Source organism: Glycine soja, chromosome 6, assembly GCF_004193775.1.
Source record: "Glycine soja cultivar W05 chromosome 6, ASM419377v2, whole genome shotgun sequence".
Taxonomy (NCBI): domain Eukaryota; kingdom Viridiplantae; phylum Streptophyta; class Magnoliopsida; order Fabales; family Fabaceae; genus Glycine; species Glycine soja.
In genome coordinates, this window is record NC_041007.1 from 35,359,600 (window position 1) to 35,431,688 (window position 72,089).

Consider the following 72,089-nt stretch of genomic DNA (forward strand, 5'->3'; position numbering starts at 1 on the left):
GAAGAGTACGTGTCACCTTTATTAGCTGTATTTTAAGAAATTTTTAAATCAAATAAATAATTCTATTGTTTTAATTAAAAAATTGATATAGTTTTAAAATCAGAAAAATTGGTAGTTTTAATTATCAAATTGGAATATTTTGAAAATAAAAAATATGGACAGTTTTAATTAACATATTTTGTTATTTTTAAAATTAAAAAAATGAGCAAGTTTAATTAATAATTGGTAGATTTTTAAAATTCAAATTTCAAGCCACTCTTCAATAACTATATGTTTAAATATTATTTAAAATTTTATAGATAAAGATGTAATAAAAATTATTGAAATATATTGATTTTAACACAATAAAAATGAAATAGCACAATGAAGATAATGGAGATGTATAATGAACTTCATGTGCATATGTATCTTCATTTACATCCTTTCAAAATACTATTAGAAAATTATTTTTTATTACCTACATTTGAAGACGGTTTCTATATATCATTTTATAATATTAGGCTGTGATAATTTTAAAAATGATAGGAGATGTACAATGACGATTTTTCAAAAATCATCTTAGAAGATTATTATTCTAAAATTTTTCGTTATTTTTAATATTTGAATGTATCCTCTAGCCACTTTCCCACACTCTAAAGTGGAAATACATATTTTCACTCTCGAACGACCAAACCCTCAAAATCCTCTTTCTCCCTCCCACCATCTTTGTTGTTTCTACAATGGCGGAGCCAAAACTGAGAGTTGCGATCTGACCCACATAGAGCGCGTGGGCACGCATTTCCATATTCACGGCCTTGGCCTGAAATCCTCTCTGGAGTCGCGTACTATCTCAGACGGCATGGTCAAGCTAATCATCACCCACAAGGCCGCTGGCGTGATCCTCCAGATGATCTAAGACGACAAAATCGCCGACCGCACAATCCTCTTGACCGGCCAGCCCGGCATTGGCAAGACCAAGTCCCTCGAGCTCAAAACCCCCTTCACCATGATCACCTAGGCTCAAAATCTTCTCCCTCGAGATGTCGAAAATCACATGTTTTATGTGCCTGAGATAAATCAAAGCCTTTTGAGTGTTGGACAAATGCTTGAAAAGAACTATACCTTGCATTTTGAAGACATGAGATGCACCATATTTGATCCCTTAGGGAGTGAGCTAATGTCTGTCAAAATGAGAGATAAAAGTTTTCTAATATAGTGGAAAGAAAAAACTATGCATGCTTTTCCTAGTACTATAAATGATTCTGTTTTGTGGCATAAAAGACTTGGTCATTTTAGCTTTTCCACTTTGAAGAAAATGAGCTCAAATGGTTTAGTTCAAAATTTACCTTCCATTGGAAATGATGTTGATGTGTGTGATGTCACTACTACAAAGAATGGTTTTAATCTGTTGTGCGCGCCCAAACCTTGTGTCCAAAGCTCTGTGTTGGCGTCAAAAGGCCTCTCCTGTCATTGTTGCTTCCGCAGCTGCCACCGCCGCCGCCATGCTCGTTAAAGTTATGGTTGTCGCTTGTTGCCATTGGTCGTGACTGCGTGTGTTTGTGCTTATGACTGTCGTCTAGAGCCATAGGTTCTCATTGCTGGTGTCGGTCCAGAGCTTTCATCGCCATCGCCGCAAGTTTCAGGTTCCCTTCTTCTCTTCATTAGTATTAAGTTGAATGCTTTTCCCCTGTTCTATTTTTGCGTTTCGTGAGAGTAAGAGTGATTGAGTTTAGTGGGATAAAATAAAACTAGTTCGAGTTAGGAATAAATTTGAATACCACAGTAAATCATTAGCAAAAACAAATGTGTGTGAATTTCATCAATGCAAAACACATGTAATCCCTTTCAAGAGTTACTTGAAGTAACTTAGGTGTCTTTTTATATTTGACGTAAAAATCCTGAACATGAGTTTGGAAGTGTTCAAACCTGCACTAAATCTATAACTATTTTGGTAGTATTATACTTTCCTAATATTACCTAGACAGAATAATTCAACAATGAAAAGAAACTGAAGCCTGGAGCATATATAGCACCTCAAGTTCTTCCTCAACCTATATCTTTTCTAAATTTTTATTCTTGCAGGTAACTTTCATTAACACTTCATACATTTCTAGTAGTTAGTAAGAACTAATAAGTGTTAATAAAGTGTTTAGAGTAAAAAGTACCAATTATTACTCTAATAATTTCTGATATGGTAGCATAAGGATGCTTTGTTCATTCCTAAAGAAATTATCAAGATCAACCTTGGTCTTGATTTGAACCAACCTGTTGAAGTAGTTGATTGATTGTGGTTGTGTATTAAGCAAAACCTCAACCGATGGTGTGATGTTGATGTTTGTCCAAAACAACACTGAACCAAGCCAGCTTATTTTGATGCAATCAGATTACCTCAAACCCAATCGAGGGAACTTGTCATTCAAGAGAGAAACAAGGCATTTGGAGTCACCAAGGAATAGGGCTATGAAGGTAGCTCTTATAGTCTTTGTTCCATTTTGTAGAAGTGAACAATATTATGAAAAAAAGACATAATGCATATAAGTTTCATATAAAATCTTTTTAAATTAATAACAAATGAATAAACTAGTCAAATCAAGTGACTTATAAATGAATAAAGAATAACTTTTTTCAATGAATAGTAAAAATGTTACATGAATACTTCTTGAATTGTAGAAGTGATAGATTCACATCTAAATCATATGAATCAATATTAATTTCATTTCATTTTATAAGATTTTTTTTTATAAAACATATTAGTATATAAATGATAAAATACACGTAATTCGTAGGATCAGAAAGCTACAACTACTTGACAACTTACTATAATGGAAACCCATGTCACAAATTGGTTGTCTATGTATTCACAATTGGTGGTACTACATGACTAGGATTGTTGTAATGACACTCTCTCAAACTTCTTGTGTTTGCGGAATGAATAAGACTCGCTAAAATTAGCTTGTTTGCCATGGACACCAGTAAGATTAAATTTAATATTGATTTAATTAAAACTATATACACATTTCAATCATGTTTTGGATGGGAGTTGTGACCCAACTCACATAATGGATTATCTTGACGGAAAGTGCCTCAGCTTCAATCTACATGTGTTGCGCGATGATTGAAGTAAATGTTTGAATGCAGATGTTTAAGATAAATACGTACATAGTAGATTATACATTCATCAAAAGGAAAGTTATTGTCCTTAAAAAGACTTAAGCCCTGTCTTAGAGAATCTAACCCATCTTCAACTTCTATAATAGAAATAAGGCTATTATATAAATTGTAAACACTCAAAGTGCTTTGTACCTAGTTTTGAAGGTAAAAAATTCTGACCTTTATTCATTTTTGTACAATCCAAAGCACACAGGTGAGCTAGACATAAAGAAGATGTAGCTCATTCTAGTTATCAATCATGGAATAATGTATTTATATATACACTGCACAATTCTTATTTAACTAATTCTCCTGTCATTTGACTAGATAAGTTTTATATATATATATATATATATATATATATATATATATATATATATATATATATATATATATATTAATATTCGATGTTCAATGTAATTTGTAGGCACTTTTCATTTTCCTATTTTCATCTTCATCACGACATTCGTTGTTAGAGATTGTTAGTGACATCATAGGTACAAAAGTCTTTCATACTCTTTTCAGGCTTTTATTTGTTACAAATGCTTTTATAACTTGTATAATGTGATTAATGACTATTGCCTTATATACAAGTTATGTTCATTATGAGTTAACCTTAGTTTCTTATTTGAGATTTAATACAATGATTCTTCTGGATAGTTTGGATTAATTATTGTATTGAATCTTGAATTGTCCGTTCTGATAATTTGGAAAGAGACATTTTTGTTTATAGTAGATTCATTTGTATAGGTTAAGTCTTTTTTCTTAATTTTGATGAAATTTTGGTACAATGCATTTCACTTTGTTCTCTGAGTGCGTACTTGAATGTGGTGGAATTCATGTCACCACTTTCATGTCATATAATTGGAGATCAATGGGAAATGCTAACAAAATTTTGTCAAATTTAAGAAAAGAGACTTAACCTTTACGTATGAATCTACTATAAAAAATGTCTTTCTGAATGGGATAGGACCACACCTTTAATGAAAAAGTAAGGTTTTCATGCATGGAATAATTTTGTGAGTATCACAGAGTTATTAATTAGATGGATTGAAGTTGGATGAATACAAGTTGCATGAGTCCTGCGTATGAGGAAGACGTTGAACAATTCTTCGAATTTTCCTCTGAAAGAAGTCGACCGGGTTAGGATGGAAAATATTTTTTTCCTTGTGTAAACTGTTTGAATGAGAGATGACAAGTACTAGATGACATACGAGCACATCTTCTATGTGATGGGATTAAGAAGAATTATACGACATGGATATGGCATGGTGAATTGACAGACATGCAAATGGGATCCCAAACTGAACCAGTTGATGTAGGAATGAGAGATCAATTAGAGGATATGATTCATGATCTTGGACAAGAGTCTTTTAAGAAAGCACATGCCCCTATGTATGATACATTAGAAAGTGATTCGAATAAGCCTTTGTATCCGGGGTGCAAGAAGTCTATGACGTTGTTGTCAGCGATGTTAAGTCTGGTTAATGTCAAGGCTAGATATGGATTGAGTGAAGTTTCACTTCACTGCTTCAAGTAGTGCAGAATATGCTTCTAGAGGAAAACACGTTGCCAAAAAGTTATTATCAGTCGAAGAAGATATTGTGTCTGATGTGTATGCAGTATCCGAAAATTCTTACATGCCTTAATGATTGCATACTATATAGACAAGAGTTTGAAGAAATGCATAATTGCCCTAGGTCTGGGATATCACGATACAAAGTGAAGGATGATGACGAGTGTAGTAGTAACAAAAGCACAGAGAAAGGTCCCCAGAGGAAAACACTCACTGCTTCAGGTAGTGCAGGATATGCTTCCAAAGGAAAACACGTTTCCAAAAAGTTATTATCAGATGAAAAAGATATTGTGTTCGATGTGTATGCAATATCCAAAAATTCATGCATGCCTTAACGATTGCATACTATACAAACATGAGTTTGAAGAAATGCATAATTACCCCAGGTTTGGGATATCACGATGAAGGATGATGACGAGTGTAGTAGTAACGAAAGCACACAAAAAGGCCCCCCAACAAAGGTGTTATGGTATCTTTTAATCATTCAAAGGTTTAAGTATCTATTTACTAATAGAGATGACGCAAAAGACCTTACATGACATGCAAATAGGAGAAACTGCGATGGAATGCTCTGTCACCCGACTAATTCCTCCCAGTGGAAGAAGATTAATCATTTGTGTCCAGATTTTGACAAAGAGGCAAGAAATCTTAGGCTTGGACTTGCCACTGATGGAATGAATCCCTATGGTAGTTTAAGTACTAAGCATAGTTCGTGGCCTATTTTGCAAGTAATTTACAACTTGCCTCCTTAGTTGTACATGAAGTGAAAATACATGATTGATGTTTATCTCAGTCCCTTGATTGAAGACTTGACAAAGTTGTGGGATGAGGGGATTGTCATGTTTGATGGGTATCGAAATGAGACATTCAAGTTGCTTACAATGCTATTTTATACCATTAATGACTTTGCAACATACATGAATTTGAGTGGATATAGTGTTAAGGGTCATCATGCAAGCTATGAACAACTAAAACATGGAAGAAAAACGATATACACTCGACATCGACATTTTCTGAAACCTTATCACCCTTACCGGCGATTGAAAAAAGCTTTTAATGGAAACCAGAGCATGAAAGTGCACCGATACCGTTAACTGGTGAGTAGGTTCTTGAGCGGGTTGAGGACATCAATACTATATTTGGAAAGACCCAAAAGAAGCCAACAAGTAAAACTTGCATATGGAAGAAGAGGTTGATATTGTTTGATCTTCCATACTGATCCGATCTAGATGTCAGACATTGTATCGATGTTATCATTTGGAGAAAAATGTGTGTGATAGTGTCATTGGCATGCTTCTTAAAATTCAAGGCAAGACAAAGGATGGTTTGAATACTCGTCAAGATCTAGTTGAGATGGGTATATGTGACCAGTTACATCCAAGGTTTGATGGTAAGAAAATATACTTGTCTCCAACATGTCATACTTTTGTCAAGAAAAGAGAAGACAAGTTTCTGTCAGTGTCTATGTCATGTCAAAGTGTCATAGGATACTCTTCAAATATGAAGAGCCTTGTGCAACTGAAAGATTTATTTTCTGCTATTTATAGATGATTTTACAAGGATAAGTTGGGTGTTTTTTCTAAAGCAAAAGTCAGAAGCAGCTCCTCCATTTCAGAAGTTCAAGCCTATGGTTGAAAATGAGGTTGGATGTCAAATTAAAAAGCTCAGATCTGAATATGGGACTGAGTATACAGGGGAATTTTAAAAACTTTTGTGAACAAGAAGGAATTCAGCATCAATTCATCGTTCCTTACACTCCTCAACAAATGGAGTGAGTGAAAGGAAAAACATGACAATGATGGAAATGACTTGGTGCTTGCTTTTTGAGAAAGGTCTTCCTAAGAGTTTTTGGGCTAAGGCTGTAAATACCTTAGTTTAGTTGCAGAATTTGCTGCCTACCAAAGCCTTGAATGACAAAACACCATTTGAAGCATGGTTTGAAAGGAAGCCTTTGGTGGAGCACTTAGAATATTGGGTTGTGTGTGCTGCAGTCATGTTCCAACAGTAAAAAAGGATAAGTTGGATCACAAATCAGAAGTTGGCCTCTTTTTAGGGTATAGTAATAACTCCAAAGGATACGAGTGTACAATTTGGAGACAAAAAAAAAAAACTTATGGTCAGCAGAGATGTGAAGTTTGATGAAGTTTCCAGATGGAATTGTGAGAAATGTCAAGCTGAAGGCTCAAGTAAAAGGCTACTTGGAGAAGACAATTTGCAAGAACTGAATTTTGATGACGAAGTAGAAAACTATGACAGCGACACTGATTTTCCAATGAGAGGTACAAGATCTTTGAAAGATGTTTATGCTAGATGCAATGTTGCTGCATTAGAGCCAAAAAGGTATGATGAAGCTGCTGAATTTGAGAATTGGAGAGCTACCATGCAGGAGGAGATGAAGATGATAGAAAAAAATCAGACTTGGTGTTGATAGACCAAGTAATAAAAATGTGATTGTTGTAAAGTGGGTTTACAGAACTAAGCTCAATCCTGACGGTTCTATAAACAAACTTAAGGCTAGATTGGTGCTAAAAGGTTATTCATAGCAGCCACGCGTTGATTTTTCAGATACTTTTGCATCAGTTGTGAGGCATGATACGATCAGATTAATGATTTCTATGGCAGCAAAACATGGCTGGAAAATCTATCATTTTGATGTAAAATCAGCTTTCTTGAATGACCTGCTTGATGAAGACATATATGTTGATCAACCTGAAGGTTTAAGTTTCGGGAAGTGAAGATAAAATCTACAAACTTCAAAAAGCTCTTTATGGCCTAAAACAGGCTCCAAGAGCTTGGTATAGCAGGATTGATAGTTATCTTTTGAAAAAGGGCTTTAGAAGAAGTGAAAATGAAGCCACCTTATACGTGAAGAAGTGGAAAAATGACTGACTTAGGTGAAATAAAGGACATGGAAAAAGAATTTGAAATGACTGACTTGGGTGAAATTAAGTATTTTCTTAGAATGGAGATTTCTCAATTTAATGACGGGATCTTCATTTCACAAAAGAAATATGCTTTGGTGATATTGAAGTTTTGCATGGAGCAATGCAAGCCTATTGCCACTCCAATTGTTGTGAATGAAAAGTTATCAATGAACGATGGTATTGATAAAGCAGATGATTTTGTTTATAGAAGTATAATTGGTAGTTTGTTGTATCTGTCAGCAACAAGACCAGACATTATGTTTGTTGCAAGCTTGCTTTCTAGATTCATGCATTCACCTAGTCAAGTTCATTTTCGTGCTGCAAAGAGAGTTTTGAGGTATATAAGAGGTACAACTGATTATGGTTTGTATTTTTTAAAAACTTAAAGTGGAGAACTTCAAGGATATGCAATAGTGACTGGGCAAGAAGTGTAGATGAAGCTAAGAGCACCTCTGGTTATGCTTTCTCATTTGGCAGTGCTGCTTTTTTCATGGAATTCAAGCAAGATATTGTGGCCCAATCCTCAGTAGAAGCTGAGTATATTTCAACTGCAGCTGCAGCAAATCAAGCTATTTGGCTAAGGAAGATTCTGTTAGATGCGGGTCAAATTCAAGATGGAGCTATTGTCATTTGGGTGGACAATAAGTCAGCCATTTGTATTGCCAACAATCCTGTCCAGCATGGAAGAACTAAGCACATCAAGGTGAAGTTTCATGCCATTAGAGAAGTTGTGAAGTCAAGAGAAATCAGCTTGGAGCCAGTGTTGTTAAATGGCGGCCATGGTGGCGCCATGGCGGTTTTCCGTGGCGGATTTTCGAAAAAACGCCACCGAATAGCGGTGGCGTTGCGGGTTTGGGATGGCGGCACCATGGCGGTCGTGGCGGGGTGGCAGAAATGGCGGAATTTGGTGGGTTTTTGTCCGCGGTAGGAGTTGGGCCGACCCGACCCAACCCTACCCGGTTATTCATTAAATAAAAGACTCCAAAAGCTTGCCTTCAGCCTACCTGCGTCCCTCCAAAAGCTTACCTTCAAAACCTTCTCTGCCTGCGTAACTCCCAGCCGCCGCCGCGACACCACCCAACCGTCGCCGCGACACCACCCCTTCCCGCAGTTCGCACGCGCACGCATCGCGACGAGCCCCGGCAACGTACGAACGACAGCGACGAGCCCCGGCAACGCACGAAGAAGAAGACCCGCGAAGGAAGAAGACGAAGTCACGAAGAAGAAGAAGAAGACGCGGGTCAGACCTGCTTTTTTTTTAATTTTGTTTTGGGCTTTTTGCTGTTTGACACCCCATTTTTCTGTCTACAGCTTTTTTTTCCTTTTGCTATTTGACACCCCTTTTTACTGTTAACAGTCCCTTTTTTTCGTATTTGACACTACAATTTTTTTTCCTGTTCAGACCTCTTTTAAATGGCTGAACCATCATCCGATGCTGCTACTGCAAGTGCAACGAGGAAAAATAAGGCAGACCCAGGCTGGAAATATTGCCATTCACTAGTGGAAGGAGATACAAACACCATTGTTTGTAATTTCTGTGGAAAAATCACTAAGGGAGGAATAACCCGAGCCAAACAACACCTGATTGGGAAGTCGGGCAACGTTGCAGCTTGCAAGAAAACTCCCCCAAATGTAGTCGAAGAGTTGAAGGAATATATGGCTACAAAAAAAAGTGGGACCACTTACAGTACTTCTGGCAGTGGTAATATGGCAAATATAAGACTTTGAATTTGGTGAACCGATTGGATGTGATGGAAGTGAAGAAGATGAGTTTGCGGACTCTTGTAATGCTGCTGCAAGTGCAAAGACAAAGTGTGGGACTAAAAAAGGACCAATGGACAAATTTTGTAAGAATCCAGAAAATGCAATCAATCGGAGAAAAATGGAGATGCTGAGGCAAATGAACATAAGAGAGTCAATGGATAAGAATGAAGTATTGAAGGTGCATCAACATATTGCTCGCTTTTGGTACCAAGCAGGTTTGTCATTCAACCTCATTAAATTGAAAAGCTTTGAGAAAATGGTTGTAGCCATTGGTCAATATGGGCCACATTTGCCCATTCCTAGCTATCATGACATCAGAGTTCCACTCTTGAAGAAGGAAGTTGAATATACTGAAAATTTGATGAAAGGCCATAGGGAGCAATGGGTCAAGTATGGTTGTACTATTATGTCCGATGCATGGACTGATCGGAAACAAAGATGCATCATTAATTTTTTGATTAACTCTCAAGCTGGTACCATGTTTTTGAAGTCTGTTGATGGCTCTGATTTTGTAAAGACAGGTGAAAAGCTTTTTGAGTTGCTTGATGCCATTGTGGAGGAAGTTGGAGAAGAGAATGTTGTTCAAGTTGTAACCGATAATGGAAGCAACTATGTTTTAGCGGGTAAGTTGTTGGAGGAGAAAAGGAAACATATTTATTGGACTCCTTGTGCAGCTCATTGTATTGATTTGATGCTTAAAGATATTGGGAAGCTTCCCTTGATAACGAAGACAATTAGAAGGGCAATTAATCTAGTTGAGTTTATCTATGCCCATTCTAGTACCTTAAGTTTGTTGAGAAATTTTACAAACAAGAGGGAATTGGTGAGACATGCTATTACTAGATTTGCCACTTCTTATCTAACCTTGGAAAGGCTTCACAAAGAGAAAGCCAATATTAGAAAAATGTTTACTTCTGATGAATGGACCTTGAACAAGCTATAAGGAGCCTAAGGGAAAAGAAGCTGCAAAGGTAGTGCTCATGCCTTCTTTTTGGAATAGTGTGGTTTACACTCTTAAAGTCATGGCTCCACTTGTGAAAGTGCTTCGTCTTGTGGATGGTGAAAGGAAACCAGCCATGGGCTATATTTATGAAGCAATGGACAAGGCAAAAGAAACAATTATCAAGTCTTTCAACAACAATGAAAGCAAGTACAAAGATGTGTTTGCAATCATTGATAAAAGATGGAATTGTCAGCTTCATAGGCCATTGCATGCAGCTGCCCACTTCTTAAATCCAGAGTTCTTTTATGACAACACTGACTTGGAGTTTGATTTTGAGGTCACCAATGGTTTGTTTGAGTGCATTAAGAAGTTGATTCCATAATTTGATGTGCAACAAAAAATTCTAACCGAGTTGCATCTTTACAAGATTGGTGCTGACCACTTTGGTTCCGACTTTGCAATGGCTCAAAGGAAAACCCATTCTCCTAGTAAGAAACTTTTATCATACTATTTTTTTTATGTATTAGTTTTATAATTCAGAATTCTAAGTTATGCTCTTGGTTGGTAATTGGTATTGCAGCATATTGGTGGCGAATGTTTGGGTCACAAACTCCAAATTTGCAGAAGCTAGCTATTAAGATTTTGAGTTTGACTTGCAGTGCTTCAGGATGTGAAAGAAATTGGAGTGTGTTTGAGCAAGTAATTGTGACAAAACTCTAACTATACTTTTTAATTTTATTTAATTTTGATGATCAAGTTTTATTTGGAGTATATTTGAGATTGAAATCAACATTTATTTGTTATGTTGTAGATTCATTCCAAAAAAAGAAATAGGCTTGAGCACAAGAGGTTGCATGATTTGGTGTTTGTCAAATACAACCAACAATTGAAGCAAAGATATAATGCAAGAGATGAAATTGATCCAATTTCTCTTAATGATATTGATGTATGCAATGAATGGCTCGTGGGAGAGATGGATCAAGATGATGATAATGATGCTGGAAATGATTTGGTATTTGAAGATGATGATGCTCTAAATTGGGCAACTGTGTATCAGGCTTCGGGGGTTGGAGAGTGTAGGATGTATACTAGGCGAAAAAAGCAAAAAACAAGTGTTGCTGCTGTCCAAACTTCTAAAAATCAGGCAATGATTGTTGGATCTTCATCAAGGAAGCAAAAAGCAGTCCAAGAAAATGATGAGGATCTAGATGTTGAGGAGAATATTGATGTTGAATCTGAAAAAGAAGAAATCATGGTCAATTTTGAGGCGTCTGATGGGGAAGAGGGAGATGCTCCATTACCATATGATAACAACGAAGATGATTATGTTGGGATTGGAGAAGATGATTAGAGCCTCAACCTTCACTTTGCACTTTGCATTATGTTTTTATCATTTTCTTATTTTGAACTCTTTAATGAGTTTATTTGGTGTTCGTACTTGATTATTGTATGAACTCATGAAACTTTTTTAGTTTATTTGAATGCAATCCTTTGTTTTTTTCAATTTCAATGAGTTTATATATATGTTTTTTTTTTGTCCGCCATGACATCCGCCATTTTCCGCTACGCCATCCGCCATATTTTTATGGCGGATTTTTTACTTTCCGCCATGAACCGCCATCCGTCATTAACAACATTGCTTGGAGCATTGCAGCTCTGAAGAACAGATTGCTGACATAATGACAAAAGCACTTTCCAAGGGAAAGTTTGAAATGCCAAGATTAAGACTTGGAGTGCACAAGAAAACTGTCGAGGAGTGTTAGAATTGAGACTTTTCTTGGTATTTTGGTATTAAATATGTTGTTGTTATGTTTCTGATATAAGTTAGTATTAGTCAACATGTAGTAGGAGAAATTGAATGAAAGACCTTGTTTTAAGGGAGTGGTTAGGCTAAGTCAGTATGGGATGCGTTGTGTTGCTTGTAACTTTGTATTTTCAGCAACTACAAGTCACTTATGTATGCTGGAAAAATCCTAACGAAAATACAATTCTATCTTCCACCATTTTTTGCTGGTTGTGATATTTCTTTTATGCTTTCTATTCCCACACTCATGTTCAGTTTTTAGTTTCTTACTTTAACAAAAACATGTTGGTGCATACTTGATGAATTGGAACTTCGCTGACCTTCATAGAATAGACATAGCAGTGGCAAACCAATATAATACATGCTATATATAAAGAGAAAACTATAGCAAAATACAAGAGATTCTATTACTTTGCCACAAATAATGCTAGATGAATTAGTCCTTTATTTTTAATAGAGTCTATTATAACCATTACATTAATACTCAATTAAAATACAGCTGACATAATACTAATAGTAAATGTCTTGTAAATACATAAGAAGGAATAATATACTTTACATAAGAATAATGCTTCTTAATGTATAGAAACTCAACCCTTCATCTTCTGAGACTTCATTTTCTAATAATTATTATTTCAAACAGAACTATCTATACTACAGATAGTCAAATTTGCAGCAATAATGCTACCGCTACCATATATTTCTTCCTGTACTATTCCTTGTTCCAATATCCCTCATCTTTTCATGAATCTTAAGTCTCTTGCACACTACGGAAAATGTCCACCCTACCCCCGAGTACAAGGAGGAGAATAAACACAGCATAACCAAATTGAAATTTTTGGTAGCATTAGTCGGGGATATTACCCTTATAGAATAGAGATAGCAGTAGGCAAACCAAAACATTGGCGTGAACAATATAGTACCCACTATCCCACTTGGCGTGAGAATGTAGATTGTTACGGTTGAAATCAAAAGAGAAAGTGAATTGAGAATTGACAAGGTCAAGAAATCACCTTCAGAAATGACAGAAGTCCCAGCATTAATTCCTTGCGTAGCAATAGTCGTAGAATTGGGGGAAGTGATATTAACATTATTATTATCGTTGTTTCCAGCATTAGCCTGAAAAACTCCACCAGGGGGACTCAGTGCTGATTGATATGTTGCGGTTGCAATAAGAGCAGCAACTACGAGAAAAGCTTGGCGTTGATCCTCTGTTATGTCCCTTCTAATGCGAAGTACAAATATAATTATTTTTCCCATGAGTGTGATGTTCCATCTTAGTTTATCTGCAAGGGTGGGAGCATTAGTAACTGATGAACCATGTTTTGCACCAGCCCTAACTAGCGCATTCTTTATCTCCGCACTAGCTGCTACGTCTAGTGCTGTTGAGTTCTCTAAATTCTTGACCTTCAAATCCACTTTAGTCTTTAGCAACAATTGAAGCACCTATCCCACCCCAAAATAAATGAAAATTATTAGAGTATCTCCAATGAGAGATCTTAATTATAAGGTTATTAAGTTTATAGAACCAGTTACTCAAGATCACTATTAGAGGTGACTACTACGACTTGTAGTTGTAGGAAACAGTTCTTATATAGGAACTCAATTCTTATGATTAAAAAAATATTGAGATAATACTTGAGATTCATTTTCTTTTTTCTTAGATAATTGTATCATTAGAATAGAAAGTAGTTAATATTCTTAATTATAACTAGGGGAAGGGAGGTACTCCTTGCCTCTCTGTATATTTTAAATAAAAATAAAATAAAAGAAAGAAAAAAGGTTTAGAAATTAAAAAAAAAGAGCAAGAAAGAAAGTAACTAACTAAAAAGTAGTGGAGCAGTTGTTAAAAGAAATAAATTGATGAAAGATAAAATTGTCTAGAATATGTAAACACCAAAATGGAATATCTTCTTTATTATTAGTATAGATGTAACATGATAATTGATAATTAAGCCATATTTTATGCGTGATGGGATGTGAGTTTTTTTTGCCACAAAATGCTTTAACTCTTATGTTTTATTTTGGCAAAGCTCACGTTTTTTGTTAACAATGTAACAAGAATGGAACAAGTAGGAAAGTAGCCTAAAAAGGATGACTTAAAGAATATTTAGGCACCTCCTGACGGTTGTGCTATGCACAACACAAGTGTGCTGCAACGATTGTCATGAAGGCACCATGCAAATTCAAATTTCAAAAATCTTGCACTTTCAACAAGATCGTCCTAATCTGAGCATGACCATGCTGGACTTTGCACCCCTTTAGTCACAAAGTTGGTTATAAATAGAAAAAAAGGACACTGAGAGTTATTGTATCTTTTACTCTGTTTTGAAATTAGAATACACTGAGTGAGTAACTCTGAGGGAGCTTCTGAGGATAGGAAAGAATGTGAAGAACCTTACGGGGGTTCTGAATTGTAAAATTTCTTACTCTCTTTTATTGTTCATGTATCTCTGGTGTTGTTAATTTGCCTCTCTATGCCTATGGCTGGTTGATTTTTCCCCTTTTTAGGTTATGATGTAATTGTGCTTGTAAATCTCAATTCTTATTAATTGAATTTGTAATTGACCAGTCAATTGAATTGTTCTACTGTTGTTATTTACATATTTAGAATTGATCCCTCTAATACATTAGTCTTTTATTCGTTAATGATTGAAAGAATTGTAGAACAATTAGCGAATAGCCAAACTATTTTGTGAGCTTCTGACTAAATTAATAACCTTTAATATTTCTCGTTGTGTTTATGCTTTCCTCAATTTGAATCCTAAGTGACCAAATAGGAATTAAATTATGGGAAAGACTATTAATAACACATAATCATAATCTATTAGCTATTTGGAGATAATTAAGGTCAACAATTGAAAATTAATTAAGAAATCAATTGAAATAAGAAATTGGAGAATTTTTGTGATAATTGTTATGCATACTTATTGTTTCATCTAATTTTCACAATAATTATCTCACTATTTTCCTTATTTATTGCTTGTTTGATCCCATTTAATTAGGATTTATTGTTCTTTTAAGTTTTAGTTTCATGTAGTTAGAAGTTAGGAAATTTATTAGCTTTTAATTGTGTTTTGTAGAGTTTTAATGCATTTGAAAGAGAAGAAGATTTGAAGAAATTTGTTACTCGCTCAGCCAGCGAACCAGTTTAATCCCGCAACAAGGAAGGCATCCAGAGAGAAGGCACATGCCACAATTCTGGGAGCCATGATAGTGTTTCAAGGTTGCTCAACGAGCGACTTCTTGTTTATCAAACTAATGTCTCTACGAAAAGAAGAGTTAAGGATTTTTTTTAATTCATTCAACAAGTTCATGCTCGCAAAATGAATTGTTCATTCTACCAAGAGAAGATTTTGCAATTTCCTGTAATGCACTAAGCGAGCACTACTTGCCAAGTGAGTTGGTCTTTATGCAGAAATGACAAAGCAAATACTCTCATCCTAGGGGAATACCGACCTAGGGCTTTGTGTTGGCAGCTGAAGCTTCACCTACGTTTGTCTCTCTTGTTCTTCCACCTTAGTTCTCGATTTTTGCTTGCAATTTCACATTTTGTATCTCTCATGACAATAAGAGACTAGAAAATCTGTTGTTTGGGGCTTGATACACTAAATATTCTGTTGAAATTATTCCTACTATCTATTTAATGTTATTTAATTTCATTGTTATTGCCTTTTTTCCTATATTATTGTCTTGTTTATTATTTGATCACTCATATGCATGTGCTATGGTATGATTGTCATTGGAAAATGCTTTACTACTAAAAATTGAATGAAGGCTTCTAATGAACTCATAGGCTTCTAATGAACTCATATCCAGATGGAATGATGTTTGTTAGCTTTGTTTTTAATCCTTTCTTTGATCCAAATCACTTGGCTTAACTTACTAAAGAATTAGGAATTAAGTTAAGTGATTTATACCCTTTCACTAGAGGAATATTGATTAGGGTATATTTGTGAGTTAGAGTCACATTTAACTTAGTATTGAAGGATGAAAAATCATTAGTGTTGTATCCAGAGTTAGTTTAGTAAAGCCAAGCACCCAATATCTTTCAAAAATCTGCATTAAACTCAGCTTTGCACGCAAACTATTCACTTATTTGTCTCTCTTGTATTAGTCATTTAGAATATTGTTTGCTTTAAATTTCTGCACTCTTATTCCAAAAATCAAATTATCCTTTGCATAGAAATTGGTTTACACAAATGGATTGATACAAACATAGTCCTTGTGGAGATCATCCTTATACACATTTTCAAAAGATTACACTGATTGAATTGGTACACATATCAAACAACGTAACACTTTGCATGATTGAAATTATAACCCTAGGCTTTTCTATTTGCTAGTCTCTTTAATTGTGAACTTCTTGCTCTTTGGATTCTATTTCTTGCGAGTAATTGAACATCCTTTTTCCAAACTGTGAATTAAAACCCAAATTGTTTAGTTTATTGTAAAATTGAATTATTTTGAATTACCTTTAGTGCTTTGTATACAATATCCAAACTTAAGTCCATTGTAATTACTGTATATTAGCGAACATATTTTATACATCAATAAAAATTTAACCCTAAACCTTAAATTTGATATGTTATTATATATTAACTTCTACGGCAAAACCTCTAAGAATTAAACATTTAATTTGTATTGCTAACTAAAATATTTCCGTGCAATGCTATATTAAAAAGTTTAATTTGTATGTCTTGTTAGTATCAAATACTTTTGTATAAATATCTAGTAAGATTTGACCACTTTACTATATTATTCAATTAATTAATTAGCTTAAATCTACTTCTAGTCCCTATAGTAGTACTATTTTGATCTATTAAAACTTTTTATTACATATTTAACATCAAAAGTGAATTCAAGTATAATTAATATTACGTGAGGATAAGATGAATTCTTATTATATGTCTAAATATTTTACACTAGCAGCTTATATAAGTTAAACTCTTAATCAAAGTTATGTTGCAAACAGACAGGGGATGGGTACCTTTGAGTCATTCATGAGTGCAGAAACGTGCAAAATGGTGTTGCCTTCCTCGTCCTTCCAGTTCAGTATTGTTTTTTCTATCTGCATGGCATTCTTCTGGCATGTTCCCTTGAGCCATCCAACCAAGAGTTGAAGAGCCTCATACTGTCGATATCTCACTGCAATATGAAGTGCAGTCTCACCTCTAATAGTCACATCTTCAATGGAATCTGGACAAGCCAAGAGAAAGTTAGCCAAAAGGTCAATTTCTCCAATTTGACTTGCAAAATGCAAAGGAGTGAGACCTTCCCTTCCTTTGGCTCGAACCAATTCTTTGTTGATGTCTACTAAGCGATGCACCATTCTCTTATGGCTGTGTTGCATAGCAAGATGGATAGGTGTGAATCCTTGTTGATTTAACTTCCAAGCTAATGATGGTTTTAGCCTCATAATCTCAGTTGCAAACCCAATATTACCACATGATGAAGCAATATGCAAAGGTGTCTCAACAAATGATATTAAATCGTTGTGTTCCAAAACTTGTGGATCCTCCTCAATTACTGTGTAGAGAAGGTTTATATCTCCTTCTTGAGCGGCTACTTTCAACTTGTTATCACTCGTTGTGTTCATGTTTGAAGCCATAATTCATTGAGATGATACTGAAGCACGAAAAGTGAATACTAGCTAGCAGCGTGCCCAGCTATTCTTGCTAAATTAAATAACCGTGTATGAACTTGTTCAGACGTCATATTTTCATTTGAGTTCGTTCATTATTAACTTTTTTTCTTCTTCTTAATATTAAATTAAATATAAACCGTTCTTATAACTGAATTGGTCAATGTTGTAAGAAATTCCAAATGTGTTTTTCACATCTATCAATAATCTATACAAAAGAAACAACGAGAGGAAATATATATATATATATATATATATATATATATATTAAAAAAATATTTTTCAGAAAAATTAAATTTGATTGAAGTGATTAATTTATATTTGAAATTTTTTATCTAAAAAAATATTAATAAAATTTGTAATATAAAATATTTATCTTAACATAAAAGTTATATTTTTAATAAATATATTCTTATAAATAAATTTAATTATGAAAATTAAACAAACAAATATAATTCTTTTTGTCAAAATGCTATTTATCATTTCAGAAGAAGATATAATTCAAAGTCACAACTAAACAAAATCAACGCAAAATTAAGTTATAAATACTCAACTAAATACACAATAAATGATTTTATCCGATTTTACTATTTCAATCCAGCATAAAATAACAACTAGGATCCTTTTTTAGTTTATTTTTCTAATTTTTCTTTTAGGCTATTGCCGGTCATCATTTGAATTGTACAGTCATTTCTCCCATCTATTGATGATTAAGATAATTCCCAATAAATTCTGACCATCACATCGTTTCGAACAACACATAAATCAAACATTTGAAAAGTTATTATATATATTATCTTTATGTTTAGGTCAGTATAACTAATTACCATAAAACATTTAAATTATGGCAATGATATTGTACACCCCTAATTTACGTAAAGAATTCATTGCGTGTAGAAGCAACACTTCGCTTAATTTTTTGTATTCAATTTTAGTCGTCGTGTGCTCTTTATCATACCACGGTAAGGTAAGTTTAGTCGTCGTGCTCTTAGGTCCACCCTTGGTGATAAGACTTCTCGAAAATAAAATAAAAAAGAAGACTAAACAGATTAGTTAAATTAATAATTGGTGAAATACTTATGATGGCTAACATGTTCAAATTACTCATTTATTTTTTTGTTTTATTCAAAAAGTTATCATCATATCCTCGCAAGTATAAAAGAAGTGAAGACTCATTCGGGCATTTATTTTATCTAATCTCACGTGCTACCTAACATTGGTTTCCTTCAATTTGATTAACAGATTCGGAATGTACTATCCTAAGGCTCACAGGTTACCCTTATACCACACTAATTACTTAAGCATGTTTCAAGGTGGGTCAATAATAAGCAAAATTTAAAACAAATTAAACAAATATTTTAAATAATACTAATAATATATATTTTTTGTTGGTAAATCCAAAATACAAACTTTAGTTATTTTATGTTAGGTCGAGACATGTCTCTAGCTAGATATTCTTCATTAAAAATTATCAAAGTTGTTTAACGCGTGTAAACATATTAGAGATATCTGACATAAGTCTATTAGTCAAATTCAATATCTTAAATACAAATTTGATTTAAAAATTATGTTTTCATAGAACATAAAGCTATTGCTAATACCATTCCCATGGTTAATTTTCTAAAGTCAAAAAGCAATCTTGAAAGTCAAAACCGAAGAGGTAGAATGTGAAAATTAAAGCCCTCAGAAGCTGTATCCAGAAATTCAGTAAAATTAAACAACATGCTGCCGTGGCAAATTTTTAAAATAGAAATATATATATTTAATAACAATGATTGTAAATTAACAATTAATTAGTTACAAGTGTACAAGAAAATTAATGTTCAAATGCTGACCTTGAACTGGATCAGCAATGCTATTGCTACCATCTATTTCCTGCTACACTATTCCACGTTTTGATTTCCCTATTCTTATCATGATGATGCCATCATATAAGGATGTTCATATCACCTTCCTGTGCTGCAACCTTTAACTTGTCATCACTCGTTTTCAGATTTGATGCTATGATTCTTCACGATGCATGTATATTAAAAAAAAAATTATAATTATTCATTTTTTTCTTAAAAGTTATATAATTCTATCTATTTTCTTTTAAATATTTAATAAAAGTATTTGAATTATTATATTATCTTAATAATATTTCTTCAGTTGATAAAAACATTGTCAAATAATATAATAATTCACAAACTCTATAAAACTTTTAATATAAAAATAATTCAAATATATATATATATATATATATATATATATATATATATATATAAATTTAAATAAAATAGTCTTCAAAAATATTATGGGGAATTCACTATTAGAAAATAAGATTTTAACATTTATTTTTTTCGATTTTCAACATTAATTTTTAACCGATGTTCAAACCAACGACGGTAATATTATAAATGTTAACATCAATTTTCATAAAATCAATGTTAACCTACACTACACAACATCGATTTTTAAAAATATTGATGTCCTATAATAAGTAATAAACAAAAAAAATATATTAAATATGCAAAAAAACAACATCGATTTTTCTAAAAATCAATGTTGTAGTGCATAAATCAACATTAGTTTTTAGAAAAACTGAATTTGTAACGTGCAACACAACATTGGTTTTCTAGAAAACCAATGTTGTTAGGTGTACAACAACATCGATTTTTAGTTTTTTGTAATTTTTTTAAATATCCTGTATGTTTTTTTAATATTAGCCAAACCTGCAAATTTAAAAACAGACCAATCCAGGCAGTTTCACAATACAAAATTTTATTATTATCGAAAACAATAATGTTAATAACCGAATCTAATTAAACATAACTATATACAATTGTAAAATTTCTTTAACACCTAGTGTTTGATTCTTAACTTTGACATAAAATCCTGCCCATTGAATGCGAATTGTCTTTATCTCTCTAGTTCCAATGGTCTTGGATTAATAAAATACTGCATGATATAATAAAACATAACTTAATCAGTATAAATAATAACAAGTATAACAAATGAAATTAGTTTTGAAGTAAGCAATTACCATTTTCCAATTATCCTTGAAACCTTCTAAGACTATCGTTGGCATCCAATGCATTACATAATAGCCGCACTCAGTACTTCCTCTTTACTTATTACACTAAATTTGATAAGATATTCAAAGTTAACGGAAAATTAGTGTACACAGTAATACAATGTAATTTTTAAGACATCAACCATTGTTTAAATGACTTACTTTAATTGGAATCCATTTAGCAGTAGCCTTGGATTTACTTCCTTGAATATCATTGAATCCCTTCAAAGCACTGGTTAAGAGAAACATGCATGCATATTGTACAATTAAAATATTGATATCTTACAAATGATAAAGTAAATGTCTTACAAATTACAACTGACTTGTTGATAATTCATTTCAAGTAGTTGTCGGACTTATTGTGCAACGAGTAGAGCCAGACGACAACATTGTCCTTAGGACATATAACGACTAGTTGTCAATGTGCACTCCATTGGAGAACATTAAATTATTATAGTTCATACATTATTTAAATTGATTTGTTCAATTTTACGTAGCCATTCAAGTAGGCTCCTAGGTAAACATCTCTTTGAATTCTGCACCGATTTTTTAATATAATTGTGATTGCTCATATCTTTGTATGGATTGTGGCTCAAGAAATCCATACATAGAGGAATTCTCCAATCACGAACTTAACTCATTCATATGTCTATTTTTGTTAAAATAAACTAAATTATGCATCAATTTAAAAAAATTAGTTATGTAATGGACTGTAATGTAAAGTGACTTACAAAATCCACATTTGTATAATATAGATGTTGAGACATTGACCACCGTGTGCTATTTTAGAAAGATCTTCATGTTTTATGTACAAGGGGACATCATCATTATACACACCCAAACACTGTTGAATCCCACGACACTTGCATAGGCATGAGGAAAAGCCCCGAGATCGTCAATGTCATCTGGCCTAGGGGATCGTCATCAGGTTTTGGCCTATCTACAGGTTTTTTGGATCCCTCGGCTCCTTGTTTATCCTACACAGTTAATAAACATAAGTGAATGACAACCAACACTTTATCTGCAACAAATCCTTTTTTAATAATAACAAAAGGAAATACTTGTTCTGAAAAAGGTTGTACAAGATGCATCAGCTAAGCAAGGAAGGTGTTAAGGGTCTGCCCCACTAACTGAACCTCTTGAGGAGGTACAGGGTTGCGAGCATTAGCATCTCAAACGTCCTCAACGCCGACTTTCACTTAATCATTTCCCAAAGGGACATTGTGGACGATTGTTGACCTCTCATAAACTCTTCCAAAGGCAACAAGGCAGGGAGGATTGTCATCAACATACAACCCACATTTGTCTAATTAACCTGTGTTTGGGTCCTACCCCCGAGGGATCGACACAGCTTCCCTTTGTACTAACACGGGAAACAGAAGGACCAACCTTGGGCTCAGGAGGCAATACAGGTCCCTGGGGTTGCATCTGCGACTACATCGAGGACTGCATCTGGCTGAAGGACAACATTAGTTGTTGAGTCACTTTTTCAGTGAACGACTCCTCCAGCAGATCTGAATTTTTTTTGTCAGCTACTACAACTCTTTGGGAGTGATGGACGTAGATGTGCAGGAGCTTTTTGAAGTCATTCAAAAGTATTGTTTAATTGTGAGATCGGCTACAGCAGCATGGACACAACTAGAGTGCTATGGTTGCCCAATGGCTACAGTCAATGCATCTTGACGTCTATGGGCGACAAAGCTACATTGTGCTGATTGCTCTTCAAGGGAATCTTGCAGTTAACAAAATACTGCATAAGTTTGCGTACTACTATTGTTATTATAAAAATTGACCATTAAAATAAAATAATAACTTACAATCCTATCTACAATTTCACATGTTGCCTCAGATGTCATCTCTCTGTTAGACAAGTGGTCTCAGATATCTTAAGAATGGGGGGTTGAATTAAGATATCAAAGACTATTTCCCAATTAAAATTTTAACTCTCTTTCTGAATTATTAATGCACTCTTAATATGAATTACTAAAAACACAATTCAAAATAAAACTTCTTTAACGCAAAAGATAAATGACAATAAATAAAAGAAGTTTAAGGGAAGAGAGAATGTAAACTCAGTTTTATACTGGTTCCGCCACACCCTTGTGCCTACGTCCAGTCCCCAAGCAACCCGCTTGAGAGTTTCACTATCTTGTAAAATCTCTTTTACAATGTCTGAACCACACAAGGACAACCCTTCCTTTGTGTTCAGATAACCTTACAACAAGAGAGCCTCGATCCTTTAATCAGTTCTATTGAATAAGAAAAGGTAGAAGAAGAGTTCTTTATTTTAAGAGAAAGATAATACAATGAAGATCACTCAATGATTCCTTATTAAATTTGCAAGTGTTTTGGCCAAGGAATGTTTTAGAGGATAAGATAATTTTATTTTTGAGAGGATAAGACTCTTTGTGCAGAAAAAATATGAGGAATTTCGTGTCCCAAGTCACCTATTTATAGGCCTTTGAAAGTCATTTAAAAACTCTTGAATAGATGTGACTCTTGGGAGTTATTTCAAAAATTCCTTCTGGTAATCGATTACAGGCTTTAAAATTAAAATAAAAATTTCTAATAGTTGTTATAAACAGTTTCAACTGCTGGTAATCAATTACAAGCCTAGTGTAATCGATTGCAAGTTTTCAAAAATATTTAAAAACATTTCAGAAAGCATTTTGGCCACTGGTAATCGATTACATCCTCTGGTAATCGATTACCAGAGAGTAAATACCATATTTTAAAATTTCAAACAAGCATCCTTTGGCCAAACCTTTGCATCATCAATTAGTGAATGCTTTCTAAGACTCTTAAGGACTAACTTCAACATTTATCTTGGATTTCTTGGAGTCTTGTCCTGGATCAAACATGAGAAGCGCGTTTCTTTGGCATCATCAAAACTTCATGATATATTTGCTTCTACACTCTCCAGATTTTAAGATGGAGTCATCTTCCACTTCACATGTCATCTAATGGAAGATGGAGTATCAACGATTGTTTTTGTCCTCCATTAACTTTTGTTCTAGTAAATCATAGCCCTCATGAGACAACACATGAGGGGCAATGTTTAGTTTTTGGATGGCGTAAGCCTTCTTTCTAGCATCCTATCATAATTAGACAGAAACTTGTCAACAAAATGTGCTTGAAAATAATGCATAACTGTCAAATTCATAAACAATGCAAGTCAATTAACCTCCCTTGAGGGGTTTCTACGACTCTGACAAAAATGTTGCCCCTTTTCTTTGCTAATATCATACTTCTCACAGACAGTGTCATCCTCCTCCTCATTGCCTTGAGCCAGAGCCCAGTTGGAGGTTAAATCTGACTTAAACTGCCTTCATCGCTATCCTACCATCTTCAAGATTTCCTTATTCGTCCTTTGGTTGGACACTTATGGAATACCAAATTCAGCATGCGATACAAAAAATACATTTAATTGTTAGTCAATAACATTCAACATTATAAGATTTTTAGTACAACCAATTACAATAACATTCAACATTTAATTCAAATACCTAAATGTCCTCCCAACTCAAATCCATTTGAGTTGAAGGAACTTCTTTCTAGTTAACAAATGTCACATCCACCTTGTCTCAAGCAACAATCCCCAAATACGTCCTTAATTGCTTTTTGTAGGGACAATCAACTTTTCTAGTGGCAGGATCCACATGAACCACTGGTCTCTCCATCCTGACGGGCCTAGCAGCCAGTGATCTGAGCCATGTTGCTTTTCTAGTCTTGTTCAACGAAGACGACGAAGGTGCTAACTCAGGAGGAAGAGGAGGGGAGCTCGGTGGTATAGTCATGTGCCTATTAAAAACAACATTAAGTAAACTCAACTTAAAAGTATAGTAAGTTATGTAATTGAAAATATAGAAACAAGAACATATTAAAAAAAGATTACATTATACGATATTAATTAATTCTCCTTCATCATTATCATTACGATTTGCATGGATGTCATCAACTTCTTCCTCTCCTTTGACATTAGGCATTTGTGTGGAGAAAGGAGTCAGACAAGTATCAAGGGTTGAATCATCATCTTCAAGATTAAGACCAATGGTTTTTCTATGTAGAACCACTGCCTTTCATCACAAGGATCTTCAACATAACACTCTTGTTTAGCTTGTTATGTCATGATGAAATGCTCATTTTGATAAGCTACCTTCTTCAGATCTACCGAAGTAAATATGAAATCATCGGTTCACACACCCATATTGCTATCAACCCACTTACACTTGAAAACACACCGTAAATTTAACTTAATTAAGTTTCCAGATTTCTTCAATGACTCTAAAGTAAGGCAAGGACGCCGGACGGGGATTGTCATCATGTACAGTAGCAAAGTGTTGGGATTGAACTCTAAGACTAACCACAATGTTTTCATTGTACTCTTGTCGTCTTGTGATTTGGTGTAGAACAAATACTTGTTGATATCGTATCCCTGTCAAGTTCTAACATTTCTTTTAGACCCATATGCTAACTTCCTTAATGTTTCAAAAGTATTATTGTCACCAAAAATTGTATCTTTAAACCAATTTAGGAAAGTCTTGTTATGTTCTTTCAATACCCTATTCTTGGTCATTTTTGAGTTACTTTCCCTAACTAAGGCTTCGTGATGAACTATGTATAGTAGAAATTCATTACTGTTATTTAGTACATACAAATGAGTTTGTTGCAATTCGTCTAGACCCGAAGTTATAACATGCAACCCTTGTGAACCCTTACCTCCCACTCTCTAGTCATGCTGACACTCAGGAAGCCCAACTAGTTTTGCCTTTTCAATGTACTCTGAACAAAATTCAATAGCTTCTTTTACAATGTATCTTTCAACAATGCATGCTTTGTATACTCTTTTAAGATCTTCATGTATCACTCAACTGGGTACATCCACCGTAAATAAATAGGACCACACAATTTTGGCAAAGTGACACAAGATAATAGTAGGGATATGATATCGCTCAACCGAGTACATCCACCATAAATGAAGGAGGAAAATACATCTCCAACTGACACAAGATAATAACAACCTTGTTTTCCATGTCAACTAACTTTACAGGGTCAAGGACTTTTCTACAAATGACATTGAAGAAAAAGTAGAGTCGATTTATGGCATGCCTCACTTTTTTAGGCAAAATGTCTTGAATCGCCACAACTAATAGTTGTTACATCAAGATGTGGCAATCATGAGACTTTAAGCCAACTAATTTCATATTTTTCAGTTACGCAAGGCTCTTAATATTTGAATTGTATCCCTGTGACACTTTGACACGATAACACAAACTTGTTTTCTCCTTTCTTGACAAAGTATGACATGTTGGAGGCAAGTATATTTTCTTACCATTAAACATTGAATGTAATTGTTCATGTATACTCATCTTAACTAGATCTTGATGAGTATTCAAACCATCATTTGTCTTGCCTTGAATGTTAAGGAGTGTGCCGATGACACTATCACACATATTTTTCTCCACATGTATAACATTGATACAATGTCTAACATCTAGATCAGACCAATATGGAAGATCAAACAATATCGACCTCTATTTCCATATATAGTATTGATGTCATCAATCCGCTCAAGAATCTGCTAACCAGTTAACAGTATCGGCACACTTTCATGCTCTTGACTTCCATTAAAATCTTTTTTCAATCTCCGGTAAGGGTGATACGGTTTTAGAAAACATCGATGTCAAGTGTATACTGTTTTTCTTCCATGTTTGTTCATAGCTTGTGTCTTCTTCAAAGATAGGGCATGCACGACGACCCTTAACACTTTATCCACTCAAGTTCTTGTATGTTGGAGAGTCATTAATGGTACAAAATAGCATTGCACGTACTTGAATGTCTCATTTCGATACCCATCAAACACGGTAAACCCCTCGTCCCATAACTTTGTCAAGTCCTCAACCAAGGGGCTAAGATAAACATTGATGTCATTTCTTGGCTGTCTTGGGCCCGATATCATCATAGACAACATCATGTATTTTCGCTTCATACACAACCAAGGAGGCATGCTGTAAATTACTAGCAAAATAGGCCACGGATTGTGCTAAGTGCTTAAATTTCCATAGGGATTCATTCCATCAGTGGCAAGTCCAAGCCTAAGATCTCTTTCCTCTTTGCTAAAATCCAGATGAAAATGATTAATCTTCTTCTGCTAGGAGGAATCAGCTGGATGGTGGAGCATTAGATCGCAATTTCTCCAATATGCATGCCATGTAAGGTATTTTGCATCACCTCCATTAGCAAACAAACACTTAAACCTTGGAATGATCGAAAGATACCATAACATCTTCACTGGGGAGCCTTTCTTTGTGCTTTCATCATTGCTAGATTGGTCATCACCCTTCACTAGTTACCATGATACCCCACACCTTGGGAATTTCTGCATTTCTTCAAACTCATGTCTGTACAGTATGCAATCATTAGGGCATGCATGAATTTTCTGATACTCCATACCCATCGGATACAGTATATTCTTTGCCTCATAGTAACTTTTGGGCAACATGTTTTCCTCTGGAAGCATATCATGCAGTACCTGAAGCAGTGAAGTGAAGCTTTTGTCACTCCACCCATATCTGGCCTTAACACTAACCATACTTAACATCGCTGAAAACAACGTCAAAGACTTCTTGCACCCCGAATACAAAGGATTTTTCGAATCACTTTCCAATGTATCATACATAGGGGCATGTGATTGCTGAAAAAACTTTTGTCCAAGATCTTGAATCATATCCTCTAATTGATCTCCCATTTCTACATCAACCGATTCAGTTTGAGACCCCCTCTGCATGTTTGTCAATTCACCATGTCATATCCGTGTCATATAATTCTTCTTGATCCCATCATACAAAAGATGCTCTCGTATGTCGTCTAGTACTTGTCGTTTCCCATTCAAACAGTTTATACAAGGACATAAATATTTTCCAGCCTCATTCAGTTAATTTTTGGCAAATTTCAAGAATTGTTCAATGCCTTCCTCACACGCATGGCTCATGCGACTTGCATTCATCCAACTTCGATCTATCTAATTAATAACTTTGTGATACTCATAAAGTTATTCCATGCATGAAAACCTCACTTTTTCATTAAAGGTGTGGCTTATCCTATTCAAGAAGACATCTTTTTATAGTAGATTCATACATAAAGTTTAAGTCTCTTTTCTTAAATTTGACAAAATTTTGAAAGCATTTCGCATTGATCTCCAAGTACACGACATGAAAGTAATGACATGAATTCCACCACAATCAAGTATGCACTCGAAGAACAAAGTGAAATGCATTGTACCAGAATTTCATCAAATTTAAGAAAAGAAAGTTAACTTGTACATATGAATCTACTATAAAAAAAAGTGACTCTTCCTAAACTATCCAATCGGACAATTCAATATTCAATACAATGATTAGTCCAAACTGTTCGGAAGAATTATTGTATTGAATCTCAAATGGGAAACTAAAGTCCACTCATAATGAACATAACTTGTATATAAAACAAAGTCATTAATCACATAAAACAAGTTATAAAATTATTCATAACAAAAAAGAGCTTCAAAAGAGTATCAAAGACATTTGTACCTGTCAAGATGGTCACTAATAATGTCCAACAATGAACGTCGTGATGACAATACAAACAGGATTACAATTACAATGCTAGTACCTTGTATAGACAAAGAGAGAAAGAGCTCTAGATCCCCAATACCCTGTATCTATACATATGTTTATGTGGTGCATGAGTGTATCTAGAGTAATGATAGAATGATGACAGTATTTGTACAAAACTTCATAACGGTTATGTATGAGCCTCCGACTGTTTTCTTAATTTTACATTCAATGGATTATTTTAGTTATATTTTACGAAAGTTTCAGTTTGAGTAAAAGGCACTTCAACTGCACATACACAGACGCAAGACAAATTGCTAGAGGACGGAAAGTCGGCCAATACCAATGCAGTTTTCCAAACAAACAATATCTATCCTTAAAACTTCTACATTTCAATTATTTAAAATAAAATGAATTGTATGATACATGTACAAAGTGAAAATTATCCTTAAAGCATAACTAATTAATTGATCGTGTAAACAATTATTGCAGTTTAAATAATGCACTACTAGAACAAGACTTATAATAAAAAATAAAAAAAATAAAAACGAAATTCATTTTAGCCTCGAAGTTTATTATATGTCTTTGAGGAATTAAGGATACATAATAACTTAATGAATTTCAATAAAAAAATGTTAAGAATTCAGTTTACAGAAAATTAAATTCTTAAGGTGAGTCCGCAATATTTTGTTGAAAATAAGTTATGAACTGAGTGGATAAGGATCCAATATTCACATTGCAAAAAGAGTGTTGCTAGGTGCACCCAGCATTATTGCTGGTGCACCCAGTATTCTTGAAAAATGCTAAAATTGTCCTTACTTAGTTTTCCACTTCCGAATCAGCTTGATCCGTAAGAGGAAAAAAAATTATAATATACTTTTAAATACAACATATTTATTTATAATATAATTAAATCTATTTTTTATTTTATTAAATATAATATATTTATAAATATTGATTTATTATAAATAATTAATTTTTTAATATATTTTTTAGAATAAATTTGTTTAGAAGATGATATTAAAATACTTACTCAGTCCCATTATAATTATTGTTTAAGGTTATTTTATACATATTAATAAAAATCAATAAATACATAAAAGATAATATTATAAAGAATTAATCATATCATTATTAATATTTATAAAGAATATAAAAAAATAATTAGTATTATATAAAAAATTAAAATACTAACTACTTTACAATACATTTTTTTACATGATCATTAATATAAGTGAGAAAATTGTAATTATAAGAGAATTTAAAAATATTAGCATGTTATATACGATCTTAGATAACGAATGATGTCCATTTTTTTGTTAATTATTTTTTTTACACCCTTTTCAACTTCTTTATTTCAATTATATTTAAAGTTATAACACACGTGTATATAGACACAAATGGAATACACAATCAATGAAAATAAATAAAACTAACATTAGTAATGAAAATAAATAAAACCAACAATACTCATGAAATGAGTTCATGTACAATATCTGTATATACAAGGAATATCAATGTAAAATATGTATATAAACTAAGCCTGATCAGTGCGCCGCCTGCGTCTACACCTAACGCATACTAGATGGTCCTGTGTGACACTCCTGGCCAATCTGAGGCATTCTTCGATCACCTCATGTGTCGATGAGCCAGGAGTGACCACCCCTAGACTCAGATGGCGCTCCAACCGCTCAGCAATGTCATCACAAACTTCCTGTTACATACAAAACAAACTAATTAAACAAATTATTATCCAAATATTGAGGTAAATGTCGTAAATTATTAGTATTACTTACCACTGCATGTCTGGGCTCCTCCGTAGATGTCGACGATGCTCCTGGCTCTGGCACGCGAGGGATATCCGTCTGCGGGGCCTGAGGGACGACTCGGGGCTGCGGGACATGACCATGAGGCAGAGGATCTACTGCGTGGCTTGGTGTCATGAAAGGATGGGAGATGCGGAAGAACCAATCGATGTAGTCACTAGAACACGCCCCTGGCACCACGCACACCTCACCTGCAGGTACAATATGATCCTTGTAGTACATCCACCTGTCGTGTATATCATCATACGAGACCCATGAATTGACAGAAGGAGCAGGAATGGTCTACATGTAACCAAACTGTCGCACGACCCTCTCCGGTCGGTAATACACAGCAATAGGCCCCCAGCGCAAGAGACCGGAGTAGCATGATCAGATGTGGAAGTCTCGGACCTCCCGATGCTCCCCATACGGGATCCAACAGACATCCGGAATCCGGATTCGGTCCAGGCGCTCCATATACAACGGCGTGCGAATGCTTTTCACGGTCTTCTTCGTCGCAATCCACCTGCACACACGCGGAGAAGCCTCGTCGTAGTCCTGATCAGCGGTGGACTCCGCAACTGAGGGAAAGTGCTCGTAAATCCAGCACTACAGATGTAACATTCAAATTATAAATATTAATAATGAAAGTGTAACAAAATTTAAAGTTGAACATTGTTTAGCCTGAATGAATGAAAAACATATTTGTTACCTGCAGCAGTGTGATGTAACCGCCAAGCTGTCGACTGTGGCTCATGGATGCATCGTTCAGCTGGTCGTACATATGAACCAAAGCAGCCACTCCCCAAGCGTACCTATCTGTCATACTGAGGTCCCGAAGGTCCTCCAAGTAGACAACATGGACATTGGTTGCACTCTTGTTAGCAAACAGAGTGCAACCCAGCAGGTGAAGAAGATATGCACGAGCCGCAGCTGTCCAATGACCTGCCTGGCATCGGCGCTGATATACATCACGTACCCATTGCAGGCGTATGTACGGTCCGCGACACTGGACTGTCTCAGCCCTAGCAGACTCTGGAGACACCATCAGCAAGTCCACCAGCATCTGAACCGCATCATCCACGTGCAAGGGCTCAAATGCGTGAAAGTCGCCTATAACGGGAAGATGAAGAAGAGAGGAGACGTCGTCCAATGTGATGGTCAGCTCACCCACCAGGAGATGGAAACTAAACGTCTCTCGGTGCCAGTGCTCCACAAACGCGGACAAAAGTCCCCGATCGCCGGTGTCTACCGAACACGCGAATAGAGGACTTAGTCCTGTACCAGCGATGAGTCCCTCAATGGCAGGGGCAGGCCTGCCTAAACAATGGACCTTCCTCCCATGCGAGGATAACTTCAATTCAGGACGCTCCTGAATTGAAGTATAAAAGGAACGCAAAATTCGTTAAAATTATCATTTAAAGGAAAACTAATAGTATAATTTACAAGTAACTAAAAATAAATAGTATAAATACCTCTCTCGTCCATACGCTGCAAGCAACGTGATCCGCATACGCTGTCAGCACAGATGGGTCGCTCGGACCACCCGGAAATCCCTGAGGCTGATCCTCAGCCGCCTCTGTGCCTGCGTCCGCAAGAATGTCCGCAGGAATGTCCTCCACAGCAGCTGGTGCCTCCATCGGGTCATCCTAAACGTCTGGGTCAGGGATGACTGGCTCCTCGACGTGATCCGCAGTCACAGCGACTCGCTGCCTCCGTGCGGATGTAGTAGGTCGTCGACGCTGTGGAGCATCATCGGAATCATCATGATCTCCTCTGCCCACTCCTCTGCGAGTGACCTGACCTAAGGCACGACCTAATCCTCTGGTCCTAACCATGATCTGGAAATGAGTACCGCAAAATCCATCACTCATTTCATTTTCTCAAATTTCATACGTCTAACGCATATAGGACATTGATTTGGGACATCATGGTTTTGGTTGTGTTCGTCTCATTGATACTAACATCAGTAGAGTATGGACAATTTAATTCAAGCCAAAGAAGGCACAGAATTAAATGGATCAAAGAATTTAGGACTTTTTTGCGAGAATTAAGGGTAAAATTTTCCTTATGAGGATTAAATGGATTGTTTTATAAATGTCTCCATGCATTAAATGGATTGAATGGATTGTTTATCTCTTCATTAAATTTTCCTTTTCGTCTATAACATTAATTATATTTGTGTATCAAGACTTTGATTGGCCAATGTTGAGCCAATCAGGAAGAGAGAATTGACATGTAGAATGATTTATTCCATAGGTGTTGAATGAATTCACACATGGGAAGCAGGAATGGTTCAGGTTATGAAGCTGAAATGGTATCCATATTCTCTCATATTGAGTCCCTTGACAGATCACTTCATGACCATATAATTGAAGCTCTTGGCAAGCTCACTGTTGAACAAGGAATTCCTTATGTTACCAAAAAAGTCATGAGAAATTAAAACAAGTTTTCATTTGTTGCTAAGAATGTTTAGTGTAGCCCAAAGTCAATTCAAGGATCTTGAGGTTGTGATTAAATTTAAAGTCCCTTTTTATTAATTGAGAATTTGTGTTTTGTTTCTCTACCTTTTATGTTTTCAGTTTTTCAAATTTAATTGATGATTATGATAGGGTTTTGGGAATTGAATTAATATTAGCATTAGGTAATAGAATGGTTGCTTAATTGATGACCAAAATGCTTATTGCTCTAAAGTTTGATATAAAACCATTTGTATGGAATAGTTGGTTCATCATTTGTGATATTATATTATTAAAGCCGACCATGTGGCTTAGAGTTCTAAATAACTTAAGGTTTTGGGATAGTTGGTTCATGATTCCAAATGCATTTCTTCACATACATGCTCAGAGGTTCTAAGCAAACTACCATCATGCCAAATTCCCAGTTCTATCATGTCCAATTCCTATTTCCTAGTTTAATCCATTAATTGCAAGTATTTGCATCTATCTAAGGTATGAATTTAGGTAGAAGAAACTGCAGATTGTTATTCATTGTTGTTCTCCTCTAATTTGGATTTAGGTACAAGAAGCTGCACACTGTTATTCATTGTTGTTCTCCTCTAATTTGGATTTAGGTACAAGAAGTTGCACATTGTTATTCATTGTTGTTCTCCTCTAATTTAGGTACAAGAAGTTGCAGATTGTTATCTAAGGTATGAATTTAGGTACAAGAAGCTGCAGATTGTTACTCATAAGTATTTGCATCAATCATATTGGTCATAACTTAGTTAAAGGAAGTACATGGAAGTTGGCTTATATGGAAGCACATGGAAGTTAGCTTATAGGGATATCAATCATTAGCATACATTCATGGCAATTTGTATGAAACAGTAGATATTCATGACACTATTTATCAAATATTTAGCATACATTCAGAGGTATCAAATAATATTTGGCAATTTTTGAATTAGAATCAAACTGTGAGTTTTACGGATCAAGTGATCCGTAAGCATCTTTCGGATCAAGTTGATCCGGAAAATGTTTACGGATCACTTGATCCGTAAAGCTCCCAGCGATTTTCGATAGCGTTTTCCGCCATCGCCGACAACATTGGAGCAAAAAAAAGTCAAGTTCACGGGCCTGACCTCGACGGTGGACGCAGGAAGAAGAAGCAGGAAGAAGAAGACGCAGGAAGCTTCCTTGCACCACCACCGCACCTCCTCAACGAAGAAGAAGAAGAGCCACAAAGAAGACGCAGGAAAAAGAAGGCGCAGGAAGAAGAAGCAGCAAGAAGAAGCAGGAAGAAGAAGAAATGTGATGAAGCAAGAAGATGAAGAAGCAGGAAGAAGAAGGAGAGAGTTGATCCGAAAGAAGAAGAAGAGAAGCGCAAACGCGGGGAGGGAGAGAGAGAGGTTACGTTTTTTTTTTTAAATTAAGGAAGGGCATTTTTGTCTTTTCACATTAATTGTTGGGTGCACTAGCAAAACTGCTGGGTGCACCTAGCAACACTCTTGCAAAAAAAAAAAGGGTATCTATGTATTTTATTTGAAAATGGGACAGGAACTTAATTTGGAGACTTATGGGCAAAAATAAAAAGGTCCCAACCCAACAGGATCCTTCAATTGGGCCCAAGCTTCCTTTTCCTATTGAGAAATAATTGGTTGTCAGTGCCAAGCTTTTCCTTTTTCCAGTTTTTCATTGATGGTTAAAAGCTAACATTAACTTGTCACTCCTTAAAATTTCCTATTGGTTTATTGCAGCTATAGGTCAAACTTTATTTTAAATTGTACCTTTTGGGTTGGATATAACTTTGTTTAGAATTAGACAGCTTCAAGATTAGATAAACAAATTCCTAATATAAGATCATCTGATTTTATTTTAGTAGTTATACAACTGATTGATAATTAATGGTTCTTTACCAACCAGTGCAGTTGGTTAAAGAATTATAATAAAGAGAAAAAATTATTGTAAAAATATAAGAAAACAAAAAAAACAGCAAAATTGAAAAAAAAACTGATATTTATTTCATTTGCAACATTGGACTCTCCACACCTTTCCTAAACGGATCATAGTAGGTATTTATGTTACCAGTGTAGTAGGTGGTAAGGAGAAAATTCATAGTTATGAGTTCTGTCCCACGAATACGAACTAAAACAACTAAATATTCACCCAATTCACAGGTTCCACGATGACTACGAGACTATTTACATATTCCATGTTTGAGAGAAGAAGAAAAAAAGAAGGGATCTTATGTCAGTGTCTAACCAAAACTTGTCGGACTTCATATCTGGGAACAACCCCTCCAAAAACAAAAGGACTGTTACAACATACAAAAAAAACTAATAATAACTCGTTAATTAGATTAAAAAAAAAACATAACCATCAATGTACAAAATATATATTATGTTGCACCTTACATACTTAAGTGAAGGAAACAAAAGAGTTTGATTCTCATAATTTCTTTTGATGAGACTAACTCTTTTTGGCCAAGAAATGGTGTTGCTCTATTAATTCATTATAAATTTTCTGAATATTTTTCTTCTCTCTGCTCATGATTTGTTTTTGATGTTGACAAAGGGGGAGAGATAAATAAAAGATAAGATAGTAAGGGGAATTATCTATTTTTTTAGACAATTTTTTATATATGAAATCTATGAAATCTTCAACTGTTTCATATAAGCAATCATTGCAAAATCAAGGGGGAGTGAATGACACAAATAAATATTCTTCTTACTCCTTACCTAAAGATGTTTGTCATCATCAAAAAGGGGGAGAATGTGAATGAATATCGTGCAGGTTTTGATGATGCCATGGTATTACCTAAAAATGGTTGTCATCATAAAAAAAGGGAGAGAATGTGAATGAATATCATGCAGGTTTTGATGATGCCAAAAAGATTACTTGATGAGCATGGATGGAATAAATTCAAAAGAACAAGATCAAGTAAATCTAAGATAAGAACTTAGTAAATTTGTTTAAAGAATCTCAGTTTGATTACTTTAGTATGACCTCAACATCTTTAGTATCAAACACTCGTTTATCAAAGGCTAAATCAATTCAAAAATATCTTTTTGAATTGGTAATCGATTATCAGACTGTGTAATCGATTACCAGAGTTTGTGAAGATATTTTTGACGAACGATACAAAAGTGTTTGAATTTGAATCTGCGTAATCGATTACCAGAATCCTGTAATCGATTACCAGTGAAGAGATTTCAAAAAAACTTTGAAAAGTCATGACTCTTTAGAAATATAATTGTGTAATCGATTACTAGAATCCTGTAATCAATTGCTAGTGAGAAAATTTTAGAAAAGCTTTTTGAAAAGATACATCTCTTTAAACCATTTTGAAAAGGCACAATAGATCTATATATATGTGTCTGACTTCAAAAAGTAAAAAGAGATTTTAAAAAGAAAACTTAATAATCAAATGTTCTCTAAACAACTATTGGTCAAGCACTTGCAAATCAATTGAGTATTCTTCTAAGATCTTCAATTTGTATTATCATCTCTAAAGAGAGAAATTTTTCTGTACATTCTAAAGACATTATTGTGATAAAGAGATTATTCCTCTCTTAACTTGTGAGAATCCTAAACACAAGGGAGAGAAATCCCAAGATGTATTCAGAAGTTGTAAAGAGTTTACAAGGATAATGAAAAATCTCAAGTGGATTACTTGAGGACTGGACGTAGGCATGGGAAGTGACCGAACTAGGATAAAACAAGTTTGCAATTCTCACTTCTCTTATCTCAGTTATTTTATTGCAATTTACTCTGTCTTGCACATTTAAAAGAATATTATTAAATTGATTGTTTCTTCTTCTTCTGCATTCCGAGTCTATCATATATCATTTAAAATGGGGTTAAAAATTGTTAGTGAAAAAATTTTAAAACTTAATTCACCCCCTCGTAAATTATTGAGGCTACTTGTTCAACACTATGTAATATATTTATTACAATATTACTTTAGACCAAACGTTTTTTTTCACATTAAAAAAAACTATACCTACTCTCTCTATCTTATCATAATTGTCACGTTAGAAGAAAAAATAAATGTCAAAATCATTGTCACTTTGTCTTTTCAATGTCATTAATTACTCCTCTTGTTCCATCAACATTTGTGCTAGTAGCAAGTATTGATGTTGATGACAACGGTAATGATAACAATGTTGGTGGCAACAATGATAACAATAGAAAGAATCATATCAAATGTGTGTGCTTTTCTAAAACTAAAAATCAAATTCGTTTGTTTTTTTTCTTGATTTTAAAAATGAATATAAAAGTTTTAAAAATGAGTTAAAAATCATTTCAACTCCATTTTTACTAAACAATTTTATTTTTAAAATCACATTTGAAAATCAAAAATCAAAAACTCATAATCACGCCCTTAAAGATTGAAAATCAAATTTGAATTTTATGATGATTAAAAACAAAATTTAAAAATTATATGGACAATATAAAATGATATCATACATATTACCTCAAATCCACTACCGCTGGGCCAACCCTGATAGTTTAGCTTATAATAGATGGCTAATGACTCATAAAATAAATTCAAAACCCGTTCCTTCTTAATTCTTATGCCAATAGAAGAAATGGCACAGCTTTCACTTACATGATAGTTTGTGAAATGAAAAGCGTGCTCAAAAAAATATAAAACCAATCATAAATAACAATTAAGAAGCAGATGAGTTTCCTAATCAGCAAAAAACAATAATTCACGAGTTGGCTCATCCTCTAAAAATGCAAAGATACATCTATTAGTAAATAGGAATCAATGTATTATGGTACAATTTTGATGAAACTCAGCAAACACCACTAATTATACAATAATGGTGTCACTATGATTATAAAGAAAACGAAAAAGAAATATATTAATAACCACATATGTACATTTAATCAGAATAAATGTAGAAACAAAAACTCCACACAAAAATGAACTTCTAAGTCCGCTCAAGCTGGATTTAGATCCCGCGAGGTTTGGCCTTGCCATCTGTAAAAACAAAAACCATATTATTCACAAGCACATTTGATGCCGCAGATAATGTAGAAGTACAAGGACAACGATGAAAGAATTATTACTTTTATTAATAATGTATCTATTATTACTTCTGTTTAAATAATTCTTATAAAAATGTCCTTTTTTTACTATTCAATCTAATAGTTTAAAGAAATTATAGAAAAATTATTTAAAAAGGAGTGACAATAGACACATCAAAGTAGCAACAGACACTACTTTTACATTAATAAATCAGTGTAAATGATAACTTCCACAAACCTTGAGAGAAGAAATCTTGCAAGAGGGCTTAAATTGCTATTTGAATGAACTTCCTTGTTTTGTTTCTTCTTGTTATCAGACTCTGCATTTCGGTTTTCTTCAGCTGATTTGGTCTTGCTGAATATTTGGCCAGCCAGTTCTTGCAGGTCCTTCAATGAAGATTCCTTTGAACTTCACAAATAGTTTTTCTAGGCGTTATGAATTAAGATTGATAAGAGATACACATTTAATTTCCTCACATGTTGCATGATGAATGTTAGTAGAATGCAAACCTTGCCAACTGCTGAAGCAACTTTTTGACAAGAACATCACAGGATTGAGGCTTTGTACTCTCCATGTTTACAAGAGCATCGATAACAATTTGCACTATTGACCCGTCTGGATCATCAGCAACGGCCTACAAAATAAACACAAGCATACTATAACAAAATTCATAAATTATCAAATCTATTCTACCTATAATTAAGTTGCTAATTCTCATTTACTAGGGGCAAATCCACCCACCCATCCCAGAGATAACATCTTAATTTTTAAGATGCTGCTGGTTATTTAATTGCCTTTTCCTTTTGTATTTTCCTTCTTTTTCCAGAATGCACTAGTGTCTATGAGTTCAAAAACCCGTCACACAGGATTAGTAATCATTTTAATCTTTTTCAGAAAATTCAATGGTGTATCAGAATCTTGCCTCATTTCGGAAGAAATTAGTATTTCCAACATGTAACAAAAATTCAGAATATGGTCCAAATAAAAATAATTATACCTATAACAATTCTATTAGTGGAGCCCTGCAACCATTTCAACATCATTCAGTACAGTGCAAGCAGCTCTATTTGGTATCACAAACTAATTTTAAACAAGAAGAAGCCAAAATACAATTAAAATAAAATCTGTGAATTCACCTCTTTTAATGAAGGAATAAGCAAAACGGATAGCGGCGCAGAGGATGAGATTATTTTGGCACTTTCTTCATCATCAATAGAATAGTGTGATCTTGAAAATCCCTTTTGTGCATCAAAGTATTCACGAGATGGTCTGAAAAAATATTGCTTGAAAAATCAAAATCACTTAATATTTACCAATTACCAACATTATGGCAATGGAAGTACCTGGAAGAATCAGAGCTGCTTGATATTTGACCTCTCCTGCTATCCTGTACATCATTGTTGAGTTTTCCCAATGCAAATCTCTCTCGGATATTCACTTTCCTTAATCCACCTTGGATAGCAACCTTAGCCTACAAACAAAAATAGGCACAAAAATTATTTTAAAGATAAGTCATTTCAATATGGCCAAGAAATAGAATTACTTCCAAAATAATCACAAACACGTCAAGCCTCCAATAGTAAAAATGTAAATCAACATACAAAAGAACAAGAAATAATTAAACAAAAAGTACTTTAAATGGGGTTCAAGAAACCAATAGACTTTAAAAGTACTTAAAATGTATGGGTAACTTGTGAAATATGTAAATGGTACAATAAATATATTATTGACTGTTCCCCCATTAAAAAATATCACTGAAACCCTACAAACAGCAAAGAGAAAAACCAGCTTATCTTGCCCACAATTAGCATACAAGTGAAATTCACAGCTTAGATAAAAAATAAATAGAACCTCAGCAAGATTTGTAGCACTATCTTCCAGTGAGGCATTTGAATTTCTGCTATTAAGTCCCAGTCGGGACCTTGGTGTCTGTGGAGAATCAGAATCATTGTACTGGCTACGCAAAACAACAGTTCCACTAGTAGAAACATCTTCAAAAGAAGCATAGCTGCTGCTAGACTGTGTGACAATAAAATTCTTAATAAGTGAATGCATTGAAGAGCAACAATAACTAACCAGGTTTAAAATTTGAATTTGAAAAAAAAAATACTGAGCATGAAAAATACCCGGGAACTTTGGTCACGAAACAGTGATGGCTGGGGTCCTTTTGGAGACCGAATAACAACAGTTCCTGATCCATTCCCAGAAAATTCATCCTGCTAAATTGAGGATTCACTTTATCAAAGCATGTTCAAGTTTAAAATGAAGTTCAACCTAGTTCATGGGATTTTCATCATACTTGATGATTAATGCAACTTTTTATATGCTATTAGGTGAACTCTTTAAATGATTATACTACTGTAGACATTTTAGTTGTTGTATATATGTCTACTATATGGGCAGCAAGAAGGACAGAAAATTTTATCAGCTTCAGCTCAAAATATCTCTAAAAATACAGCATGTTACAACTCACAGACAAGCATTTATCACAGATCCAATGTTTCAGAAACAAATGAAAAGTCCCCCAAATTCCTTGTGTGGAGATATATCATTTAATTGAACTGAACGATTTTTAAAAGGAAAGACAAGCATAGTGAGAGTCAATTACATCTTCAAGGTGATTATCAGGATGTTCATCATGGTAGGCAACTCCAAGATCTTTTCCAAAATAAGTTTCTAGTGACTCATTATGTGCACTTTTATTGTCAGATCCCACTTGATAGCCACTCTCTGGACTTTTTCTTTGGTTAAGCTGATGATTTGAAAGTTCAATTTTCTTATCTCTAAACTGTGGTGGCCGTGAGACACTACGAAAGGTTCCAGTACCTTGAGATCCACCAATACTGAAGTCCCATCCAGAACTTCTCAGGGATTTACCTTGGCCACTGCAATTTAGAAATTGTCCATCAGAAAATTTACTGTAACATAAAAAGCAGTAACTAAACACTTGTAACCTACCTAGGCTGATTAGTTTCGTCACCCCTTAAATCTTTGGCAACCTTAATAGTATCAGATGCCTCCCCCATCCCCCTTGGGGCATTTCTAGGTGTCATCTGATCTTCCTTTATTTGGTACTTTGGACGCTCCCTGTCATGGAAACACAAAGCATGGAGTCAACCCCAAGCTGAGAAATAACGGGATTTTTCTTATGCTCTGTTCATGCATAGTGTTCAAAATGTATCGGCACAATGATTTTAATAGTTACTTCAAAAATCACATCTTTTGAATTCAAATACATAAACTAATGATTAGCAAATAAAAAGGAAAAAGAAGAAAAGATGGGAAAAAAAACTCAACAGACGAAGGAAAAAAAGTAGAATAAAGTACACAAGATATAGCAAGTAATAACTAATACCTTATTCTCTCTAATAGCTTTGGACTCTTCCTAGCATTCCGAATGAAACGATGTCTAAGAAGCTCCTTAGCACTTGGCCTCTGGGATTAAAAGCCATTAAATGGGGGGTAAGTTAGGGAAGAGACTAACAGAAAGAGCCAGCTTTGCTGGTTCTGATACAAGTTCAGTATAACAAGCTACCAACTAGGGAAAACTCGTCAATACATTGCACCAGGTTGACAGATACAAATTTCAATAGGACAAATCCAAACAAATAAATACATATCCCACTACATATTAATTTAGGGTACAAACTTAACATATATGAATTCCAATATTTGTTATTATTCTCCCCCCACCCCCATACATAGACACTGGTCTAACATACAAAGCAATAAAGAAAAATAAATGATAGTGAGAATAGGTAAAGCATAGACACTTGCCTCGGCAGGAACCTTCTTCAAGCACAATGAAACAAATTCTTTCATATAGCGAGAAAAGTGTTCATCTAGCTGGACAAAATATCATTAAATGTTAACTCTTTTTTTAGCTGGGAAAAAAATCTCCATCTCAACTTTATGAAGTCAAAATACTTTGCAACTTTAAACATCAATTAATCTGATATTATAAAACACAGAACTTGTGGTGGATTCTCTCGGGGTATGATGAAAAGCACTCTCATTGGATGAAGATCAGCAAGTGGAGGCTCCCCTTTTGCCATCTCTATTGCAGTAATGCCCAGAGACCATATATCTGCCTGTATAAACAAGATACAGAGTGATGATTCTTAGGGGATAAAAACAAAAAACAATAAAGGAACAGAGAATAAAAAGAAACATGTTAGCATGAACTCAAAGAAAACATAAATGATTTTTGTAGTAACTATAAAAATACCTTCACATTATATCCTTCTGAGTTTTGAATAACCTCAGGAGCCATCCAAAATGGTGTTCCTACAAAGGTCTGTAGTTATCAAACAATTAGCATATCCAGTCGAAATGAAGTGCACTAATTAATATTATCATTAATTAAATATGTTTACCTTTCTCCTTGATATAGTTCTTGTTAACTGTGCAGAAACACCAAAATCTGCAACCTGTAAGAAAGTCACAAAATCACATAGAAATTCATATGCAAATGCATGTTAGTTCACATCTCAAATTATTTTATGTATCATTTTTTGAAGTCGTCTGGTCATAAAAAAAATTGGATTATAGCCTCTCAGAATAAGACACATACCTTTACATCACCATTATCAGTCAATAAAATGTTTGCAGCTGCAAAATTGATATTGAAATTCTATGAATGATAGAGCTAATAAAAAATTGAAGTCCATGATTATAAAATTTCTAATTATGGGAGGGGGAAAGCTGTTTCAAAGCACAGGAAAAACAATGGAGAGAATGTCACTGTTGATACCTTTAATGTCTCTATGAATTTTTCCTTCATTATGTAGGTAATCAATTGCATGAAGCAAATCACGTAGAATGCAAGCAATTGACATTTCATCAAGTGGAGGACCTGATTGGAGCTGCAAAAGCACCATATAGCCATATTGGACATTAGCAGGAAAAATTATACAAATAATTAAAAATAAAATGTAATGGAATTATAGGGTTTTGGAAGAGAAGGAAAAACAGATAAATAAAGATTATGAATAATATTCTGAGATTAATATGGAGTGTAATAATATAATCCAAAATACTAACCAAATGTTATTATTATTAGTGATAATTTGGTCCGGTACTAGTTTAGTATTACTTGTGCAACAAGCCAAAGCTCACTAATATGACAATAAGATTACTAACCCTTAATTGAAGAAGATAGTAGGAAACATAATGAATAGGAAATAGCTCCTAGTATTTCGTATAAGATGATTAATTGATTTGATAATATATTCTGAAACTGAAGATACTCTAAAGATTTACAAATATATTCTAGAGATGATAAGACATTCTAGAACAGCATAAATTCCCTAGCTACCAAAGATAACAATTAACAAGAACTTAAACTTTCCTAAGTTTCAGCATTTGAAAGTTTCAAACCACGGGAGAACTAATGAGATTCAATAAAAACTTTGAAATTGAATACGAGGCTGGTGTGAGTCACAGACTCACAGCTAACACAAGTCACCATCAGAATGATCATTCTAGGGAAGAGTCCAAGTAGGATTGTCGGTAGGAAGAGAATGGTATTATAAACATCAGCATTAAAATTTATGTAGGATTTGGATCATCATTCTAATTCTCCCCCTACGTATATGCTAGCATTCGAAAAACCAACAATAACAACAAATAAGAGAAAAGAAGGAAAAAGGTCACCAAAAAGTGAAACACGGCAAAACAACAGGAGACAGAAGAGAAATAAAAACTACAGTGAATCATAAGGGAAAGACATCATGTAAGAGGAGTTCTAGATTTTAAGGAACTCGGCAATGGAATAGTGGCAAGACTAGGTTACAAATGGTACAACTCAAATACCATGTAAGAAATACCTCCTAAGATTGCTTCTCCAATTAGATGATCGATTCATTGATCCCAGACTATATTCTTAAGATATTATAAATATATTATGAAGATATGCTAAGATATTCTAAAATACTCGAGATATTCTAACAAAGTTAAAGGTGAATAATGACCATGTATATATTTCATTTTTCTTTTGCAGTGTGTGGGAGATTAAAAAAGAAAACGAGTAAGAAAAAAGAAATGGGAACAAGGAAGGACACAAAATCCTTATAGAAATTACAACAAGCAATAAATGTAGTCAGAGACTCAGAAAAAAAAAAAACAACTGACAACAATCTACAAGTATATTTGGTACCATGCATAAAGAAATTATAATTTAAACCAAACTTAATTCTTCATTGAAATATGCAACATTACACTAATTTTAAACATTTATCTGGCCCACTAGAACAATGGGGTAGTCTATCACCCTCATAAATCCCATCCGTCCCAATTAGATCCAAACCTTGGACGTCCAAGACAAAGTGTAGCAAGTCCCTAACTGTTGTGGTCTCCCCTTATGAGCAATCTAAGCATACTATTAATGTTTATATGCAAACATGAAGATGTAACCAGATTTTCAACTCAAGAATTGTGCTTTAAGAAAGAATTCAACGTGTGAAAAAATTCAAGAACTAGCAAGGGATGTTCTATTAATGGAGGCAACTTCTGAAGAAGAGCAACATTATTTTCAAACATTGAACATATAGAAGCAAGTCAATAGAAGTAACCTACTAGATCAGCAACAGAACCTCCAGCCATGTATTCCATTATTATCCAAAGTTTAGTTTGATTAAGAAAGGAACCATAATACTCAGTAATGTATGGAGATCGACATTGAGACAGAACAGAAATTTCCTGGGAAAAAAAAAATAATAGAAGAAAAAGCATTAAACATTTGGTAAAAGATAAATATTTAAAGTAGTCATAACCTGTAAGATTCTATGTATACCTTCTGAATGTCCTCAATTTCATCCTCTCTGCAGATGGTGGAAAAGAAAGAAGGGGAATGTTACAAAGTAACGCTAAGCAACAATTGCATCAGAATTATGAATTCAACAAGGCAATAAAATGTAGATAAGAATCACAACATTCTACAAAGAGATAATCTAAATTAAATACTTAACATATATTAGAAGGTCCACTTGGTTTTGCTACAAATGTGTGCTACTTCCCTATATTGTTAAATGGATGAAATGCAAGTCACTAAAATAAATAAATAAAAAATCTATTTTCAGTTAATAGTGTTCAACTTTTAATTGGAGAACAAAAATTTAAATGGATGTTGCCCCATATCCTTATAAGATTGTTCGCAACTTCTTGCATTGAGTAGAATGTTACCCTAACAGAGTTCAATGTTACCAAAAAGAATAGTATTTAACGCCTACAGTTACGGTGAACATGTACCAATATCCGCATTTGTGGAGAGTAATTGTCATCCTTGTAATAGGTGTTGTGGTTTAACAACAATTTTCCATCACTTTCTGTTAGAGATCTAAAATCATTCATTTGTCTTCACCTAATACCTTGAGCTTTTGAGATAGTTGGGGCATGACATGTTATCATATTTGGGCCACTTGTAAATGTCCAATCCTGCAAACTTTACATTCTGAATTCCCAATCCTGAGCCTGAGTGGTGAGTTAAGATCTCACATTGGCTAGATGTATACCCTAAGTACTCTGTATAACAATGACTTGGCCACTTGGGTAATCCTCTCCTTTGAGTTAGCTTTTAGGATTGTGTTATAACCAGTTCATTCTCAATTTAAATAAAAACAAGAAAATATGACTGCTCTCAAAGATATTGCCAACTTTTGTTTTGTTTTTTGTTTCCCATAGGTATCCTCCTTCAGACATAAATCCTATTTGAGTCATGGTCGAACACTAAATGTGGACAGCTATTCCAACAGTGATTCAAACCATGGTTTGCCACATTGTGGGAGACTAGATAAAGTATGTGAAATGGCCATAGGTAAACAACAAGAAACTTTTTTTCAGTTTTTGGGACCAACAAATTTGATTAGTGATAGAACATAGGACCATGGAGAAAACTCATCTAATAAATGCTCCTATTAATTGTACCAAAATTATGAGTAATTAAGTGCAGTGGATAGATCGATACAGCTGCAGGATTCCTTACTTCTTTTACAGAGAACATATTAAGGAAGACAAGGAGAAACTGTTATTTTCCAGTGCAGTACTTGATGTTTATTTAATAATTCTAATAAACAAACAATTGGTTATAATCTAGTGTAAGATGTTTTAATGTATTTTCAGATACCCATTTTTATAATTAGTTAATGTACCAAATAAATACAACCAATCCCGCAGTTCTTTGAATTTTAACATTGTTAAAAAGAATATACTTACGATTCTTCCAAATCAATCACTTTGATAGCAACTTCTTTGTTGAGCTCCCTGTCAAACCTGGGAAAAGAGAGAGTGCAACCAAGTGAGAAATACTCATTATCCATAACTTTAGGTTCTTTTAATAAAAGTTATCCAAGAGCAATTGCCCTCCTTACACAAGGTTATTCACATTGCCAGCTAGGTAGCTTTATGAGAACTATTGCCCTACTGTTAACACATCATGTTAAAGATGCAACGACAACAGATGCTTGAATAGTTAGTAATTTAGAATCAGTTCCTGATATGTAAAGTGCACAGTTTCTCTTATCTCTCTCTCTCCTCTATGTTCTGTTATTCTTCTGTCTTCCCTTCTTCCTTTCTCTTTCTTTTTGTTTCTTTCTTTTCCCACCAAAATTCTATATCAGTGCCACTAAACATTCTTTCATTTCTTTTTTCTTTAAACATAGAATAGAACCCAGTCAGCAATGTTATACTCAATTTGAGTTGCGGAATTGCCACTGAACATAAGAACCTTGATTTGAGAAACAAAACTATCTTTAATACTACTGTAAGTTAACATGTGAGAAAGATATGGTTCAATTTTCAAACTTTGAAATAATAAGCCAATAAAATCATGTCCAAACATGAAGTTTTCCTCCATTACAATGGATTCCCGGCAATTATCAGATCATCAGAATCAACCAACAATCAAATATTCAGCAGTCAAAAGAGATCTAGTGTAGTTTGGGCATCAAGAGTGCTGAAATGTTGAGTGTTAATAAAACAGAATGTTAAGTGGTTTAATATTTATGCCTCATTTTCCAAATTTCGGAGAATAAAATTCAAAGAATAAGTATGACATTCATAAAATTCAAATATCAATAACGAGTGATACAACATTGATACTAAGGTGGAGATATATGTTTGGCCCAGTGGTTGGGGTATGGTGAAGGGAGAATGGAGGAGGGAGGGGGGAGAGGTTGCGGGTTCGAATCCCCCCAACTAACATTTCTAACAAAACTAACATTTGCCAATAAAAAAAATCGTACTAAGGTTTCCTAACCTACTCATCTCTTCACCAACAATAAACCATTTATTTACCCTTGCATCAAATACATATGCCAACACAGTACATTCTATAGTCCTTCACTATCAAATGAGCAAGTAAAGAAAAGCATAACATTTTTATCAAAAGAACAAAAAGTTAAGAAAATTCCACCTGCAGAAGCAACAAGACAGAAAACCTCACACTATGAAACACACCCTTGAACTCGACATGAAAAGGTAATTCAATTTCTCAGTACACAATACAATTAGCTCTAATGTCCAAAATCAAACACTTACCCTTTGTACACATCGCCAAATGATCCCTGTCCAATGAGCTCCAGTGAACTAAATCTTGCCCCTGCAGCCTCAGCCAGGCCTGCTATGTCAGCCATTCTCAGGAGCAATCAACCCTTCAGAACCCTCACACACTGCCCACTACACAATCATCTGAAAAAATATCAAACATCACACTTGAGACACACAGCCCCATCATCCAAATCAAACCCAAACACACACCCCAACTATTGACTTTCAAAAATGACAGCAATAATCAATCAAAATCAATAAAAAAGACAAAAAAGAAAAAAAAATCAAAGCCAACCCCACTACCCGAAGTAAACCAAACATCAGGGGGGGGACCAAAAAACCCAAAATTTGTAAAAGAAAAAAAACGAAAAGACAAAACCAGCAATAGCAATCTGAAAAGCAACTCAATGCGGCAAAACACTGCACTTGGACTCAAAGCAAAGCAAAATAGAAAGATGGGGTGTGAGCATGTGTGAGTGTGAAATAAAAAGTTAGGTGGAAGTGCGATGCTACTGAAGTGACCACGCAACAGAATTGAATGCGCGAGGGTACTGAGCGAAAACGAAAGGAAAGCGAAACAGCAACAGCAACAGCATCAACTTCGCATGAATGAATGAAGATTTTGTACGAATCGTAGAGAAATGGGAATAGGAACGGAAACTCACCAAGAGCAAGATGATGGTGAATTCCAAGTTGGGGCTTTTTTGTTTTGCTTCGTTTCGTTCCACACAAGAATCGACTGCCAAGTATTTTGTGTCAGTGTTTGTCTGTTTAATACTAGTAACTAGTAATGATGTCCCGAGTCTTGACTGTCTTCTCCCCTATTTCTTTTATTATTAACAATAATTAATACAGTAATTGGCTAATTAATTTTTTTATACGAAATACTTCCGAAGCACAATTAATTTTTGACGAAAATCTCAAATACATACATAGATAAATATATTTTTTTCATGACACAATTTATTCCTTATTTCAATGTTAATCAGATTTGAATCTGACCACAAGTAATTAAAACTTTTTCTATCACGGTTGTTGGTTAATTGGTTAATTAATTAATAATAAAGTCTTCTCCCTTATTTGTATTATTAATTATATTAATTGATTGTGCTATTAATGAATTACTATTATTAATTAGTGAATTATTAATGATTTTGTGCCTCCTAAAACTATTCATGGCTGTCTGTATCGAAAATTCCTATCTTTCATACGGTGCGTTTTGTTTTGTTTTATTTTTTTTATAAAAGAAAAAATGTTGACCAGAAGTCTAGAAGTACAAGACATGTTTTATAGTACATTTTGTTTGAAGGTAAACAAAGTCATCTTGGTCTTAAAAGGACAAAATATTCATGTTAATATTTGAAATCAAGAAAATTCTAACTAAACTTTCTGAATTTTCTTGTTATTTCATTTAAGTATCTAAACTTGACTATAATTCAACAACAACAAAAATCTAAACTTTACTATTTATTATTATAACTTAAGTCATACATTTTTATTATTTTGACTTAAAGTAATTTACAATTTACATTTTTAAAGACTTTTTCATTTTCATAATTTTAAAGATTAATGTGATAGTGTTATATACTATTGGGAACCCCAGTGAACCTCTACCCTTTTGTTTTATGAGAAGAAAAGTTATACATTCACAAAATATAAAATTTTATATTATCATCTTATTATAACACATCATATATAATTAGTTTTATATAAAATAATTTTATATTTTGAGTGCAGAATCGTTATACTCTTATATTACACACTTTATTTATTGAAATTCAGGTTGAGCTTTTCTTAACAAGAATTTTATATTTTGAAAAATAATATTTATTGCATTTATAATATATTTTTTATAAATAAATAAGATAGATTTTTTATATAATATCAGTTATTGCATTTATTAAATAAAATATATAATTAACTTTTATTATATTATTAAATACGATATTTATTAAATTATTAATTTTCATATTTTTGGTCAACATATGAATCCATATACATTAGAGATATATTATTAAATAAAATTTAATTTTTACAAAATTAAATACCTGAATATATACATATATACAAATATTAAAATTTATTATTTTCAACGTTTTAAAAATATTAGTTTATAAAATAAAATTTAAAAAAGTAAAAAAAAAATATGCATACTTGAAGAATTTTTAGAATTACGATTTTTGAAAAGAAGGTTTTGACTTCCTTCCTTTCCGTGTATGTTTTGCAAAATTCTTCATCCCAAAGCACTGTTACGTAAGGAAGCACTGGTAAACAAAATAGTAGAACTATGAATGAAGTAACATCCATCATATTTCAAAACAATTCACGAGATACACAAGTGTTTTCAAACTAGCGGGCCACTCCAACTTGAACCTTCGTGGTGTCTATGATGAAATACTAATAGAATCCCTAATTTTAGGGGGGTGTATTGGATTGGGATTTTGAGAAAATATTTTGACAAAAACAATCTTGAAGATTTTAAAAGATTATGTGGGATTGTATTGATTTTGTGGGATTTTAAAAGATTTTTTTTTAAAAGACTTTTTACAATCAGGATTCTTAACCCAAGATTTTAATGGATTTCTAACACAGATTTTTAAGATTTCAAAGTACTTTATGGATTTTTAAGATTTTGAAAGATTAATACATTTTAAACAAAAAAATAACGGAAGTTACAAAAGTGAATGAAAAAGATGATAAATAAATTATAATGTTTGAATAAAGAAAATAAAAACGATAGAAATTTTAAACCTTTTAATAACAAAGTCATTATTGCCTAAAAAAATAATAACAAAGTGATTCTCACTTCATGTTCGCCTAATTATTAGCATTTCTCCACATATCTGAACCTATATTAGTCCTCCATATATTAGCATCTTCTCGTTCCTGCTCTTGTGTTTGAACAATGGGTTCATGATCATTGTCTTCGTAATTTGGTAACACTGAAGATGAAGATGAAGACTCGTCAGTAGGTTCCACTGGAAATTCATCAGAACGACATTCTTTGCGAAGAAAATTATGAAGTGCTGCACATGCCAACACAAGCTCTGCTTGTGTTTTAAATAGAAATGGAGGTGCTGACTTAAAAATTGTGAACCGCGATTTAAAAATACCAAATATCCTCTCAATCACATTCCTTAAGGATGCATGCCGAAGATTAAATAATTCCTTTTCATTTTCAGGGTCATTACCGTGACCTGCAAAATCTTGTAGATGATATCGTACACCTCGATATGGGACTAAAAATTTGCGTCGATTAGGAAATCCACAATCCACCAGATAATACTTACCTTGGGGCACTTTAAGTCCATTCTTCCTTGCCAAAGCATCACTTAACACCTTGGAATCATGTGCTGAACCCTCCCACCCGCTAAGAACGTACATGAATTCCAAATCAAAGTTACAAGCAGCTAATACATTTTGTGATATATTTCCATGACGATCACGATAACTGCTTACATCTCGTCCTTTTACTGATGCAGGAATATGTGTACCATCAATAGCTCCAATGCAATCCTAAAGTGTGTGTATCAATAATCATAAATATTATTATAATAATCACAATTATAATTATAATTTTGTTATAATTAGATAATGATCACATACCTTAAAATAAGGATAAAACCTTGTGCTTTCCCTTATTTTTGCAGGCACAGTTGAGCCTGGTCTAACCATTAAATCAGGTGCTAATGAGTTCAGAGCTGATATGCTGGTTCATAGTTATTTGGTGTTATGAATGTATCACTATTAGGATCATATGAAAATTCTTCTATCCCAACAGTTCTATTTTCTGGCTCAAAAGTTGTTGCATCAGTATCATCTGGATCGACTGATATAGAATTATTCCCGCTAGAAACTCCACCCCCAACAACAATCTTCAAATACTCATAATCAACCATACTTTTTCCTCGAAGTTTGCTGTGACTTGGGTGGGACTAAAAAAAAAATCATTGTTAATATACTACAAATATTATAATTTACTAAATTTATAACTATTAATATATTTAAAAGATTATGAACTTAGCTCACCTTTAAGTAATCTTTCCATACATCCTCATGAGCAGTGAAAGTTTTTCCAATTGGGTCTCATCCAAAGCCAGAGTTGTTGCGCATAAGGGTTGACATCATGTTATACTGGTTTCGAAACCACTTCATCCGACTCAAATAATGACTATAAGTTTTAGGGAATTTAGTTTTTGCATTGAGTTGAGGAAGTATTATTCGTTCTACATTTTGTTTGCTAAGTGACCCATTGGCATCACGCAATCCCCTATTCATAGCATCCACCAAGAGGTGCAACAACTCATTGGTATCCTCCATAGTCCAAGATACATAATTATCTTTGTCTCTACTATTTCCTTTGTTATTTTCTTGTGAATCCCCCATTTGATCGCTAATATATATATAAGAAACTAGTTATTTGACAAAAATAGTTATTATTTCCTAATTGTCAAAAGTATAGTGACTATATCCCGAATAATATAAAATTCAATAGAAAAACCAATAAAAAACTACCTAATAATAAAATAAGGGTCATGCTAACATGTGCACTTAGGGCACATGTTAAGGATACTTCCAATAGTAACTATGTCTTAAAAACAACAATTTTTTACTTTTAAAAAAGTAAATTGCACAACTTTCAATACAAAATTTCTATACATAATACACTAACAAGTGTCTTAAGGGCACATGTTAGCATTTTCCATAAAAATAATACTCATATATCATAAAATCATTTTAAAAAAACTATTAACAAAATAACAATAATAATAACACAATAACAATTAAAAAATTATTAACACAATAATAATAATAACACACTGTCAAAAAAATAATAATAACACATTAATAATTAACATTTTAATAATAACACAAGAAAATAATAATAATAATAATGGACGTTGTAAAAAAACAAGTTGAAGAAACAGAAAAAAAAAAAGAGTTTTTTTATTTTGATTTGCATATACAGTACTAAAAAAAAAACAATATGAAATCTTGATGCATATCAATTGCCATTCTTTTGATGCATATTCATTGTCTGGACGTTGAAAACAATATGAATACGAAATCTTGAAGCATATACAACACCCTTTTCTTTTGATTTGCGTAATATACATATAGTATGAACAATATTGACTATCGATTGCCATTAAAAAAATAGGTAAAATTGATTAAAAAGACTTTTTAGTTCCTTTGAAATTGATTTAAATCAGTTTCCAAAAGGTTTCGGTATTTTCTAGGAAACTGATTTAATTCTCTGTGCATCGGTGTTTGTGATTTTGTGTTGTGTAGTTTGATTCCCTTGATTTTGTAAGTGGTCGTCCTAGCCAAGAGCATATTGTCCTGATTGCATTTTCCATTGCCAATTCAGTTGTATTAGAAAATTTGTTGGAATGAAAAATTCATTCTATCAATTGGTTTCAATAACATACATAGAGAAACTTATCTTTTTTCAATCAATTTTAAAACTTGTCGATTACTGAACGCTGGAATCAATTAATTGGCTTCAATACGCAGAGAGCATTTTGCAGAACAGGTTAACAAGTGCGAAAATGAAGGAAGTAGAAAACATACCACATGCCATTTTTTCTTTTTATTTTAATTTATTGATTAAAATATTTTGAGTCATGGGATCTATTAAATTGGACAATTTTCTTTAGTCTTAAGACTTACAATATATATATATATATATATATATATATATTCCCATCTCATACGTACCATTTTTAACACCTCCAAAATTCATCATCAAGATATCAATGTATGAAATTCAATGTTTGGTTGAATCAGTGGTGTAAAGAACATGAGAACTTGTATTTCTTCAAGAAAATTGTTTTGCACTAATGATAAAGAATAAGATCATAATTTTCAAGAACATATTGAATTATACTTTATAATAGAAAAAGTAATTTTATGATATGATTTAATATAAGTAACTTAGTAACGATTCAGACATTTATTGATAAAAATAAGTTATACTAGTGGCAGAAAGCATGCAAATATACTTCAAATATGTTGATACAAACTCTTGAAATATGAAAGGTTATAGAAAATTATTGAGCATATCATCTTAAAATTTAATTATGCATAAAGAATTATTCTATAACACTGAATAATTTTGTTGACTGTGAAGTTAGATACTTGAGTGATATCTAACTTGTCTCTTTTTCAAGTTAAGTATCCCTTTGTATTTTAACTAATATTCATCATTTTCTATTATTAATGAGATCTTGGGATTTGAGATACCTAGGCAAGGTAAATTTATAACCATGTTCTTAATATGGATAATTGTCTCAATCATTTGACATTAATTGGACGGATTTTTCTTAAGCCTCTTAGATAATAGTAAGCACATAATTATAATATTACGTATAAATTCTACCACATAATTTACACATCTTAAAATTCTTTATAAATATTTTTTATCTTTTATCTCATTAGATAATTTTGTTAAAACTAAACACATTATTAGATGGTCTCTAACCCCTAAAAAATCTATGATTTTAATGATAATAATTATATTAAATTTTGTATGAACTGATGAATTTTATTGAATTTTATAGGAAACATGTCATCAAATAAAAAATTGATTACAAAATCCTATTTTAAACTTCATGTGTATATGTCTTTGTAGGCATCCAAGCATATGGAACTTATTTTTATAAAATAATTGTTTAACATCCAACGCGTTGTAATTAAACAAGCATTCAAAGCTTTATGAAAACCAACATCCAATATGTTGTGTTTATTTGAACTTTCAAAAGAAGTTAACTAACTTGCTCAAATATTTATCTAAGTTAGTTACGGGGCATGTGAATGCCCGATACATGTGTACACATCTCGAAGCTGATACATGTTCTAGAAACTCTTATATTTTTGTATTTTCCTCTTGTCATTTGAAATTGTAAATATTTGAATTTCGTGTATGCAAAGTAGAGGCAAAAAAGAGAATATGCTTGCAAAAGTCATTTTAGTCCATGTAGTGGAGTAAAATTCGTGTAGTGCAGAAAGGACAAATACTATTGTCCATTTTCTCTCTTCACAATCTGTTGATGCGGCAAAAAGTTGACAGCTATATGACAATGAATAATTTTGAAAAGACATTCATCTCACAATAGATACTTTTTTTGAAGTCTATGAAAGGAAAATCAAGGCTCCACACTCAACAATGAAGCTATCAATATTCTAAGTATTGAAATCATCAGATAAGTTAAACACTTATCCTTAGAGAGTTATTCTTTGTTGTACAAAATTTTTTATTGTAACTAAACTTAATTGTGTATCCTCTCTTTGATAGTTGAATCAATTGTATTCATTTAAATTATTGTTTGGGAAGCTAAGAGTGACTTAGTGATCCAAGAATACTTGGTGTTTATTAATCTCAGAGGAAGATTAAGGGTGCATCAGAAGTGACATAGAAGATACTCGTAGTCAAAAGTGGCAGGGTAGAATACTTGTTTTGTAATAACTTGATTAATGGAACTCTTCAAAGGTTTTAAAGGATAATTAGATGTAGCTTGAAAGATTGAGTGAACTAGTATAAAACAAGTGTTTATACTCTAACTTTGAAGCTTTAACTTATTTTTCTCTTGAGTTCATTTTAACACACCTTGGACACTCAAGGTCTTGGTTAAAAACTACTTGTGAAAATGTTTTAGGCTTTTGGAAAGTCACTTGTAAATATTATTTACTAAGTCCTTTGTAAAACCCGTTTTAGAAAAGTTATCATCTTTGTGAAAATTATTATAAGTTTACATGTACACACTATTCAATTCCTCCTTATAGTGTGTTTTAGATATTTCAAATTTATTGACAAATGTTAATCTTTGTATGAAAACAATAGTTTCTTGGTATATTTCAAATCATAAAAATCCCACTTTGGTGTGAAAGATTTTCATTTTCTTATGGACTATTTTATGTTATTATTTGTATGAATTTATTAAGGTGATTAATATGGCTTATTTCTTTTGAAAAACAAGAACATCATCAAAGTATACTAAAGAAACTTTCATATATTGATTAAATATATCATTCATAATATTTTAAAACTCACTAGGGAAATTTTAAAATCTTTGTGACATTGTATTTCATTCATATAGACCAACAAAAGGGACTACACATGCATTTTTGTATCTATGTTCCTTTACTACTTGGATTAGATAATATCTCAAATTTATATCAAATTTTGAAAAGATTACGCATCATATAGTCATTTAATTCAACTAGACATAATAAGGATTATGTATATTATTCATTTTAGTATATTTATTTAAATGTTTATATTTAATAACTAATCTCAATGTTCCTCTTTCTAACTCACATGAATTTATAACATAAAATCTTATACAACTCCATTGAGATTTACTAACCTGATTAATTTCATATCTAAGTATCTTGAATTTTCTTTTTATAATTCTATAACTACTGGTTGACTTAGATAGATTTTAGTGGGAATAATTATTTTTCAAAGTTTTTTGTACAAGGCGTGAATACTTTATACTTTTTCTATGCTAGAAGGTAATGGGGTTGATATGGCATATCTTTTTTCTTAGCTTCTCTTCAAATTCTATAATTACTTATCGATTGTTTTCAAGTTTTTGCATGTTCTTCTATTCTTTTATATAGAATTATTAATTAATTAGGTTGATTTTTTATTTATTATTTATAAGATTAAGTTTTGAAATTAAATATTCTTTTATTCGATATAGTTCTTTAATTTTGGATGGTGATAAAATTAAATAATATTTTGTTCCGATGACGATAAAGATTAATCTATTTTCTTTTATATTATAGTTACAAAGGAAGATCTTAAGATAACTTTTTCAATCCTTCTTCTCACTAGTACAAACAATGTTTCGTAACAAATTTTATCATTGTAGACTTTTGTGTTGGTTAATTTGTAATGAATTATCATTTTTGTGTCATCATACTGCAACATTTTTTACTTTCTCATAATATTTTCTATGGATAATTAACTATTATATACAACTTATTGTTGGACACTAAACGATCCATCAATGGACGATCCATACATCTCTTAAGATTTTGATTAATATATATATATAAATTTGTATTAACCATTTTGTTGCATATAAGTTAATAGGTTTGATGATTGGAAGCAACACATTACTAGAAAATAGATTTTTTACATCAATTGTTAAGGACGTTTAACATCAATTATTAACCGATGTTGAAACTACCGACATTAAATCATCAACGTTAACATCGGTTGCTAACCGATGTTGTTTAACGTCAGTTTTTACAAAAATAGATGTTGTTTTCTTCTCACCAACATCGATTTTTCTAAAAATTGATGTTGTTGTTTCCTAACAACATCGATTTTTTTTTTGGGTTTTTTTAATATCATATTTGTTTTTTTAATTACCAACCTCTAATTATTCATATCACAACTTATCATTCAAAATTGTAAAAAAAAAACACATAAAATAAGTCATGCACCAAAAGTTATTAACAAAGTATATCATGCACCAAGAATAGTTATAAATAAAATATAACACAAATGTACTTTAATTACAAATGTACTTTAATATACCACAAAAAAAAATTATAAACATTTATAAATATTTTTATATCTTTTATCTCATTAGATAATTTTGTTAAAACTACACATTATTGGATGGTCTCTAACCCCTTCAAAATCTATGATTTTAATGATAATAATTATATTAAATTTTGTATGAACTAATGAATTTTATTGAATTTTGTAGGAAACACGTCATCAAATAAAAAATTGATTACAAAATCCTATTTTAAACTTCATATGTATATTTCTTTGTGGGCATCCAAGGATATGGAACTTCCAATAAAAGAATCGTTCAACATCCAACGCGTTGTAATTAAACAAGCATTCAAAGCTTTATGAAAACCAACATCCAATATGTTGTATTTGTTTGAACTTCCAAAAGAAGCTAACTAACTTGCTCAAATATTTTTTTTTTATCTCAGTTAGTTAAGGGGCATGTGATTGCGTGGTACACGTGTACACATCTTCAGGCTGATACATGTTCTAGAAACTCTGATATTTTTGCATTTTCCTCTTGTTATTTGAAATTGTAAATATTTGAATTTCGTGTGTGCAAAATAGAGACAAAAAAGAGAATATGCTTGCAAAAGTCATTTTAGTCCATGTAGTGGAGTAAAAATCGTGAAAGGACAAATACTATTGTCCATTTTCTCTCTTCACCATCTGTTGACCCAACAAAAAGTTGGCAGCTATATGACAATGGATAATTTTGAGAAGACATTGATCTCACAATAAATACTTTTTTTGAAGTCTATGAAAGGAAAATCAAGGTTCCACACTCAACAATGAAGCTGTCAATTAAGTATTGAAATCATCGGATAAGTTAAACACTTATTCTCAGAGAGTTATTCTTTGTTGTACATAATTTTTCTATTGTAACTGAACTTAATTGTGTATCCTCTCTTTGATAGTTGAATCAATTGTATTCATTTAAATTATCATTTGGGAAGCTAAGAGTAACTTAGTGATCAAAGAATACTTGGTGACATAGAAAATATAGCCAAAAGTGGTAGGGTAGCATACTTGTTTTGTAATCAGCTTGATTAATGGAACTCTTCAAAGGTTTTAAAGGATAACTAGATGTAGTTCAAGAGGTTGAGTAAACTAGTATGAAATAAGTGTTTATACTCTAACTTTGAAGCTTTAACTTATTTTTCTGTTGAGTTCATTTTAACACACCTTGGACACTAAAGGTCTTTGTTAAAAACTGCTAGTGAAAATGTTTCAGGCTTTTGGAAAATCTCTTGCAAATATTGTTTTCTAAGTCCTTTGTAAAACCCATTTAAAAAAATTTACCATCTTTGTGAAAATTATTTTACGTTTACATGTACACACTATTCAATTCCTCCTTCTAGTATGTTTTAGATATTTCAAATTTATTGACAAATGTTAATCTTTGTATGAAAAAAATAGTTTCTTGTTATATTTCAAATCATAAATATCTTAAGATAACCTTTTCAATCCTTCTTCTCAATAGTTTCTTTAATTTTGGATGGTGATAAAATTAAATAATATTTTATTCCGATGACGATAAAGATTAGTCTATTTTCTTTTACATTATAGTTAAAAAGGAAGATCTTAAGATAACTTTTTCAATCCTTCTTCTCACTAGTACAAACAATGTTTTGTAACAAATCTTATCATTGTAGACTTTTGTGTTGGTTAATTCGTAATGAATTATCATTTTTGTGTCATTAGAACTACTGCAACATTTTTTACTTTTCTCATAATATTTTCTATGGATAATTCCCTCTTATATATAACTTATTGTTAGACATTGAATGATCCATAAATGGACGATCCAGATATCTCTTAAGGTTTAGATTAAAATAAATATATATAAATTTGTATTAACCATTTTGTTGCATGTAAGGTAGCAGGTTTGATGATTGGAAGCAACACATTACTAGAAAATAGACTTTTTACATCAATTGTTAAGGACTTTTAACATTGGTTATTAACCGATGTTGAAACTATTGACGTTAAAATATGAATGTTAACATCGGTTGCTTAAAAACCGATGTTATTTTCTTATCACCAACATCGATTTTTGAAAAAACCAATGTTGTTTTATCTAAAACAACTTATCATTGAAAGTTGTAAAAAAAACACATAAAATAAACCATGTACCAAAAGTTATTAACAAAGTATATCATGCACCAATAATAGTTATAAACATTTATAAATAAAATATACCACAAATGTACTTTAATATACCACAAAAACAATTATAAACATTTATAAACATTTACAGATTGATATTAGTAGAGTAGTAATGTACTTTAATTACAACCATATCCAAAATAAAAACAAAGTTAGAAGTTGCATATAATTTGAGTTCCAGCTTGCAAATTCTGTGTTTGCATAAAAAAATTTCATCTATTTCCAATTTTTGCACTCTTCCTATAATAATTATAATCTATCCTACACTTTGTAGTCTCTTCCAAGTTCAAATGGGAATCTTGTAGCTTTCAAAAATGAGTACATGGTACTTGGCAAATCCTGAAATTAACATGAAATTCATATTAGATATGTATATGATTTTAAAATTTGACGTAGAGAAGAGAGCTTAATTACTCACCAAACTATTGCAAGTCACTTTGTACTCAATCAACAAGACTTTAAAAGTGACCGAGTTAGGAACTTAGTGGTACAAGGAGTGTCATTTAGGGTAAACTTTTGGTTAAGAACTACTTTTGAAGATTGTGAGGAGGAAAGCACTCTGTCCATAGTGGGTCAAGGTCACCTGATAATTTCTAGTGAGCTTATAGAACACTCTGAGTTCTATCCATCCAGCAAGTAGAGTTGGACTTACCAGATCTTGGTTATATGTGACAGAGTGCATGTTGCCACTAGAGTGTAGTAGATGCCAAGTAAGCTCTGGTTCATCCTTTAATCTTATAATAAATGACCCAGTGACTTCACTGTAAGGCTACATTTAACAAGCAAAGTAATATAAGCAAAAGTGTTATATCATGTAATGTTTATTTGAGAATAGTGTTGAAATTTCTAACCCGATCCATAACATGAACAATGTTGAACATTTCCTCTGCTTTTTTGTTAATCTTCATCATTGTGTTAGCCATTTCCTTCCAGTTCTGTTGATCTTCATTGATCGTTTCTAAACTCCATTTACAATATAAACACAATATTAAGTAAATTTTGTCAAACCATCTAAATCCACTAACTGATCCATGCACAAACTGACTATGCATCATGCTTATCTAGGAACCAAAACCATGCAAACAAACAATAATGAGGCCTACACTATCGAAAACAACCAAAACCAGAACCATGCAAACAACCAAAACACCAATAAATTTGCAAGACAAACATAATAGACAATGATTTCACTGAAAATTCCTAAGTGTTTTTGTTATGGAGGAACCAGAACCATGCAACATTTCCTCTCATATTTCCTCTAATATTTTACCAGAACCAGAACCACAAACAGAATCGCGCCACCAAAGCCTATTTTCTAGTAGTGTGTACAAGAAGCTACTACCATATGCATAACCCACAAGGCCACAACTATATACAAAAGGATGCACTACCATAACTTAAAAACAAAAGTATAATTTAACTTCCATGTGCATACCCGTAAACCAAGCAAAAATAAAAACAAAAAATAGCAACACTACCATAGCTTACGAACACAAGCTTCATTAGAGAATCGCAAATTCACCTAACAAGGGTTTAGTAGCATTTAACACCATTATCAATTTCCGAGAGCACATTTTCAAACACAAAGCAAAGGCATTGCTCAGATAGGGCTAACTTGGGGAGGAAGTCTTGAGGGAACAAGCCACGAAACCAAATAAGGCTTCTTTGTCGCGAGGTATCGAGAAGACGAAACGACGATGGCATCGCAACAAAATGTGGGTTGAGGTGGTGACGGCGTGGCAACAAAATGTCGGTGATGACAGCAAGTCAGAGTCGTAAGGGAGAGGATCGTCACGAGGCCGAAGGGTAAGAGTGAGAGTAGAGTTAAAGCGCCAAAAGCGCAAAAAAATAATTTAAATAGGATAATACAACGTCAGTTTTTTCCAAAAATCAATGTTAACGCGACTTTGTTGACATCGGATTTTGGAAAAATAGATGTTAACGAAGTCACATTAACATCAGTTACTGAAAAATTGATGTTAACCAACTCATGTTAACATCAGTTTCTAGAAAACTAATGTTAACAAACTCACATTAACATCGGTTTTTCGGAGAACCATTGTTAACGAAGTCATGCTATTTACGATTATACCACCGCATTTTCGTTTACATCGATTTTCTCTAAAACTGATGTTATTCTAACGATGTCAAAAGTAAATTTTCTAGTAGTGACACCATGTGAGACTTATCCTTTAGTGGATACCTTGTCTACTGGAAGCATGAAGTACTCGTCTAATCCATCTAAGCATCGATTGGAATATGCACCTTTATCTAAATTATCAATTTATTCCAGTTTATATGATTTTGTTTAAAAGGAATAAATCTGTGAATCAATCTTATATTTCCTTTTATGAGTCTAATCATAATATTGAGTTATGAATGACAAATATGGAAAGTCATAATCCTATCAAATAGAAACATGCAATATCTGCTTATTCTAGGAAATAAGATCAAGCTACACAATGGTCATATTATTCAATCCTAGAGATACTCTCCACAATTACGAGCCTTTCTTTATAAATGCGACATCAAGGATTGAAGAACGACAACAAAGAACACATACAAAAAAACAATAGTCATGAATCACAAAACAAAAGAAAATAAAAACATATGTTGAGAAATACATTAAGCTTAAAAGAGTCCATCCTTTGTGATATACAAAGTACTTGTCTAAGATTAGAACTTCATTATAAATTTACTCGTTGAGTGATGTAAAGAATCTTTGATTCTATATCAAACATTTGTTTGTGAAAGCTAGGAGTGACTTCGTCATAAAACAATACTCGAGTGTTTTTAGATTCAGGAGGAGTGTAAGGGTTGTGTCAGTAGTGGCCTTGAGAATACTTGTAAGCTAGAAGTGACAAAAAAGAACTTGTTGTAATCAAGTTTGATTAGTGGAACCCTTTACTAGTTAGTAAAGGAAAACTGGATGTAATTAAGGTTGAGTGAACCAGTGTGAAACATAGTATTTTTACTGCTCTTATTTAGCTTGTCAAAGTATTTCAATGTCTATTATTGATACATTCTACACACAAGGTTTTCATTGAAAAATAAGTTTTATATATCATTGAATGACAGTGCACCTGTACTTATGAAAACTTATCTTAGTTATTAGACGAGGGTTTTTAATCAACTTGTTTATTAAATAAATATCTTCCATTTCTAAAGGTTTTATGTTTTGACTAACACACTATTCAACTCCCCCTTCTAGTGTGGTTTATTGTATTTTTGTTGGCATCAGAGCTCGACCTCTCGGGTTGAGTATTCTTATAAATATAGAGGAAAGATCCTAAAGTCAAATAGATATGGAAGAATGATACTCCACAAACAAGTCACCATTATTCAAAGGCGTCAAATATGACTACTGGAAGGAACTTATGATAGCTCATTTTGAGTCCATTTATATAGACCTCTAGGATGTCATAGAACATGGAAACTATATTCCATTGGACAATTAACTAAGTCAAGTTCCTAAAACCTCTAGGACAGATGCTCAAAGACAAAGGTTTATGCTAAACTCTAAAGCTCGAAACACTCTGTTGTGCATCCTCTCTGAGAAAGAATAGACAAAGGTCCATAGCTAGAGAAGTGCAAAACAAATTTGGGACACATTAGCTTTGACGTATGAAGGATCGTCATAGGTAAAATGCAACAAGCTTAGCTTGTTAACACGTAAGAATGAACTCTTCTCTATGGAAGATCGTGAAGATATACAAGACATGTTTGGATGCTTCCAAACTATTTTAAATGTATTATGTTGTCTTAATAAAACTTTTGATAACTATGATAATATTGACAAAATTCTAAGAAGTTTATCCAAAAAGTAGAGACCGTAGGTGATAGCCTTGAGAACTGTGAAGAACCCAAACTTCATGTCCAATGAAGAGCTGATTGGAACCTTAAAGGTTCATGAACAGGAACTTCAACAAGATGAAGGACTCAAAAAGGGCAAATCATTGGCTTTAAAACCACAAAAATCCAAAGCATCTTCAACATGCAAGGAATCTTCATCCAAAGTTGTCAACATTGATACACCTTCTAATGACGAGTCCAATGACGAAGGCTCAAATGAAGATAAACAGTTAGCTTTCATCTTAAGGAACATGTGGAAGAAAAAGAATGGATTAAACTAGAAAGGATCAAAGAAACCACATAGGGAAAGAAAGGACAAGGAGAAAAACTCCATCATATGTTATAAGTGCAAGAAACTAGGGCATTTCAAGTCAAAATGTCCAAATCTTGATAATTCATCTAACAAGAAAAAGTAATTCAAACCAAAGGAAAAGAAAGTATTGATGATCATGTCAGAAGAACTGGACGACACATCGTCCGTTGAAGAAGCAAAAGAGGAAGATGAAGCCAACTTCTGTCTAATTGTAGACACGACATTAGAAGGATCATAATCAGATGAAGTGGTAAATATAAACAACCTTGAAACTCTTCAATTAGCATATCATGGACTTCTTTCCAACTCATCCATTTTGTCCAAAGCTTATCAAAATTTGAGAAAGGACCTTCAAAAGTCTTTCAAAATATTATAAACAACTTCAAGGAAAACATGAAGAAAAGATAGATAATCCTTCAAAAATTTCCACTCAATCATGTGATGTCTTTGAAAGTCTAAAGTTAAAGACCACAAAGCTTCACCTTGAGAATGAGGAAATTTGTAAAGAAAGATCTATTCTAATGGAAGACCTTTAGAAGTTGAAAAATCAACTAGAAAGCTTACAAAATGAGTATACCACACTCAATAAATTTCATGGTTACCTAAATGAAGAAAAGTGTAATCTATTTAAAGAATGTTCACAAGTTCATAAGAATTATGAAAACTTGAAGGCGAGTGTCATACCCTAATTTCGTCCGGGGATTATTATTTGATGATATACAACCTTTGATTGGCCGCTTCGAGATACTTGGCACCCTTTGTTGCACAATATGAGAAGTCCCGAGACGTGCCGGAAATCAAAAGGAAGCAAGCTTACGCGATCCGTGAAATTCCGTAATGTGACGGAAATCAAAAGGAGGTGTTTTTCACAATCCGTGAGTTTTCGTAACTTCTTCGAAAGCTAAAAAAGAGTAAATACATAATCCGTAAGGATTCGTAACCTTGCGGAAGGAAAATAAGTATCGTTACGAAATTCGTAAAGTTTCATAACGTTACGGAAAAAGAATTACCAAAAAAGGTAAAGGGGGTGCATTTAGTAAAAAGGGGGTACAAATAGCAATCAGGCCCACTTGGGCCTTCCAGATTCTTCCTCCAGAAGGTTGTTGCTTCTGGAGGAAGCAACCTTGCTCGCCTGGGCGAGCTGGGTGGCAAGCTCCTCCCCTATTTTGCTATAAATAGGGGAAGGAGTGAAGAAGAAAAGGGTTAAGCCTTCTTGGCACTTCTTATTCTCTCGAAATTGCTGAGGAAAATTGTTTCCGTGAAGAAAATCCAAGCCGAGGCGCTTCCGTAACGTTTCCGTGAGTAATTACGCGAAAATTTTCAACCGTTCTTCGACATTCATCGTTCGTTCTTCGGTTTCTTCAGTCTTCAACTAGTAAGTACCCCAAACCGAGCTTTTCAATTCATTCTATGTACCCGTGGGGGTCCACATTTTGTTTCATGTACTTTTATTCTCGTTTTCATTCGCTTTCTATACCCCCTTTTGACGTGCTTCAGTCATTTATTTAAGTCATTTCTCGCCTAATCAAAAAATAAAATAAATTTCCACCGATCATTTGAATCGTATTGTCCGTTAATTTCTGTTAAAATGAATTCCGACCGTTCGGTCGTGCCGTAACCACGTTGGAAATCAAAAAAAGAGGTAAAATAATAATATAATAATAAAAAAATATCTTTTAGTAAAATGAAGCGAAAAAAATCAATCGGACGTTTTCTCTTTGGGATTTCACATTCTTAATTGAATTGACTAATAACTAAAGTGAAACTAAGGCTAAAATCAACTCGCCTAGTCAAGCTCATCCACAAAAAAGATCATTAAATGGGGTTTGAAAGTTTATCATTTCAGTTTTCCTTACCAAATAAATGGATCATTTTAAGGTCCAACGCCTTAAAATGATCACTTTTCAAGTAAAAAGAATCACTTGATTCACTCTTAAGAAAGAACTACGTAGGTCTGATTTCCTCTCCAAAGGAGGGTACGTAGGAGCAAAAGCCCTGCTTTTGTCGACCTCAAAAAATAAAAAGAAATAAAAGTTAAGGTAACACAATTTCCACAATTCTAAAAAATAGGTTGTTGTCCTTCGAGACAAACGTAAGAGGTGCTAATACCTTCCTCAAACGTAAATACAACTCCCGAACTTAGAATTTTCATTTTGACCGGTTTCCTTCGGTTTTCCCGACGTTTTCCACAAATAAACGTTGGTGGCGACTCCGCGCATCTTTCCTCCTTTGGAAAGCGCACCTGTGAGCCTCGCCTCGCTCGCCCGCAAAAGGGCATGTTGCGACAGCGAGTAAGCATAACTTATGGGTTGAATGTGAAAGATATAATAAAAGCTTGAAATTCTCAAATGATAAACTTGAATAGCGTGAGGCTCTCCAAAAGCAACCTCAAGATGTTGTTACACTTCATCAAAAGATTAAACTTCTGAGAGAGACTCTATCCAAATTTGTTGGAAGCACTGAGAAACTTAACAAAATGTTAAGATACAATAAATGTCCAATTGACCAATCTGAAAATGGATATATAGAAAATAAATATGTTTATGATGAAGGCACCATAATATGTTATTTCTCTGAAAAAGTTAGACACATGACATCCAAGTGTAGACATCTACCAAAGACTGGATCATCCAATGCTTTCAGAACTAACAAGAAAGAACCCATGAAAATTTGTGTACCTAATGTGGAAGCAATGACTTCCAAGATTATTTTGATGATGCCAAAGAATCAAGAGTTAAGCAAGTTCCAAAGAATTAGGCTTCAAGAATCAAGTCTCAAAGAATCAAGATTCAAGAACAATTAAGTTTCAAGATTCAAGAACAATCAAGATCAAGATTCAAGAGAAGTTGATTTCAAGATTCAAGAGACGAAATCTAGAAGCAACAGTCAGGACTTCACAAGGCAAGTATTTTTCAAAAATCCAAACATAACACAATTTTGTTTTAGAAAAGAGTTTTCTCAAAAATTTTCTAAGTTATCAGAGTATTTACTCTCTGATAATCGATTACCAGTTTCATGTAATCGATTACCAGTGACCAAATTTGATTTCAAAATGTTTTTTAACTGATTTGCAACGTTCCAAAATATTTTTCAAATGGTGTAATCGATTACACTATATTGGTAATCGATTACCAGTGTATCTGAATGCTGGAATTCAAATCCAATTGTGAAGAGTCACAACTTTTCATAAAATGCATTGTGTAATCGATTACATGATTATGGTAATCGATTACCAGTGATAACTTTTGAATAAAAGGTCAAAAGTTGTAACTCTTGACATGATTTTCTCAAGGTTATAACTCTTCCAATGGTTTTCTTGACCAGACATGAAGAGTCTATAAAAGTAAGACCTTGACTTGCATTCAATAGAACTTTTACAACTCTTTAACAATTTTTCAGAAACTTCTAAGAATTCCTTTCTACTTATTTCTCTTCTTGTTCTTCCTTTGCCAAAAAGCATTCTAAGTTTTGTTTTTCCAAACCTTGTTTTTCTGCAAGTGAAAATTCTGCAGAAAATAAAAGTGTGCTATTTTTTCTTCTCTTCTACCTTTGCCAAAAGAATAGAAGGACTAACCGCTTGAATTTTTTTGTGTCTCCCTTCTCTCTTTCCAAGAGAATTCAAAGGACTAACCACCTGAGAATTCTTTTGATTCTTCCCTTCCCCTTAAACAAAAGATTTCAATGGACTAACTGCCTGAGATATCTTTTGTTTCCCCTTACAAAGATTCAAAGGACTAACCGCCTGAGAATTCTTTGTCCTAACACATTGGAGGGTACATCCTTTGTGGCACAAGTAGAGGGTACATCTACATAGGTTGTTATACTAAGAACAAGAGAGGGTACATCTCTTGTGGATTAGTTCAAGTGGAGGGTACATCTACTTGGTTGTTCAAAGAGAACAAGGGAGGGTACATCCCTTGTGGATCTTTGGCTTGTAAAGGATTTTACAAGGTTGAAAGAAATCTCAAGAACCGTTGGTTGCTTGGGAACTGGATGTAGGCACGGATTGTGGTCGAACTAGTATAAATCTTGTGTTTGTCTTCTTATTCTCTACACTCTTTAATTTCCGCTGTGTACTTTTAGTTGCCGCTTTTACTTTTGGTTAAGTTTCTGTTTCTGTTCTTTACTTTCTTAACTTTGTAGTAAAAGCCTAGTTGAATCTAGTAACATTAAGAAGGATAATTTTTTAATTAGACAAGACACATTAATAATTAATTCAACCCCCCTTCTTAATTATTCCGAGGCCACACTTGATCCAACACCTAAATGATAGAGAGTATCCAAGGAGGAAGAGTTTGGCTTAGGTGGACTTAACATGGATGGACCAATCACTTGAGCAAGGAGTAAGAGATTTCAAGAAGATCTTCATAAGAGACTAAATTCTCTCATGGAGGAAAGAGAAGAAAAAATGAAGTTCATTTATTTTAGCCAACTTTTGGAATATGATTTATTTTCGTTTTTGATTAAATTTTTGGGCCTATTTTTGGACTTGTAATGAGCTGCTACCTTTTTTATTGTTAAGTCTTTTAATTATTAGATTAGTTATTGGGCCTTGGGCCCAATTTAGGATTATTAGTAGGAGTCATAAATAGACTCCTTAAACAATTTGTTGACACTTAAGAGAGTGTTTCTCTTGGTTCTTGTGTGAAACTTTAGGTTTTTATCAAATAATTCTATTTTGTGGCGAATCATCCTCAAATTTTCAATCTTCCATGATTATGGCATTGTTCTCTCCATCTTTTTTTCTAATTCCGCTTTATCCTTTTATTTTCCCCAATTTCATAGAGCCCCAAATTGGTTCCCTAGTTTGTTGATGCTAAAAATTTGATCCGCAAATCAGGGTTCCATCAATTGGTATCAGTGCTTTGGTTCTTGAAATCAGGTGTTATCTATCCTTTCTGTTTTCTATTTCATGTGTGGTTCCTTCTTTGTTTGTTCTGTGACTTTTTTCTTTAACTCTATATTATTATTTTATCTTCCTTTGTTTTATTTCTTTGAGTCTATCTTTCTTTTCTAAACTATATCTAATATCAATATCCTTTTATCTTTTTTTTATAAATATATTAGTAAAATTCGTGCAAAAAAAAAGGAAAGAAAGAAGTAAAAAAAGAAAGAAATCCAGTTTTCAATTTTGGAGGAAAAATTCTATTATAGTATAGATTTAGATTTTTCCAATCACATATTTGCATTCAAATTCGAATTGTGTACAAAAAAAAAAAACAAAAAAAGAAAAGCGTAGGAAAAAAGGAAGCAAAAAAAAAAACGTAAAAAAATATGCATTCAGAGTCTTTCTTGTTTTTACATACCTATATTTCATAAAAAAAAAATTGTGTCTTGTTGGTTATTTACATCTAGTATAGTTCAATTTTTGGACAGTCCTTTTCTTCATTCTGGAGTCTTTTAGTTTGTCTTCATTGGCATTCCTTTTGACTATTCCTTTCATTATTTTTGCTTGTCTTTAAAATTCCTTAGTTTTGTCTTAGAATATTTCTTTTCTTGGCTTCTTGAGTTGAGTCTTGATTTATGACATATTTCACATCAAATACTTCTTGATTTTGAGCTTGAAGGTTTTGCATAAGAATTGAAAAGAAACAAGATTGGTAAAAGGAAAAAGTGCATATTATAAAAGAAAAAGCCTTGAAAGAGTGATACACGAGTGAACTTGAGTGAAACACTAAGTTGAGCGGTGAAGTCCTATTCTATTTTTTACTTGTGCACTAACTTTCCTTGTAGGTATGGCTTCTACAAGTGGAGCCGCAAGGCTCATGGAAGAGATGATGAAACTTGGTGATCAAATGAGAAAAATAAGTTATGACAATGAAGAAATGATAGAGAGACTGAGAGAGGAGAATGGGGAGAGTTTCAGAAGAATACACAAGAATAGAAAAGCTTTAAGTGCGAGGATTGAAAATATAGAGCGAAGAAGAGAGGACAGATCATTTAATTCTTCTTAGGAAGAGGATGAGGGAGGAAGGAGGAATGTATAGAGAGGGAAGAAATCATAGAAGATATGGAGGTAGACAAAGAGAGGAAGGGATTGAGGGAGTGAAGGTGAAGATCCCTATTTTTAAAGGGACTTATGATCCGGAAGTGTGTCTTGAGTGGGAGATGAAGGTTGAGCAAGTCTCTGCCTGCTACAACTACAATGAAGAGAAAAAGATCAAATTGGCCTCCTTGGAGTTTGAGAGATATGCCTTAGTATGATGGAATCAAGTGAGGAGTGATGTTGAGAGGATGAGAAAGTCGTTGATTAATACTTGGCAAGACATGAAGAGGGTTTTGAGAGAGATTTATGCCATCCTATTATGGGAGAGACCTTCAGAACAAGCTCCAAATACTAATTCAAGGAAATAAGAGTATGGATGAATATTACAAAGAGATAGAGATTTCCTTGATTAGGGCTTAAATTGAGGAGTCTCAAGAGGCCACCATGGCAAGGTTTTTGCATGGTCTCAATAGGGAGATCCAAGACATTGTAGAGTTGCACCACTATGCCTCTTTAGAGGATCTCATTCATCAAGCTATCAAGGTGGAGCAACAATTAAAGAGGAAGCAAATACAAGAAGTCCTCCTATGGCTCTTCAACTTGGAAAGATAAGGAGACATTCAAGAAGGAGGGAGGATCTTCATTCAAATCTCATGAAAAAGGTGCTTCCTTTGGTAAAAATAATTCTAACCCTACTCCCACATCTTCAAAGGCAAAATCTATTAAATGTTTTAAGTGTTTGGGAAAAGGTCATATTGCCTCCCAATGCCCTAACAAAAGGACTATGGTTGTGCTGGTAATAGGGATATCACTATTACATCTTCTTCTAGCTCTTCTAATTCTTCTAGTAAGAGTGAAAGTGAATGTGATGTACAACCTGTGGAATGTGATCTTTTGGTGGTTAGGAGGTTAATGGGGAATGTGTGTAAGGATAGAGATAAAACTCAAAGGGAGAACATTTTTCATACTAGGTGCATGGTCATGGAGAAAATATGCTCTTTGATTATTGATGGGGGAAGTTGCATTAATGTTGCTAGCCAAAGATTGATTGAAAAGATTGCTTTGAAAACTTCCCCTCACCCTAGGCCTTACAAACTACAATGGTTGAGTGAGAATGGGGAGCTAGTTGTAGATAAACAAGTTTGAACATGCTTCTTCATTGGAAAATATGTTGATGATATACTCTTTGATGTAGTCCCTATGGAGGCTAGCCATCTCTTACTTGGAAGGCCTTGGCAATATGATAGGAATGTTGTCCACAATGGTGTCACAAACAAATTTTCATTTATACATAAAAGGTAAAAGGTTACCCTTAAACCTTTGTCTCCAAGTGAGGTTTGTGAGGATCAAATAAAAATGAGAGTGAAAAAACAATGAGAGAAAAACAAAATTGATTAAAAGAGAGAGAAACATGAAAGGAGAGAAAAGAAATAAAAAAGTGGAGATAAAAAAAAAGAGTGAAACTGAAAAAAAAGAAGATGAAAATCAAAAGAGAAAAATACAAAGCTTGTTCAGGAGAGAAAAAGAGGTGAAGAGAGTGATGCTAGCTAGGCAACCTATGTATTTACTAATGCCTCATGATTATTGTTTGTCTTCTATTGATAGTTCTTTACCTAAAAGTGTGGAATAATTATTGAAGGAGTTTGGAGATGTCTTCCCCAAAGACAACCCTCATGGGTTACCTCCTTTAAGAGGGATAGAACACCAAATTGATCTCATTCCTGGAGCTTCCTTACCAAATACGCCAGAATATAGAAGCAATCTGGAAGAGACAAAAGAGATCCAAAGGTAAGTGGAGAGCTTGATGGAAAAAGGATGGGTGAGAGAAATCTTGAGCCCTTGTGCTATGCCCGTCATCCTGGTAAATTAAACTCTATCTCAACTTCTAAGGTATATGGTAGCTAAGAATTTGAAAGATTGGGAGGAATGCCTACCCCATGCTGAATTTTCTTATAATAGGATAGTAAACTCTACTACTTGTTCTCCTTTTGAGGTAGTTTACAGTTCTAGTCCATTGCCCCCTCTTAATTCGTTACCTTTGCCTAACACTTCTATTATGATGAATAGGGATGGACTTTCTAAAGCCAATTTTGTTAAGAGTTTGCATGAGAAGGGGAAAGCACAAATTGAGGGAAAAAAATTGAACAATATGCTAGATATTCCAATAAGGAGGGAAAAAAAATGGTTACCAAACTGGGTGATTGGGTTTGGATTAACTTGAGGAAAAATAGGTTTACTTCCAAAAGGAAATCTAAACTTTAAAAAAAGGGAGATGGTCCTTTTCAAGTTTTAAATCGCATCAACTATAATGCATATAAAATTGCTTTACCACTTGACTATGGTGTGAGCAACACTTGTAATGTTACTGACTTGACTCTTTGTGATGTAGGTATCTTAAACATCAATTCGAGGGTGAATTCTTCCCAAGAAGGAGGATATGATAGTGGACTATCCAAGGAGAAAGAGTTTGGCTTAGGTGGACTCAACATGGATGGACCAATCACTTGAGCAAGGAGTAAGAGATTTTAAGAAGAGCTTGACAAGAGACTAAATTCTCTCATAGAGGAAAGATAATAAGAAGTGAAGTTCATTTATTTTGGCCAATTTTTAGAATAGGATTTATTTTCGTTTTTGATTACATTTTTTGGCCTATTTTGGGACTTGTAATGGGCTGCTACCTTTTTTGTTGTTATTTTTAAGTCTTTTAATTATTAGATTAGTTATTGGACCTTGAGCCTAATTTAGGATTATTAGTAGGAGTTATAAATAGACTCCTTAAACAATTTGTTGTCAGTTTTTATGAAATTTCATATTAGACACAGTTAAGAGAGTACCTCTCTTGGTTCTTGTGTGAAACCTTAGGTTCTTATCAAAGAATTCTATTTTGTGGTGAATCATCCTCAACTTTTCAATCTTCCAAGATTATGGCGTTGTTCTTTCCATCTTCTTCTCTAATTCCACTTTATCCTTTTATTT

The 72,089-nt window shown here is 33.3% G+C and overlaps 3 protein-coding genes and 1 pseudogene across 9 annotated transcripts; all 4 read right to left on the reverse strand.

Annotated features, from left to right (window-relative positions):
- Positions 1-12,568: 12,568 nt before the first annotated feature.
- Positions 12,569-17,858, reverse strand: LOC114416837 (annotated as a pseudogene).
- A 12,765-nt stretch (positions 17,859-30,623) lies between these two features.
- LOC114416149 (protein MAIN-LIKE 1-like) lies at positions 30,624-31,873 on the reverse strand. Its single transcript, XM_028381020.1, has 3 exons — positions 31,709-31,873; positions 30,946-31,605; positions 30,624-30,842 (listed from the first exon to the last, which is right to left on the reverse strand). Exons 1-3 carry the CDS (start codon positions 31,871-31,873, stop codon positions 30,624-30,626), a joined length of 1,044 nt encoding a protein of 347 aa, XP_028236821.1.
- A 5,531-nt stretch (positions 31,874-37,404) lies between these two features.
- Positions 37,405-48,048, reverse strand: LOC114416838 (germinal center kinase 1-like). Of its 7 annotated transcripts, none has more exons than XR_003667601.1 (21): positions 47,921-48,048; positions 47,247-47,396; positions 45,924-45,980; positions 44,506-44,533; positions 44,289-44,411; positions 42,466-42,577; positions 42,286-42,323; positions 42,089-42,142; positions 41,941-42,009; positions 41,687-41,803; positions 41,490-41,558; positions 41,068-41,147; positions 40,671-40,799; positions 40,321-40,597; positions 39,839-39,931; positions 39,564-39,731; positions 39,056-39,183; positions 38,849-38,981; positions 38,222-38,346; positions 37,950-38,137; positions 37,405-37,664 (listed from the first exon to the last, which is right to left on the reverse strand). XR_003667601.1 is itself a non-coding variant. In XM_028381869.1 (21 exons), exons 2-21 carry the CDS (start codon positions 47,339-47,341, stop codon positions 37,625-37,627), a joined length of 2,103 nt encoding a protein of 700 aa, XP_028237670.1. In that variant the 5' UTR covers positions 47,342-47,396; positions 47,921-48,048; the 3' UTR covers positions 37,405-37,624. The 7 variants fall into 7 exon arrangements, 6 of the variants coding, with proteins under 6 accessions (XP_028237670.1, XP_028237666.1, XP_028237669.1 ...); XM_028381869.1 differs by having other exon boundaries at positions 37,950-38,120; positions 39,839-39,928; XM_028381865.1 differs by having other exon boundaries at positions 37,950-38,120.
- A 1,907-nt stretch (positions 48,049-49,955) lies between these two features.
- On the reverse strand, positions 49,956-50,952 carry LOC114416839 (protein ALP1-like). The gene is made up of 2 exons (XM_028381872.1): positions 50,862-50,952; positions 49,956-50,771 (listed from the first exon to the last, which is right to left on the reverse strand). The coding sequence occupies exons 1-2, from the start codon at positions 50,928-50,930 to the stop codon at positions 50,073-50,075; spliced, it is 768 nt and encodes a 255-aa protein (XP_028237673.1). The 5' UTR covers positions 50,931-50,952; the 3' UTR covers positions 49,956-50,072.
- Between the last annotated feature and the right edge of the window lie 21,137 nt (positions 50,953-72,089).

Coding starts and splice junctions, on each gene's coding strand:
- LOC114416839 (XM_028381872.1), bottom strand. CDS start 50,930: ATGGTTAGACCAGGCTCAACTGTGCCTGCAAAAATAAGGGAAAGCACA. Junction 50,772..50,861: donor GGTTTTATCCTTATTTTAAG/GTATGTGATCAT, acceptor CACACACTTTAG/GATTGCATTGGAGCTATTGA.
- LOC114416149 (XM_028381020.1), bottom strand. CDS start 31,873: ATGGAGGCACCAGCTGCTGTGGAGGACATTCCTGCGGACATTCTTGCG. Junction 31,606..31,708: donor GCAGCGTATGGACGAGAGAG/GTATTTATACTA, acceptor ACTTCAATTCAG/GAGCGTCCTGAATTGAAGTT. Junction 30,843..30,945: donor GTTACATCACACTGCTGCAG/GTAACAAATATG, acceptor TTACATCTGTAG/TGCTGGATTTACGAGCACTT.
- LOC114416838 (XM_028381865.1), bottom strand. CDS start 47,341: ATGGCTGACATAGCAGGCCTGGCTGAGGCTGCAGGGGCAAGATTTAGT. Junction 44,412..44,505: donor AAATTGAGGACATTCAGAAG/GTATACATAGAA, acceptor TTTTTTTCCCAG/GAAATTTCTGTTCTGTCTCA. Junction 42,324..42,465: donor AATTCATAGAGACATTAAAG/GTATCAACAGTG, acceptor TCAATTTTGCAG/CTGCAAACATTTTATTGACT.